The 72,089-nt window shown below is 41.9% G+C and overlaps 1 protein-coding gene and 1 long non-coding RNA gene across 2 annotated transcripts; one reads left to right on the plus strand and one right to left on the minus strand.

The window, feature by feature from the left end:
* Nucleotides 1-16,406: 16,406 nt before the first annotated feature.
* LOC311090016 lies at nt 16,407-18,062 on the plus strand. The gene is made up of 3 exons (XR_014607813.1): nt 16,407-16,657; nt 17,141-17,215; nt 17,496-18,062. It is a non-coding gene; the product is annotated as an uncharacterized lncRNA (long non-coding RNA).
* A 2,137-nt stretch (nt 18,063-20,199) lies between these two features.
* On the minus strand, nt 20,200-30,740 carry LOC311089490 (baculoviral IAP repeat-containing protein 2-like; the record flags this gene model as incomplete). Its single annotated transcript, XM_084124213.1, has 3 exons — nt 20,200-20,528; nt 29,857-30,170; nt 30,202-30,740. The coding sequence occupies 3 exons, from the start codon at nt 30,738-30,740 to the stop codon at nt 20,200-20,202; spliced, it is 1,182 nt and encodes a 393-aa protein (XP_083980339.1).
* Between the last annotated feature and the right edge of the window lie 41,349 nt (nt 30,741-72,089).

Below are 72,089 nucleotides of genomic sequence, written 5' to 3' on the forward strand. Positions count from 1 at the left end.
TGTGTCTGACAGCCACATCAGCTCCGGGAACCAAGACTGGTTTTCCCAGTGCGGGGCTATAAGGAGCACTGCACAGCGCGTCTCCCTGATCTTCGCTATCACCTGTGGTAACATCGAGACCGGGGGAAAAGCGTACAACGGGACGCTGGGCCAGACTTGGGCCAGCGCGTCCTCGCTCTTCGAGAAGAACCTCTGGCACTGAGCGTTGTCGCTCGTGGCGAAAAGGCCGACTTCTGCTTTGCCAAAACGGTGCCACAGTAGCTGGGCTGTTTGGCGGTGTAGAGCCCATTCCCCGGGGGGAACGTTGTCCCTGGACAGTCTGTCCGGGCCGTCGTTCAGGCAACCGGGCACATGCGCGGCTCTCAGCGAGCGCAGTGAGCCCTGAGCCCAGACCAGGAGGCGCTCTGCCAGAGCGCATAGGGTTCTGGATCTGATTCCGCCCTGACGGTTCACATAAGCCACCACTGACATGTTGTCCGTGTGGACTAGCACGTGGTGTCCATGCAGGTATGGGAGAAAATGCTTCAATGCATTTTCGACCGCAAGCATCTCCAGACAGTTTATATGAAGGCTTTTCTCCTGATCTGACCACAGGCCATAGACTGGTCTGCCCTCGTAAAGCGCCCCCCAACCCAGGTTGGAGGCGTCCGTCGAGATCGCTTTTCGGTGTGAGATCACTCCCATCGTGACTCCCCGTTGGTACCATTCGGCTGCCAGCCAGGGCTGCAGGGCTGAGACGCAGACCTGAGTCACGCTGACTCGCGAGCAGCCGGCAATCCACGCTCTGCGGGGCACTCTCGTTCTCAGCCAGCGCTGGAGCGGGCGCATTCGCAGTAAGCCCAGCTGCAGAACTGCTGCAGCTGATGCCATGTGGCCCAACAACTTCTGAAATGTTTTCAGGGGGAAACACCTGCCTTTCTGAAAAGACGCAGCGAGGTGTCGAACACGGCGCGCGCGCTGTGTTGACAGTCTGGCCGTCATAGCCACCGAGTCCAGTTCTATTCCCAGAAAAGAGATCGACTGGCTGGGGATTAATGAGCTCTTGGCCCAGTTCACCGAAAGACCCAGGCTTTCTAGATGACTGAGAAGCACTAGTTTGTGGGAAATGAGTTCTTCCTCCGATTGCGCCAGAATGAGGCAATCGTCCAAATAATTCAGAATTCGCATCCCCTGTGTTCTCAGGGGAGCGAGGGCCGAATCCATGCACTTTGTAAACGTGCGGGGTGCTAGAGACAGGCCAAACGGAAGGACGGTGTATTGATATACCTGGCCGTCGAAGGCGAATCTCAAGAATGGCCTGTGACGGGGTATAATCTGAATCTGAAAGTATGCGTCTTTCAGATCGAGAGAAATAAACCAGTCCCTCGGGCGAATTTGCGCGAGGATTTGTCTGGTCGTGAGCATTTTGAACGGCCGTCTCATGAGAGCTTTGTTCAAATATCTCAGATCTAATATAGGTCTGAGCGCTCCGTCCTTCTTGGGAACGAGGAAATAACGGCTGTAAAAGCCTGCCTTGGTTAAGGAAGGGTGAACTCGTTCTATCGCCCCTTTGCGTAATAGTTTCGCTATTTCTGTACGAAGCAGATGGGCTCCTTCTGTGTTCACTTTCGTCTCGGTCCGAGCCAGAAAGCGCGGAGGACGGCGAGCGAACTGCAGCGAATAGCCCCGTATTACAGTGTCCAGCACCCATTTCGACACGCCCGGGATAGCCTCCCATGCTTTTGCACTCATGGCTAGGGGTCGAATAGCCTCTAGGTCCCGCCCGCTGAACTGCGCGGGACAGGGGACTCGAAGCGGCGAAAGCGCGGTGCGCGCGCTGTCGATGCTGGGGGACGGGGGCTCGCTGATAGCGACAACCGGCTGAACAGCGCTCAGAAACACGGTCCTTAGGGACTGAGAGCGTGCTGTCATGGGCAGCCCGTGGCGCGAAGGCGGCGTGGGCATGAAAGTGTTTACAAGCGAGTGTGAGCGCTCGTAAGCGGGCACGGGACTCTTTTTCACAACACGGCCGGTGGCAGGGGGTTTTATGAGATCTGATCCCCGAATATGTGAGACAGAGCGGGCAGTGTGTAGGCGTGGGCACTGGGAAGTGGGCACATTTCCTACATTTAACACTCGAGCGGCGTAAGCACGCTTTATGTGAGTGTGCTCTGTGGGATACACAGGGGAGATCGTGCTTGTGTGTAGAAATGAACACTGGGATGTGGGCATGTTTACTACACTCATAACACTGTCGGCGCGAGCAGGATAACCAGACTTTAACCGGGATAACCGTTTTTACCGGATAACCGCAAAAACGGTGTTTGAGTGCAGGCGAGCGAGTTGAGGAACTGGCTCGTTGGCTGCGGTGAACACTACTGCAGTAGCCTTTTCTAAGGGGACTGGCAGAGGTAAACAGATGAGCTTTGACGGTGGTCCGGCCGCGGTGGGACTCAGCCGTCTTTTCCTCCCTGCGTGTGCTAGGAGGACTTCGCAGGCTCAGGTTTCAGCGAAACCTTAGGCCGGGGGCCCCGCGGGGGAAGCGGCCTGTGCTGGCTGGTTGAACGCAACCTGGGGCGGCCACGCTGACGCTGCTGCGAAGGCGGAGGACGAGACGAGCGCTGTGTAGAGCTGCGCGCAGGAGGCTGTGTGTGAGAGCGGCCTGCAGCGGAACTTGAGCGACGAGGCAGGAAGAGATTCATGGCCTGCGATGCCTTCTGTACCTCCGAGAAACGATCCACGAGGCCACTCACTGCTGGGCCGAAGAGGCCAGTGGGGGAGAGCGGGGCGTTGAGAAAAACGGACCGCTCGGATTCACCCATGTCGGCGAGCGTTAGCCACAGGTGGCGCTCTGTAACCGTGAGCGAGGCCATGGAACGTCCGATAGCTTGTGCTGCTATGTTGGTGGCGCGAAGGGAGAGATCCGTCGCGCTGCGCAGGTCAGTCAAGGCGGTTTGACTCGGGCCCTTCTCGTCCAGCTGGCGGAGAAGATCAGCTTGGAGAATCTGGAGAACCGCCATTGTGTGCAGGGCGGAAGCAGCTTGTCCAGCGGCGGAGAAGGCGCGGCTGACAAACGCTGAAGTAGTCCTGCAGGCTTTAGACGGGAGGGCAGACTTTGAGCGCCATCTCGCGGATGGGGGGCAAAGGTGCGCTGCATCCGCCTGTTCAACTGGAGGGATCTGGTTATATCCCTTCTCTGCGGCTCCGTCCACGTGTGAAAGAGTCGACGAAACCGGGGAGCGGACTCTAGCGGAGACAGGAGCGTTCCACGACTTGGAAAGTTCAGCGTGGAGCTCGGGCAGAAAGGGTGCTGGCCTGGACACTGGCGCTTGGCGGCGGCTGGGCAGAAAGAACCCGTCGAGCCTATTCGGTGTGGGCACCTTAGGCGGGGACCATTCGAGGCCCAGGTGTTCGACAGCCATGGTGAGGAGGCGGAGAAGCTCGGCATCCACACTGGCGTGGGTCCTGCCAGACTCCCGCGTCGAGGAAGAGGCGGAACGGAGAGAACCGGACCACTCTTCGCTGTCTGACGCCAGTAGAGAACAGCTGTCCAGGATGGCGTCCTCATCCGCTTCATCCCCTGAGGCGACGACATCGCGGGCGGAAGCCGGCGGCTGCGCGTCGGGAAGCGGGGGCGGAGAGGGAGAGAGCGAGGTTCACGGGAGAGGCTCCGGCGAAAACCTGGCTTGAGTCTAGGGCTCCGGTGGTCTCTGAGAGCGGCGCTTCTTCTTACGCGGCCCAGAGACAGGAGGAGCGGTGTCTGCGTTGAACAAGGCGAGTCGAGCCCGCAGGGTCGACATCGGCAGTTCTTCGCAGAATTCGCAGCCACCCGAAGACATGGCGGTGGCTGCATGGTCACGTCCCAGGCAGAGAGCGCAGATCACGTGACGGTCCCTGTCGCTGAGGCACGAGCCGCAGGAAACATGAGGCATTTTGCAACAAATGCCTCTGCTCTTTTAGTAAGTGTCGCGAAGCGAACACACACACAAACACACAAGAAGCAATGTAAGGATATTGTCGCCGGATAGCGAAGCAGGCACGGCAGGCTGAAGGCGGCGAAGATTCGTCCGGCTTCCTCAGGCACTGTCCTAAGCTTGCTGGGCGCTTGATTCGACGGCGGCGGCTTCTCTCAGAGTGCAGCGATGCGAAGAGCTTCGCTGAAGAGACAGAAATCAGAGATTTAGCCTCCGAGCCCTCATTTTATACGCTCTGCCACCGCCCTTTCTGGCGGGCTGTGGCGCATGAGGGCACACTGTGACGCGTAATTAAGGATAATTTTTTGGCTTCATATCTCAAGAAAAGATGACTTTACCCGTAGCGTAAGCTAGCTTATGCAATACGAGAGAACCTCTCGTAAGAGAACATAATTCTAGAGTTTTGATCCCCTGGCCTGAGCCGAGACAATTCATGCCTTATTTTCAATTTCAACCCAACAATACTTTCCACTATTATGACTTTTATGAAAAAAACACCTTTTTAAAGTTTTTCTTGGGTATTCTTCAGATCTGCCCTAATTAAGGATACAATTATATTCAAACTATGATCATCATAAGAAAAAGAAGAAGAAGCTTTCTGCAATACCAAATGCTTCATCATCAAATTCAAATGGATGCTGTATCTTCTCAACACTTTGAGCTAGTTTAACAAATCTTGAAATGTCATCACCTGAGTAGTTTGGACACTACAGTATGTATGATGGTGGAAAGATAATAATTTTTGAATACTTTTGCCTAAATTTGTGAGCTTGAGCTTTTTTGATTCCTTGAGCCACACAGAGTACAATGATGCTTAAACCTTAATACGTTCTGTAATGTCGGCCATCTGATATTAAGACTTTTGCTGTAACAATGCCGTACTTACCAACACTTTGACATTAACATTGTGGATTTTTTTCAAAAGGCATGCGTGTCATCTTTATCAACTTTATTCCTCTCTATATTTCCCCCTAGGAATTGTACATCTTTTACTTGACATTCCAAAACTCTTTTGATCAATGACACTGAAAACGACATGAAGTCCTCAATCTATGGCCACAGTCAATAGAGATCTCTCCTCTTCGATTATACTGATAACATGCACGCAGTGATTTAATTGCCGTTTAATCAGACAGCTACTCTAAAGGGCTTCCTGTACCTGAATAGATTACATGACATTAAAAGGTATTTCAAGACTAAGGGCCCTATTTTAACGATCTGAAACGCAAGTGTCAAAGCGCAAAGCGCAAGTAACTTTGTGGGCGGGTCTTGGCGCTGTTGCTATTTTCCCAGCGGGATAAATGACTCTTGCGCCAGGCGCAAATCTAAAATGGGTTGGTCTGAAGTAGCTTCATTATTCATAGGTGTGGTTTGGGCGTAACGTGAAATAAACCAATCAGAGCGTAATCTCACATTCCCTTTAAGAGCAGACGCGCTTTGTTCTAAAGCGGATTCCTATTATAACGGCGGATTTGCCAGACGCGCGCCAGGAGCGGTTCACAGCCAAGGAGAGCAACGCTCTCGTCAGGGACGTTGGGGATGGAGAAACACACCCAAATTAACTTCGGTTAAAAAGGCGTATGATAATTTGGGTAAATGTGTAAGCTAGATGTATGCTTTTATAATAAATTGTCTATCTATCTATCTATCTATCTATCTATCTATCATAATAATGTATGATTTGCAAAAATGAAAACTGCTGCTTCTGTGTAGATGAGAGAATCAAAGTGTATGCGCGTTGTGCACACGCTACATTGATTATGGCCAAGCATGCACCCTTACAATAGCATATGAATAACATGCGCAACGCGCCACTGACTTTAAACTATTTTTTCCTGGTTAGTGGCGCAATTGTTTTCTAAACCTGCAAAATAGCATGAAGGAACGTTTGCGCCGGAACACGCCTCCTTTTTTGCGCTGAACCGCCCAGGGAGCGCAAGTTCATTCCCTAGTTTAGCGACGTGCTTCTGTGGAGGGAAAAGCGCGCTTTGCGCGGGTGCAAAATAGGAATGATACATGCGTCAGTGTACAAAGTCAATTGCGCTGGGTGCAAGATAGGGCCCTAAATGCATTTACGTTTTAAGGCACTTTATGCACCGAAACACAAATTCCAAATGCATTTCGATGGATATTGTTAGCGCTTCATTTATGTATCATTGTCTATTCAGATTCCAATGGTTTGAATGTCCAAAAACAAAAAGGTATTTCCAGGGAACTATGGCAAAGTAGTTATGATAGCCATATATCTGTCACGTTCACCGTCTGTCTTTCTGCACTACATTCCCCAGGATCCTATTTGGCGCACCTGCACTCACTCTCTCCGGAATACTAATTACACACACCTGTTCACCATCAGCAGCCTCATCAACTAGCACTATAAAACACTCACCATAGCCTCAGTTCATAGTCAAGCGCAGAGGGAGAGGGAATGGCGGGAAAGGGCGCACGAGTCTCCAGCCAGAGAAACGGGCCGGAAATGGCGGCGGAAGGAAGGAAAACGTGGGAAGAAATATCAGATAATGATAATGAACAAGAAATGGATTTTCAAGAAGTAAGATTTAAAAGGAAGAAAAAGAATAGCATGGGTGATGGATCTGATTGTGAACAAACGAGTAATAAAACAAAGCAAACAAGAGGTGTATATGATAAAGAGGAAGAAAGACAAATCAAGGTACTAATTACTTTTGCTAAGCAGTCAGAACAACAAATTCATCCTGTTAAGCTATCGAAGGCAATTGAGAAAGAGATCGGAGTAGTAAAAGCTGTAGAGTATCTAAACAATGGAAGAATAATGATTAAATGTAAGGATGAAAAACAAAAACAAAAAATTTTGAAAATTAAATCACTGGCAGGAGGAAAATTATCATGCACAGAAATAGGGAATGGAATCAGAGGGGTTATCTCAGGAGTGCCTCTAAATGTAAGTGATGGTGATATCAAAGAAAATCTAAGTGGAGGAACAGTTGTCTCTACTAGAAGATTGCAGATGTGGAAAGACAACCAAAGATGTGAGAGTATGAGTGTAATGATTCAGTTTGAAGGGAATAATCTACCTACAAGAGTGAAGCTGGGATTTGTTAGCTTCTTGGTACGAGAGTTCATACCTCCACCTTTGAGATGCTTCAAGTGCCAACGGATGGGACATACTGCAAATTTTTGTAAAGGGAAAATGAGGTGTGCAAAATGTGGAGGGGAACACGAATATGGCAAGTGTGAGGATGGTGTAGGGATTAAATGCTGTAATTGTGGCGGTGGACATAGCGCAGCATACGCAGGATGTCCTGCACAACAAGAAGCCCGTGAAGCTCAAAAAATTAAAACTGTGCAAAATTTGACATATGCAGAAGCTGTGCGGAAGATAAAAGACAAAGGTAAAACTGAACCGGAGGTAAATGTGCGAGGAAATAGGATAGAATCCTGTTCCCAGAGAGAAGTAAATAAAGAGAGGAGTAAATCAGAACTGCATATCTCAGTAAACAAAATTGACTTTGTGGCATTTATTTGTGCAGTGGTGAATGGCACCTCACAAGTGGAAAAGAAATCTGACAAGTTAAGGATTATTGTAGAATGTGCTAATAAATTTCTCAAGTTAACAGGAGTCTCAGCAGAGGAGGTGCATGGCATTCTGAAAGCGGAGGAAGGAAATGCTGCCATGGATATGACTCAGAGTAATAGTACTTAGCTGTACGATGTCTTTCCTACTACTACATTGGAATGCTAGGAGTTTAATAGCAAATGGTCAAGAATTTAAAAAACATATCTCAGAAATGGAAAAGACACCAGACATCATGTGCATTCAAGAGACGTGGCTAAATAATTTCTTGGACTTTAAGATCAATGGGTATGTAGTAGAAAGGAAAGACAGAGTAAATAGAGGGGGTGGGTGTGCAACATTTATTAAAGAAGGTATAGGGTATAAGAGAATAAATATAAATAATACATTAGAATGTGTATGTATAGAAGTAATGGGAAGGTATGAAGAAATTAGAATTTCAAACTTTTATAATCCATGCAAAGAAATAAATAATAGTATTCTAGAGGATGTGTTAGGTGACTCACAGGGTAAAGTTATTATATGTGGGGATTTTAATGCACATAATGGTCTATGGGGTAGTAAGAATACAGACAATAATGGGTTAATTGTAGAAGAATTTATGGAAGAACACTCATTAGTATGTTTGAATGATGGAACACCAACAAGAATGGATATAGGTAAAGGCAGCTTCTCGTGTTTGGATCTCACAATAACATCAGCTGCATTAGCAGGTAAGTGCAATTGGTGCGTTCAAGAGGAAAATTGGGGCAGCGATCACTGGCCTGTAGTATGTGAGATTCAGAGTGCGATACAAAAACAAAGCTACAGTCAGTGTGCAAGGTGGGGATTTAAACAGGCAAGATGGGAAGAGTTTTGTATGTTGTGTGAAGAAAATTTCAAAAACATAAAGTTAGAAGGGAATATTGATGAGAGATATAAAAGAGTAGTACATGAAATCATTCTAGCAGCGAATCTATCTATACCATTAATAAGAGGTAATGGAAAAAGAAAGAAAAATGTTCCATGGTGGTCTGAAGAATGCACAATAGCGATTAAAGGAATAAGGCATTCCGGGTTTTAAAAAGGATAATAACTCAAGATACAGTAATAGATTATCAGATAAAAAGGGCAGCTGCAAGAAGAGTAATTAAAAGTGCAAAGAGGAAAGCGTGGCAGGAGTTTTGCAACACAATTGGGAGAGAGACTGGAATGCATGTAGTGTGGAGAATGATAAGGAAAATGAATGGTATTAATATACAAAAACAAGTCCCTGTAATTGAGGAAGATGGAAAGGTGGCCAGAACAGATAAAGAAAAAGCAGAAATATTGGCCAAAACATTTGCTAAAGTCCACAGTATAAACAATTTGAGTGATGAGTTTTTAAAGAGAAGGCAAGAGTTAAATAAAATGTATGAGAATGTGTGTATGAAAAAACAAGATGACTATAGTAATATGAATGATGATTTTAATATTTTTGAGCTTAAAATTGCGATTAGCACATCAAAGGATACAACACCAGGGAGAGATAGTATAAGTTATAGTATGTTAAAGAATTTACCGGATGTAGCTCTTAAAGTAATAATGGATGTATATAATCAGATATGGAGTGAAGGAACATTACCAAAAGAGTGGAAAAATGCAATAGTGATACCAGTAACAAAACCAGGTAAAGATGCAACAAAATCAAGTAGCTATAGGCCAATTGCTCTTACATCTACATTATGTAAAGTGATGGAAAAAATGATAGTTAGAAGATTAAATTATTTTCTTGAGAAAAATGAGATTTTAACATCAGCTCAAAGTGGATTCAGGAGGAAAAGATCTACAATGGATGCCTTGATATTATTTGAAAATGAGGTTAAAAAAGCTTTATTAATGAAAGAATATCTTGTTACTGTTTTCTTTGATATTGAAAAGGCATACGACACTTTATGGAGGGAGGGACTATTAATTAAGTTAGATACAATCGGAGTGGGGGGGGGAATGTATAACTGGATATTGGATTTCTTGTTTAAACGGACATTTCAGGTAAGAATAGGGGAAGAAATGTCAACATTGCAAGATATTCTGAATGGGACTCCACAAGGGAGTGTAATCAGTCCCATATTGTTTAATATAATGATTAACGATATTTTTGAAAGAGTGAAACCAAGTATAGGGAAAGCACTATATGCAGATGATGGTGCAGTTTGGAAAAGAGGTAGGAACTTAAGGTATGTAGTAAAAGGAATACAAGAATCAATAAACGAAGTTGAAAGGTGGTCAGTGGAGTGGGGACTAAAGTTTTCAGTATTAAAGACCCAATATTTGATTTTTACAAGGAAAAGGAAAGTGGAACAAGTGAAGTTCTGACAATTATATGATCAGATATTAGAGAGAGTGACAGAATTTAAATACCTTGGGTTAATATTTGATGACAAATTAACATGGAATAAACATATTAGGAAAGTTGAGAACAAATGTAAAGGAATCATAAATTGCATGCGAGCTATAGCCAAATATGAATGGGGAGCAAGGAAAAGTGCACTATTAAATGTGTATCAAGCCTTAATACGGTCTAGTTTAGATTATGGGTGTGCAGTATATGGTGATGCAGCAAAGTCAGAGCTACAGAGGTTGGACAGTGTACAAGCTAGGGCACTTAGAATTTGCTGTGGAGCAATAAGATCAACACCTTTAGATGCCATCAGGGTTGAAATGGGGGAGATGCCACTAGACTTAAGAAGGAAAAAGCTTATAATGATGTACTGGGTTAATTTACAGGGTTGTACAAAGAGTCATCGTACACGAGAAATTTTAAATGATTGTTGGGAATATAAAAAGGATAACGTAAATAGTTTTGGGTGGAAGCATAAACAATGGGTTAAGGAATGCGGTATGGAAAATATAGATATTTGTCCTAATATGCCATTAAAAGGGGTAGCGGTTTGGAATATTCCCGAACCTAATGTTGAGATGAGACTGCTGGAGGATCGAGAGAAGGCAGAAGGAAAATATTCTAATAGATATGAAATTAATGTTTTTATTAGAGAACGTTTTTTCTCTTGTATACAGATCTATACAGATGGTTCTAAAGATCCAGGAGAACAAAAAGTAGGAGTAGGAGTGTATATTCCAAAATTTGAGACAAAAATAAGTTTAAGATTGAGTGACAAATTATCCGTATATTCAGCAGAACTAACTGCTATAATAATAGGATTGCAGTGGCTAGAGCAAACTAAGCCAAACCTGGTGCCTACTGTAATTTTCTCAGATTCTGCATCAGCACTTAAAAGTATAATATCAACAAAAACCGATAGAGATGACCTGCTACTAGAAATTTATACATTATTATATAGGCTGAATACTGAGGGTATAATTGTATACTTTTGTTGGGTGCCGGCACATATTGGGATTGCAGGAAACGAAATAGCGGATAAATTAGCAAAAGAAGCGTTAAAAAAAGACTTGATAGAAGTAAAGATACTTTTAGGAAGAAATGAAGTTAGATCAATAATTAATAGAGAAATAATAGGAAAGTGGCAACAAAGATGGGAAAGTAGCAGTACAGGTAGGTGGTACTATAGTATTGTAAAATCTGTAGCAGGAAAAGAATTGTATTATGGAATGCATTGAAAGGACGAGGTAATGATTTCTAGACTAAGGATGGGTCATACAGGGTTAAATTCAACTCTGGCATTAATGGGAAAGCATGGGAATGGTATGTGTGATGAATGTGGTGTTGTTGAAACAGTAGAACATGTGTTTTTAAAATGTAGTAAATATGAAGAACAGCGTAGAGACCTTTTTATTAATATAAAGAACAGACCAGTGGGCATTATGGATATATTGGGAAAGGTTTTGAGTAATAGTCAGAGGATTAAGGAAGTAATAACTTTTTTAGAGGTTACAGGACTAGATCACTGGATTTAGACTATAAGAGGAGAAAGTATAGATCTGATCATCTTGGAGGTGAAGAGCTTAATGTGTAAGCTGGAGGAGCTGAACACGCAGCGCCAGCTGAAAGTGGGCTCTTATCCTAAGGGATGTTTTTTTTTTTTTTTTTTTTCGCAAATCAGATCCATCAACCATATGTACTAAGTAAACAGTAGGTGGCGGTAATACTCCTAAGGAGTCAACGGCCATGGAACAAAAAGAAGAAGAAGAAGAAGTTCATAGTCAAGCCTCCAACAGGAACAGACCATAATCCGTTGTCTCCTGAGCCTCTGATGAATCAAGATTCCGAGACGTAATGTATACTTACCTGTGAAACACTAACCTCGGTGTCGTTGTACTGCTGTCTTCAGATATCCTGTTCGATTCCATGTTACCTGTGTTCTCCCGAGTTTCCAGTGTTTCCTCCGAGCTTGCTTGCTATCGACTGCATCTGAAAGAGAAAGGACAAGTATTAATGAACTGTGACTGCTTGGTATCAACATACCTGAAGTTAACATGCTTACCTGCTGTCTGCCCCGCACCGAGTGATCTTCACTGAATCTGCACCTGAACTCACCGAATACTCACTTTGCACTCTTGTCAACTTGAATAAAGCTGTGTTTGGATTCACTTACCTCTGTCTCCTTGCCTGTATCCTGACAATATCATGGTATTTTTTGCTAACCAATAAATAAAGTAGTATGATTGTGTTCACAGATGTGTAACAGTAAGGATAATATTTCTACATTTATACTTAACAAGTCAACATTTAAAGTGAACAACATTACAAAAACCTCCTGAACACCTATAGCAACCCGATTTTACCAATACAGCCGCCAATATAAAAACTAAAATGATCTGTTCTCAAATAAAATAGAGCTTTCTATATTGAAAGCTTTCTCTTTTTTAAAGCACTTTGGCAATCAGTCAATGCTTTTTATGGGATTAACATTTTGCTCAGTCCTCATACACCACAACATGCAACTAGTGCCATGTGAGTGTCTGTGAGGGTAAAATGAAAGAGGTCAAAATGAAATTAATTCACTGTTGAGTTCTAGCAAACACACTCATACTATGATGACTTATGTAGCATTAATGGTTTCATGGGGTATAGATTAATAAACTATTAATTGTGAAATAATGTTCTAAAATGACTACTTACAATACAACTGATGGCGGGGGGTTTAGATATATCTAGGGACTAAAATATCATAGACACTTGGAAGTTGTCTCTTTTCAGAATACAACCAACTCAGAAAACCCTATTAACCACCTTATTCTTCTGTCTTTAATCCTCTTGGCCCCCTTGGGAGCATAGGGCGTCCACCATGGATCTCCACCTCACTCTCCTCTGTGCTAAGGACTTTACTTCTTGCCAGGAGGTCCCCGTCTTGGTCAGTTCATCAAGCGTGAACCGCCTCCAGTTGGATTTAGGTCTCCCTAACTTCCTCTTGCCTTGGGGGTTATAGTCCAGAGCTTGTCTTGCTATGTTCCTATTAACCACCAACAGTATAGAAATCACCAGGAATGACCTAGCAACCCCAGGCCATAACGATTTATGCAAGGCATGTTTTACTCATCAAGTAACAAAAAATTTCACCACAAAGACAACCAATGTGTGATTCCAATAAAGTTTGGCTTTTTAATATATGCATTCCTGTTTAGGGAGGCTTCAGCAATGTTCAGCCATGTTCAATTCATCTAATTTCTGAACACTTTCTGCTCCAGTGAAATTATATAAGGTAAAACACAACTCAAGAGCCGCCATAAGATTGAAATCCTAGAATCGCATCTGCTCTAAAAGTAAAGTACACTAAAAGTAATGCTAAAAGTAACAAGTGTTACCCAGGAAGGCAACAAGTATTGCATGTGCAGCTTTTGATAAAAGAAAATGCCTGTTCCAAATGATACCCTCAAATTGTGTGCCCTTCTGGATTATAGAATGAAAAAATGGGAAAAAAGGGTTTTGGATGTGGAACTATTTTTATTATAATTTTAATATTTTACATTACAAGTATTAAATTACAATTACAAGTATTAATTAGGACATTTTTTCTGTGATTAAAAAAGTGATAGATGGTATTCACTCAAAGTGTAAAAATAAGTAATGTGCAATTTGTTCTAAAGGTAACATATCTGGGAAATGGTTAGCAGAATTTGTGAAAACAGACTTTGCCAATTTGTTTGTCTATTTGCACTCAGCGTACATAGACACATCCTTAAGAAGGTCAGTTTTGATTGCATGTTGACCTATAAGAAACATAGAGATGCTTGAATTCTGTGCCAAGAACAGATATCTATATATTTTCTAAACATAACTTTGAGCTTCCACGTGTAGTTGGTTTCGATCTGCTGGTTATTGAGCCCTGCTGTTGACAGTGATGAGCTGTGATGTGGGTACATTCATTATCTTGCCTTGCCTCACAGCTATCATCTTTATTGTGTGTGTGTGTGTGTGTGTCTGCGTATGTGTGTGAGGCATTGCATGCTCAGCCTCTCTGTTGCCAGGAAACTGAAGCCTGAGCCTGCAAGACACAGGGGGGAAGGGTAGAGAACACTGGTGGAACTGGTTGATTTTTTGCACCTACTGTACATACTGAAGAGGATAATATGGTGAATCTCATGACACATGTTAAAAACATGTCCAAGTCATATGGTATTGTTCCCCCAAATTAGAAAAGAAATTATAGGAATTCTAAAAAATTTAAATTATAAATTATAATAGTCTGTTATAGGACTATAAAGATTTTTGCAACTACACAAGACATGTACCCACACACCTTCCTACCCCAACCTCCCTGGTGACGAGATGACGAGAATTTGTCATTACGAACCATTACTGTAATGTGAAAAAAAATAGTGAAAATAATATAAGTATGCCTCATTGTAAAATCAGTGCCTTTATGCACATATTAGGTAACAATTGTAAAATAAAACAAGTGAGGATACTATGAAAATAATTGAGAACTATGAGAAAAGCTGCCTAAATCTGCAAGTGAGAGTATTCTGTTGGTCTGTTGAACGTCAATAATCATCCAGCACGACCCTATACTTTAAATAGGATAAGTAGTATGGAAGGTGGATTGTTTGGATTATTTTCATTGTATAATACATGTAAAATTACTTTTAGTAAGTTGGATTTCTGCTAGGTTTTCAGACAGAACACTTTCTACTAGTGAGACACATTCCCATATATTTACTTTAATTTACAGTCAATTTAAAACCTCAAAAAATTATTTGTTTAAACTGTAATGATAGTGGTTGGTTTTATTGAGTAGTGGCAACCATGTCTATTATATGTTGGTGCATATGCAGAGAGTGAATAGAGTTGACCTAATGGAGATGGCCTAGTGTGCACTATGGCAGCACGCCATTGTGTAAGCTGCTAAACATCAACGTTCCTCTTCAGTTTATGTGGAGTTTTATATGTTTATTAAAAAAGAAATACCCAGACCAAAACAATGTGTCAGAAGTGGTTTTGAAATGAACTTGTCGACAATATGGATTATAAAAGTGAGAAGAAAAGTTTGCGGATTACGTGCAAACCTGTGACAAGAAAACACAGAGGAGATGGAAGGATTGGTCTGTCCGGTAATGTTGCTGAAAATTGGAAAAGATTTAAGCAAATAAATTCTTCTGTATTTATCTGCAATTGATGGAGATCATGAGTATCATTATCATCATTCTTCATGTGGCTGGCAATGAAGCTTTGAAGATATTTAATATTTTTTACTTTTGAGAAAGGAGAGTTTGCGATTGTAACTGATAATGGACAAGTTTGAAGCATTTTGCATACCAAAGAGAAATGTTATACTAACCATCTCTGTCTTGCTGTTCCTCAATCCCATCTGAAGTGCAAGGGTTACTGTGCTTTTTCTGCTGCAGCTCCAAGAATGTGGAATGACTTGCCATTGAAGTTTAAATTAAGATGGTAACACTTTATAATAACGTTCAGTTGTAAGTAATTTATAAGTGGTTAGTTAATGATGATAAAAGATTAGCAAGTGATATACTAACATTTTATGTATGTTTTGTAAATTACGTTACAAGTCATTTACAAGTGATTAGTAAATGATTAACTAATAATTTACGAAACATGACTATGCATTCATAAATGATTAATAAGTGATATGGTCATTATTTTATGTATGTTTTGTAGATTCAGTTATAAGTCATTTACAATTGATTAGTTAATGATTAACTAATCATTTACAAAACATGACTATGCGTTTCATTTTTTATTTTTTTTTATTTTTTGTATGTATGTAGCAATTAGAGTATATCTCTCCCCTGTGAAGGCTAACTTTAGCTGGACAATAACTTTATTCTAGAGCTGCTATAAAGCCAAAGCAATCTCTGTTACTTTAATTTCCTTTTATCATTGTAAAAGTGAACAATCTACATTGTTAAAAGCGCTATATAAATGAAGATGACTTGACTTGACTTGAATAGGCAGGGGGTGGAGAAGGACAGAACTGAACTAATTAACAGATAAACTAAACACAGACCAGAACAGAAATCAAAACAAACTGACATTGTGATAGAACACCCCCCTCCTGGAAGGCGTGTCCTCATGCCGCAGATAATTCACAGGAGTGGGAGGGTGGGCGCCCTGGAGGCTGACAGGGGCGAGGCCTAGCAGGACAGGGAGCCTCCAGGGTGGCGCTGTTTCTGGAGGCCAGCAAGGTGAAGGCAGTTTAGGGGGCCACCAGGCAGCACTAGTTCTGGAGGCCAAGCTGGAAGCTGCGGGGGCCATCTTGACCGAGGGCTCAGGCGTGGTGGCGGCCATCTTGACCGAGGGCTCAGGCGTGGCGGCGGCCATTTTGCCTGAGGGCTCAGGCTTCTCTGGACTCTGGACAGGGACTGGAACCTTTGCTGCGTTCGAAACCGCATACTTCCCTACTATTTAGTATGGGAAAAAGAGTAGGCGAGCGAAAAAGTATGTACGAATCCAAAAGAGTAGGCGAGAATTACCTGGGTGACGTACTAATTATCGCAAGATTCGGACTTAAGTGCGTTCGAATATGCCTACTTTCCTACTATATAGTAGGCGAAAACAGTACGTGAAGGAAGCAGTACGTTCGAAACATCAGTATTCATAAAAGAGTAGGCGAGAAGTTCCCGGATGGCTTACTGCTTCAGGCCAGATTTTTGAGTGCTCAACCGATGGATACTCTTCTATCCCAGGAGGCCACGCGAGAGGATACGTCATTATCAAACATCGCAGAGATCAGCGACGCGGGTGCTTTCAAATGTGAGTAAACACAGTTCCTTTTGTTAAAAATTGCATGTGTTGAACTACTGTAGAGTAAACTGTTGAATTGTTGAAGGTGTAAAGACGTTACACAGTAAAGTATAGTTGTGATTTTGCTGTAAAAACACGTTTTATTATGTATAACGTTAGCTAACAGGGGAGCTCGTAAGTTACATCTCTAAAGTGGATTTACATAAACCATACACCTTAAAGACGCTTATTTTAAATGTCTATTTACATCTGACAGGAAAATCTTGAAATGTCACAACATGAAATAGACATCTGAGTCATGAATGTGCGCTATTATGTAGAACAAATCTATAAAGTAATTAAACATAAGGTATCTTTTTTATTTGTCCATTAGTAGTTGATAAATTGAGGAACATTTATGTTGGATAAAAAGATAAAACAACCTCAACATGTAAATGTAGTTTTGAGCTCATAAATCACAGAGGTTATGTGAATCTTGTCTGGATGTTACAGGGACAGATGAACAGATGTGTGTTTATCCAGTGGAGAGTGGCTCATGAAGCTGAATGCTGCCATCAAAGGCTTTGAGTGAGTATACTACAGAAATGAATAACAACAACTATTTAAATATTAAGTTGTAGTTTATTTTAATTATTGTAATTTCAAACAGAGCTATTACAGCACCTTTCTGATTTTTGATTTCTGTGCATTTGTTGCAGATTTTTTGAGATGGAGCAGGGCCTACAAGGAAAGATGATGGCGGCATTTGTGAAAAAAAGCGCTTTTTTTCTTCTAAATAATACTGAAATCAAATGACATTGTGCGGTTGAAATTACTGCTTTTGTGTTATGTTTGTGCATTTTTGTAGGATCTGAAATGTCAGCAGGCTGGTGTGAGCACTGAGGATGAGGAGCCCAGAGCTGAATCCTGGAGATGGTGCCATGGATGAGTCCCTCCATCACTCCACCTGCCCTTATGAGACCCTCCATCACTCCACCTGCCCTTACGAGACCCTCCATCACTCCACCTGCCCTTACAAGTCCCTCCATCACTCCACCTGCCCTTACGAGTCCCTCCATTACTCCACCTGCCTTTATTGCCTCAGATTGTGAAGCACAACACATCACGCAACAACCTCCGGCACGAAGTAACGGCTCACCTCTGGCGGTCAGCTGATTATTCAGAATAAAGCTGCAGAATGGGAACCGCTGTATTGAGATGGCAGAAGGATGTGGGGTCCAGCGCCTGTAGCCTACATACATGATTGTAGTTTGAATAAAGCTTTTTCATGTGTTGACTTGTATATGCATTTGTTTATTGTGTGATGGTGACTTTCATTCATTCTTTTACTAATTTATTAATATTTCTCATTGTTGTCAGTAAATAAAATATAATTATTTAATTAATGTTTTATTTAATTGTTTAAAAGAAAATGTAGATATGTTCACTATATACACATCTAGAGTGTATTCAATCATGCATAGCTATGTCATATGACACATTACATTTTGTTTGTTTTATTGAATTATATCATTTTCAGTAAAAAGTAATATAATTAAGTATTGGTCAGCATTTATCATTGTTATTATTGTATGTTTTGGGGTGGGATAGCAATACAATTCATTCTGAGGTAATATTAATTTTTAATGTTAATGATACTTAAATTTTGCGAGTACAAAATCAACAGTTTTCTCCAAAGGCGAATCTTCATGCAGCTGCCCTTTGTGCAGACATTACAAACGCTGAGGAAAACCATTATAGGTAGGGCTGTTGAGTTACTGATGTTGTGAGGTGTGTATATATATATTTATTATGGGTTTGCATACATAATATGAGATTTTTTTACACAGGAAAAAAGAACCTACAAGGTTGAATATCTTTATATATTTTCTTAAATAATTCATTATAACACTTTTTAAAAAAAAAGCATTTTTTTTTATTTATAGGCCTGAGGGATGAAACGAGAGTTAAATTCAACAAGAAAAAGAGTAAAAAATAAAGCAGTTAGCTACTTTTGCTTGTGGATGAAGATGTTTAGATATAAAATAAAAATTTTTTAACAACATATTCAAGAGATGACAACTTTGGGATTTCGTAATAAAAATAAATAATATCGTTAAGGATAAAACGGTGGGTCACATTAGTAGGGTTAAAGAACTTAAATCAACCCTAAATGTATTCACAAAATAAATGGGCAGCAGTTTCTTCAAAAAGACCACAAAACGAGCAAGTTTAATCAGTATCAAGATATTTATAGATAGATGAATTAAACGTGTCGTTCAAATCTTTTAAGTTGTTGCGCGTGTGATAACGCGTCGTAGGTCACATGATAACGTCAACATGGCAGATGTCCAGTTCGCATTCATACTCAACGAGATCTGGCTATAAAGTACCTACTCTTTTAGCGCTCGTTAAGTAAGTACTTATTGAAATTAAGTACCTACTCATTGAGTATGCGGTTAGGAACGCAGCCCTTCACTTCCCCCACAATGAAGATGGAGCCAGCTTTCAGAAGAGCATAATTCATGAATGTGCTTAGGGATGCTCAAGGAGCATCACAGACGAGAATGGATTGAAGGGAGTAGTTTAGTCAATGGCAGAACAGGTCAATCTGAGCATAGTCCGGGAGGTTGGTGAAATTGCCGTATCTCAGGGAACCGAGGTTACGTAAGTAACCGAGTACGTTCCCTTTCAATTCTTTACTCGTACTGCATCACTAGACACTGTTATTGGGAACCAATACAATCACGCCGTGCTATGGCTGCGGAACGACTATAAGTGGTTCCAAGTATGACATACTTGGCCTTAAGCCCTCAGCAGAGCCTAGAGGAACCAAGATATAATAGGGAATACTCATTTCGCTAGGGGCTCAGACATAAGTCGGAGCCGCCTAGGAATGTAAAGCAGGAAGAACTCATAGAGGTCGATCCTGCCCTAGACAATAGTTCCAAGAAAACCTGTATGGCTTAGGCACTAGAAGGGCTGAGGGCTGGTCAGGTAAGAGAAGGCAATAGCCTGTTACCAGTGGCCCAGGGCCTTCTAGATTGTAGAACCTGGTAAATGTGGACGGCAAGGACCAGCCGGCCGCCGCACAAATATCACCAATGGAGACACCACTGGACCAGGCCCAGGACGAGGCCATGCCGCTATTGGAATGAGATCTTACTCCAATGGGGCAATGTAGGCCCATTGAAGAGTAGGCTAGTGCAATTGCGTCCACTATCCATCTGGATACCCTCTGCTTTGTGACTGGATGCCCTTTGGTGCGCCCTCCGAAGCATACAAAAAGCTGTTCTGCGTGTCTAAAAGAGGCAGAACACTCTATGTATATTCTCAAAGCCCTGACAGGGCAGCGTAAATGCAGCTCTCGTTCATCCGCGGAGGGAGGAAGTGCTGAGAGGGAAATTACCTGTGCTTTGAACGGAGTAGAGAGCACCGTATATAACCATGCTTTGGTTTGAGAACGACTTTGCAGTTGTTTGGCCCAAATTCCAACCATGAGGCACTCACAGAGAGTGCCTGTATGTCACTTACACGCTTGACCGATGCTAGTGCTAGCCGAAGTATGGTCTTTAGCGGCCGACTTTCATCGTTCGACCAGGAGCCAAAGGCCGGTTTGCCTTCACACAGAGCTCCCCAACCTGTACTGTAAGCATCTGTCGAGATGCTTCCACCTTCCTTCTGGTAACCATCCCCAGCGCCACGCCAGACTGGAACCAACGAGGATTCCTCCAAGGGGCCAGGGCTGACACATAGGCCTGGCTCACCTTGATACGTAGGCGTCCGTGACGCCAGGCAGGGGCTGGTACTTGAGGATTCAACCAGTATTGCATGTGCAGCAGATCTAGATGAAGTACTGGAGATGCAGAGGCCCATGAGGCCCAGCATCTTCTGAAAAGACCTGATGGTGGGAGAGGCTCCAATTTTGAAAGAGGCCACGAGATGCTGAATGGTCAGAGGTCAGATGGTCAGATGGTCAGCGCGCTCTGACATGACTGTTCCGAGGAACGAAATCCATTGGCTGGGGGACAGTAAGCCCTTGGCGAAATTGACCCTGAGTCCCAGGCACTCCAAGTGGCTGAGGAGCACGGATCTATGAGAGTTTAGCTCCGCCTCCGACTGGGCCAAAACGAGCCAGTCATCGAGATAGTTCAGAATTTGGATTCCCATCTGTCTCAGAGGAGAGAGAGCCGCATCCATGCACTTCATGAAAGTGCGAGGAGCCAGGGACAGACCAAACGACAGGACCTTATACTGATATGCCACTCCCTTGAAGTCGAATCTCAAGAGTCGCCTGTGATGGGGGGCTAACTGGATGTGACATTCAGGTCCAGAGAGAAGAACCAATCCCCTTGGAATATTTGCGAGAGGATCTGTTTCAAAGTAATCACCCTGAATATTCGTTTCATAAGGGTGCGATTCAGGCATCTGAGGTCTAAGATGGGTCTGAGACTGCCATCTTTCTTGGGGACGAGGAAGTAACGGCTGTAAAAGCCTGACTCGCTCTGTGCTGGCTGGACCGTTTCTATGGCTCCTTTTTTCAGTAAATTCATCACCAAAGAATCATGCTCCTTACCGAGGTGGGAACCACGCTGCTGAAGAGCGGGGGTCTGCGAGTGAATTGTAGAGTGTAAGTTCGTTTTATCATCCCCAAAACCCATTCTGACACTCTGGGGATGGCCTCCCAGGCATTGGCCCATGTGGCAAGGGGTTCTATTAGGTCGAGCTCAGGCCGCTGTGCAGGGGCCTGGGGCTCGTGGTAAGTGGAAGAGGAAAAGAGCTCTCAAATAAGTATGTTTGTGTTCATTATAACAGCATGGGAGCATGAAACTGAACAGAGGCTGCAACAAACTGAACCGGGTGCTAGGAGGCATAAACAAGGCTATTTGGGGTCCCATTCAATCAACATTGCGATTCCATTGTTTCTTTGTCTCATGTTAGAGAGAAAGGAAACAATGTAGAATGAGGGGAGGAGCCTGTGAACGCAGCGAGGCGACACTCGCGCTCTGGTAGTGAGTGAGTCCATCTTCAATGGAGGTGGTTTGCGTGTGACACACTCGGAAGTTCTGGAATAATGCTCTTTTAGATAGGAATATTTTCCATGAGTTCCACCTGACAATTATAGGGGAGAACGTCATGTCAGAGAGCTGTCAGTGCTGTAATTCTGCTGAGCACTGTCAGTGAATGCAGCGAGGCAAGACTCGCGCCCTCGTAGTGAAAGCGCTCAATAAACTCGGCTTGCGGGGGCAGAGATGCTCGGCATTTTACAGCAAACGCCGGTGAAAAAATGCTCTTTCAGAAGGAATATACTCCATGAGTCTCACCTAAGTCATAGGGGAGAACGTCACGTCATATCCAGCTGAGCTGTAATCAGCGTTGAGCCCGCTCTCGCAGTGCGCGCATCACTGAGGATACCCTCTGCTGCAGGAAAAGTGAGACAGGCGGGATATAGACTGACGTGAGCTCACTTAGACCCGCTCACTCAGCCTTGTAACCCACTGTTTCTTTATCTCAGCTTGAGAGAAAGAGAGCAGTGACAACAAGGAAGGAGAAGCTTTCTAGAGAAAGCATTTTGTGAATGCAGCGAGGCGAGACTCGCGCTTCTCGTAGTGAAAGCGCTCAATGAACGCAGCTTGCGGGAGCGGAGTCGGCAAGTGACATGTTCAGGTGTTCGGCTATTTTACAACAAACGCCAGTGAAAAGTGCTCCTTTAGAGCATACTCCATATACTCACCTGACAGAAGTAGGGGAGGAGCATCATTCTCAGAGATCTAGGAAACTAGCTTCTCATAGAAATAGCTGGATACCAACAGGGGATACAGCCGAATCAGCTCACTGCAGAGGCTTGTAATCAGCTCCTTGCAGAACGAGATAGCAGATGCCGGCACGCCGAGTCAGCTTATCCGCTGCGAGGGTTTATTCAATGGCGAGAAGGCTTCTTCAGCTTAGTCTCGAAGTCCAGCGAATAGATAGTCATCGTCGCTGAAGGAGAATTGATCTGAGTATCTTATGCCAGATCGCCTGCTTTATAGCCAGATGCCACACCCAAATTGGCGCGCTCTGGCAGGCTTCTCTGCCATAGGCTCGTGCAACTCCACTGCCTCGCCATTGGTTCGTTTTATTACTCTGCACGAACCAATGGCCGTGCAGTTTCATTGCGTGCTTAAAAAGGCTTCAGAATTCAGAGAAAAATGAGTTTTCCCCATAACAGCGTCTAACGACGCAGTATGAGTAAAGTTTCGAAAGTTTTGATTAACAGTTAAACTAATCACAAAACAGAACAAAAAAAAAAAAAAAACTGACATTGTGACAGATGTATATGTGATCAGATATGGTACTGCATGTGTAAAATATTGCAGATATATTTACTCATGCAGCATAAACACACATATATAGAAAATATAATACATTTCTTATATTTTCTAATTATTTACATTTTAAATGTTTCAAATTTTCACGCTAGTTAACAATAGCATAAGCACATCTGCTTGTACAAAAGCATTTAGTTAAGAAGAGACTACCACAGTGACTGTAGTGAGAAGTGCACAGCCATTACTTTTAAAATATTGTAATTACAGTCTTGATGATTTCGGCCAATCATCAACCTAACTACAGGCTCTACTCTTCAGCACAATGGTAACCCAGACATACCAGAAAACCTTTTAAACCTTTTCCAAAATAATAGAACATTAAACACTAACAGATCTCGCCCCATATTAATATTGAGTAAAACACAATAAACAACACTTAATGTTAACATTTGAAACTAGAAATCTGTTGTCAAGTCACCTTCATTTATATAGCACTTTTAACAATATAGATTGTTTCAAAGCAGCTTTACAGTGATAATAGGAAATTAAAGTAACAGATTGTTTTGTCTTTACAGCAGCTCAAGAATAATGTTATTGTCCATCTAAAGTTAGTTTTGATTGATTCACTTCCGTTGCAAAGATCATTAGCTATTACGCTTAATCGACCCAGGGACTGATTTATAGCGGTGGATCTGAAAGACGCATACACTTTCACATTGAGATAGCCCCTCATCACTGGCGCTTCCTGATATTTGTGTTCGAAGGTGTCGTGCTCCTTGTACGTTCACGAAAAGTATGAATGCCACTTCCCCTTTGGGACTCAGTGGGGAGCGCATTCTGGACTACCTAGACTAATGTATTTATAGCACAACCTTCTGTGTTCTGCGTCTTTTCAGTATGCTGTGGTTTCAGCTGTCTGCCCTATTATTGTGCTTGTGCACTTAGCTTGTCCCGCGGATTTATTCTGGATGCTGTGATTAGGTATAACCTGCTTAACAGCTGGTCTGATGTTGTGTGCACCAGCACTTGTTGCTTAACACTAGAACTACCGGAATTCCCTAACTACTAGAACGACCATAGCGGTCATTCTGACCGTTCATACTTTGACGTTCATATGGCCGTACTGAACGTCATTTTCGTCATGTCATATCTATTGTACATGTTAACCTTCTCTTTTCCAATGAAGCTTTTAATTCCTGTCGTCATAGCCCTTAAAACAAGCACAAAAGAAAGATTCCCCCGACAGGTGCTGTCTCTATTTGAGGAACGTTTTGCGTCAAAATAATATTTTTTTTCACCGCACTCACCACGTGAATAGACATGCACAAAAGTTAGGAAACGTACAGCCCTGTTTGTAAATAAGTTCAATAATCAATACAAAATCTAAAAATAAATGGATCTACAATGATAGGTAATAATAAACAGGACACAAAATTTTAATTCAAATGAATGTGAAAATGTATACAAACAGGCTAAGAAAAAAAATTAACATTAGCTAAACAAGAAAACGAACTGCTTTAGAATGATTCGTTTCAGTGAACAAAAAATATTAACGAACAAAATCAGGTTAACTGCCCATTTGAACGGCGCAAACACCCCGCATCATTGACGCTTACGCACATTCCACACATGTAAACACCGCCTTTCGTGTGCAGCTCCCACACACTTTGTGACATTTGGCACATGTCTCCTTGGTTTTATTTTGTTTGCAGTTCCTCCAGTTGTATGGCTTTTGATTCCATGTGGTCGGAGCGAAGTTTGCTCGCCAGTCGTGTGATGAAATCCCTCCGCGAAACTTGCAATGTAGCGGACTTATGATATTTATAATGCGTGCGGTCAAAATGACCGTTATGGTCATTCTAGGTAGAAATAATCAGAACTGTTGTGTGTTTTGTGATTTTAATAAAAGAACAGTGTCAGAATAAAATATACACATATTTAGGAAAAGTCAGAGTCCTACAGCCACATTTATTTTATTTTAACAAAGTTATTACACTGTAAAATTTAAAAACGGTCAAAATGACCGCCTTGGGAGTTCTAGTGTTAAATATGTTTTATGCACCAATATACCCTTGTTGCTTCATTATATTATCACTCAATGTGACATAGGCTATTAGTCCAGCGTTGGCTTGACCGTGTTCAGGGCGGTGCTAAAGATGCCGGCGCAGTTTTGGCACTCTGTCAGCTAGATGCATGAGTGTTTCAACCAGGTCCGGTACCCGAAATGGGTGAGGCGGAGCTTTAGTTCTTTGTTGTAGGCTATTCACCTGCTACGGCATGTGTAATATTTTTCTGTCAACTCTGCATATCCTTCGCGATCGATATCGCACGTTTGTCGATGGAGCGGGTTCAGACCATACTAAATGTTCTGACCGTATTTGTGCAGGACAAAGCTCTGCATAAGTTGCAGGGACTGATGGCAGCTGTACAAAGCACACAGGCTAAACCGTACACAGTAACTTCATATTGATGCACGGCTAAACAAAGGCAGAGTACCGTGACTCAATTTGAGCGTTAACTGGTGTTACGGTGTTCTGCCTTGGTTTCTCATGGGCTTTTGGAAGTTACTGTTAAGACAACCCATTATTTTCTCGAAAAACAACGGAATTGACTCAATATACTTATCCACATGATAAAGGAGGTCTTGAATGTGCCAAAAATATCAATAACTCATTTTCAACCAAAAACTAAATTACAGTCTTTTGCCTTTGCATGGCAGACTAGTCATCCACTTTTTTATATCAGCTATGCATTCTGTTAATTTTGTGAATTGGTAAGTTTCATCAGGGCGTGAAGAAATATAGAGCTGAGAATCATCAGCATAACAGTGTAGGATTATCCTTGAACAGTCCATTTCATTAAATGAACCCAACACCGCATTCCACAGTTCGGAACGATTCCCCATCGAACCATTTGTAAGTCATAAAACACAGTCATGGTGCCGAGATGGCTAAAGGAGATGTCACCCCCCTTTCCCTTTTTGTGCCTGTCTAATCTAATACCAGCGATGCCAGGACAGCAGGAATAGATTTCTCTTTGTTCCCCACACTTAAGACCAAATGGCCAAGAAACCCTGTGGTGACCCCAATGCATAAATCAGAGAGAATAGAGGGCACCTTCCATCAAAAAACTGACAGGTTTATTGCTTTATGGCCCTCAAAGCCACGCCCCCTTTTGAGCGTGGGAATTTCCCACGCTAGTTCCTCCCAATTATGGGCTGCACATACACCGTGGGAAAATCGGACTTTTGACACGCCTCCTTAGGGGTTGAACATCTAAAGCGTGGGAAAATTTCCCAACGTACAGTAGTTCTAAACGGTGTATGTTTAAAAACGATATAAACTTTTTAAGAAATGTACAATAAAGACATAGTCACAAATGAGATCGGTGTTTTTATTAAAGAAGACAGATGTACATTCATCACTTTCAAAACATCAATGAAATAAGTTCAACTTACATTTTTCTCTAAAAGAGTTATTTAAAAATGAGTTAGTGTTATTTAAATATGTTAAAACATTAAAACAAGTTTTTTCATTTACAAAAACATAATTTAAAAAAATTGTAAGCATTTAACTTTCAGACAGTATTTTGTAAAACTTTTACATAAAACACAAACATTGTTAAAAAGCCTTGCGTTTTTACATACCCAATTGTTAAAAACTCAGAGTTTAAAGATATATTTAACTTTCACACAGTATTTTGTAAAACTTCTGCATAAAACACAAACATTGTTAAAAAAGCCTTGCGTTTTTACATACCCAGTTGTTAAAGGACTCAGAGTTTAAAGATATATAAGTGTTTCCTTGTGCTGGATCAGAGTGGAGCGCGTCCACTCACGCCGGAGGTCTGACAGGTATGAGCCTCTGTGAAGGTTACAGAGAGACACACACAAACCCCGCCCCTATCCCCACCCACAACAGATGTCACCGTGGGAAATTCCCACACCCCCTTCGAGCTCACAAATAGAAAAAGCGACCGGTCACTTCGTTGTCCGAACTTAAATGATCATAGAAAATCGGTGCAATGGTCCGAAGAGACCACACCTACTAACACACCCCTCTCAAAGCTGAGAGGCCAATTTCGATTTAAGGGCGTCCCTAAAATGACATCACTGACGGGGGATTCCCCCTCCCACAGCGTCACAGTCACATGAGCTGTTTAAAAAGGAGCGCAAACACGACACGAGATACTTGTGGTTTTATTCAAGTAGAACACTATGGCTACGTCAGACCCCAAAACTCCTGAAACATTGATGAAGCTATGGAGGATTCGACCTTAGCGTCGCGAAAAAAAAAGACTTATCAAAACAACGTTTTAAATTTTTACATTTTTTATTTAGGCTAATTTAGTTATTAATTCACTATTAGATATTTCTAGCCTAATATTTTCAAGCATCTGTCCACACACACACACACACACACACACACACGGATGAACGTCTTAACTTTTACGACATCATAGAGAGAGAGCATCACTTTGTACAGTACCATGCTGTGTTATGCCTAGATAACGAGAAATTATCTCTTGTGAACTCTGAATGGCATTGTGAGCTTTGGGTGATACTGTAAACTTTTGGTTTTCTTTACAAGAAATTGATGAAAGCTATTTTTAGAGTCGACATGAAATCAAAATTGATCCTATTTACTTTGTTAGCGCATATTACTAGTCTTGTGGATATTTCATTTACCCCTACAGTAGTCATATAGTTATTTCTTTATTTTTATTCTGTATTTTTACAGACCTAAAACCATGAGGCTTCAAAGTATGGATTAGAAGTAGGCTAGTCGAAGACACAAACGATTTTGAACATTTATACATTTGTGTGTTGCAAAAGCAGAAGTCTATCTTCTTTAAATAAAGAATCACCTTTATGTATGCTTTAATTTCTTTAAAACAATCTGGTGACCTGCATTATTTCTGTGATTACTTGATTAGTAATATTGCGAGAGGTTTCCTCACATGTATAAAAACTCTTTAGATGTCTTTGTGACAAACACAACGGGCCCTATTTTAACGATCTGAAACGCAAGTGTCAAAGCGCAAAGCGCAAGTAACTTTGTGGGCGGGTCTTGGCGCTGTTGCTATTTTCCCAGCGGGATAAATTACTCTTGTGCCAGGCGCAAATCTAAAATGGGTTGGTCTGAAGTAGCTTTATTATTCATAGGTGTGGTTTGGGCGTAACGTGAAATAAACCAATCAGAGCGTCATCTCACATTCCCTTTAAGAGCAGACGCGCTTTGTTCTAAAGCGGATTCCTATTATAACGGCGGATTTGCACGCAGACGCGCGCCAGACGCGCGCCAGGAGCAGTTCACAGCCAAGGAGAGCAACGCTCTCGTCAGGGACGTTGGGGATGGAGAAACCCACCCAAATTAACTTCGGTTAAAAAGGTGTATGATAATTTGGGTAAATGTGTAAGCTAGATGTATGCTTTTATAATAAATTGTCTATCTATCTATCTATCTATCTATCTATCTATCTAATCTATCATAATAATGTATGATTTGCAAAAATGAAAACTGCTGCTTCTGTGTAGATGAGAGAATCAAAGTGTATGCGCGTTGTGCACACGCTACATTGATTATGGCCAAGCATGCGACCTTAAAATAGCATATGAATAACATGCGCAACGCGCCACTGACTTTAAACAATTTTTTCCTGGTTAGTGGCGCAATTGTTTTCTAAACCTGCAAAATAGCATGAAGGAACGTTTGCGCCGGAACACGCCTCCTTTTTTGCGCTGAACCGCCCAGGGAGCGCAAGTTCATTCCCTAGTTTAGCGACGTGCTTCTGTGGAGGGAAAAGCGCGCTTTGCGCGGGTGCAAAATAGGAATGATATATGCGTCAGTGTACAAAGTCAATTGCGCTGGGTGCAAGATAGGGCCCAACATCTTCACTTAGAAGACTTTTTTTAAATGTATGGCCGATCCTTTTTCTTCTGACAAACTTACATTTCATATTAATTACCTGAGGCATTTAACAACCCCGCTAGATTTAGTCATCTTGTTCAGATAGCACAACGCTGTTTCACATGTTGTATGTTTGACTGTATGTGTTTTAGGTGAAGACGTTTCTTTGAGAGCTGAAATAAATGACAATTAAGAATTTAAGTGATAGTCTTTCTGTTTGACTAAATTGATACTTCATTTAGTGCAACTTTCCCTCTATCTACGAATTACACAAAGTGCATGCTGTTTTACACTTAAACTATTACAACAGAATCACATCTGACTATTGCACTGAGAGAGGCATATTCATCCAAGCTCGAGGCTGTTAAAGTTCCACACTTTGGTAAAACCTAAATTCTAGAGGTCAATTGGGTTAAAAGTAAATGCATCATCATGAGCCATTTAAAACAAATACAGAAAAGCCACTATAGTGACCAGTTTTAGCGTTTGAATTGACATTTTACATATTACGCTGTTTACATCTTGTTTTTGTACAGTTTTTGTTCATATAGGAATGTATGAAAAACATGAACAAATATTGCATAAAGAGAATTAAATGACGGTCCTTCAAGTATGAGAGTGACTAAACAAATCATATTTATTTTAGAACATCTTTCTGCTATGTCTACGAAACATTGACGTGAAAGATGAGTATTACACTTCAAACTCGTCTAACTATTACACTTATTTTGTTATTATTACACGGTTATTTTGTGTGTGTGTCACTAAACAACATGGTTAAGCTAATGAATTATAGTTGATGCGTGGTATTTTTACGTGAAAGGAGGGAAAGGAATATTTAACATATAAAAATAAAAATATTTTAACCTATCGTCAATTTCAATTGTTAGATAAATCATCTAACAATCGACAGTTATATGTGAAACAATTAGAGTTGGTGTAAATTTGCACATCCAAAAACTGTTGTTACTTGGATGATAAATATCTTCACTTTATTATAGGAAAGTACGGACAGCGCCTTTGACCAATCCTCTACATATGGGACACTTGCGCAGAGAAGGCGCACATTCTTTGCACACAACTAGGTGACCACAGGGGATGAAGACAATGTTCACTTCCTTATCCATGCAAACTTTGCATGTGCGCTCCTCTTGAAGTCTTCTTATCTGTTCCTCCATAGGCAAGTCTGAAAGATCTTGACTCGGTGATGCAGCTTCATTTGTCTGGGCCATCAGTTCTCTCAGCAGGCAGACATCATTCTTCTTGATCCAGTTGTGGAAGACCTCTGCTGCTGCATTTCCTTTCGACAGGACTAACTCAATGAGCTGCCCTGTCTGCTGCAAGAAGCTCTCGCTCCTCCTCTCTCTTCTCATCTTCTGCACTTAGTAAATCAGACACCAACTCTTGAACAGTTTTGTAATTTTCTCCACTTGCGAGAATTTTGCTCTGCACGGTTTGCTTCACCAGGCCACGCTCAAATCCCATCTCTAAAGCAGACTTCACCACAGGATTGTTCATCATCACTGCATCTTCTGAACAGTCTTCTCCAGGACCCAGGTGTACAACAGCTGGATCAACAAATTCTCTCGAGTCACTGTCTCCATTAGTCAATAGCTGTTCAAATAGTCTTGGAAATCTTGCTTGAATCTGATGAACAAACTCTTGGCCCTTTTCTTGCAACAGGTATTCACATCTTGGAAACCACTTGGCATGTTCTACCCATGGATCATCACCAGGCTCCCAACATCTGAGTCCACCATCACAACAAAAGCACTTCACGTCATCACGACGACCAACATAGTAAAAACCAGCCTTAGCCAATTGGTCTGGTCGAACAGTTATTCTTGAGGGCCAGTAGACAAATGTGAGCAACCTTTCTTCACACTGTTGCATTGCCGAGTTAGATACATTGGAAAGGTCGCCGCCAGATAAAGGTACATTATCTGCACGGTCACCTCAAACTTTCTTTGGCCAATTTGTTTTTCTATATTTAATTTTGTAATATAATATAAAACTTAAATAACTTAGTTGATATTAAAATGGCATTTAAGCCAATTCATAGGTCTTTAATGTGTTAAACAATGTTTAAACGGTATCTTTTGGAACAAAGGATGTTTCTATATTGAATGCTGTTGGTTGATCTTGTTTAACATAACAGATTAATCCACAAGACATGCATTGAGACAGGTGTAAAACACCTTTCCATGAGGTTGTTTTCTGCAATTTCATTGCAGTTTATTGCAAAAAAAAAATGGTATTGTATATAACACCTGATGTACTTGTTACATCATAAGAAGAATGGCATCTACGCTAATGTTAGTCTTTTTGTTTATTCCAAGGTTTACTAAAGTCAGCCGGATCCGGGCCGTATCCAGATCAGTTGGTGGACCTGCGCCTGGACTCATCCACGACACATCCCTGAAGTGCCAGCCTCATCAGCCCTGTGAAGGCCTCATCAACACGACAGCCATCAGCACTGATCCTCAACAAACTTGTCTACATACCGGCGTGACTCCGACTTCCAGTCAGATGAAACTGGATAATATTTTGAATGTTCTGATCCAATCTGACTTCTGACCTGTAATGCTGCCTGATGTCACTTCTTGTTGACGTTTGAAATATTGTCAAACAAAACGGAGGCTAGCTCGACCCACCTTCCTCCTCATCCCGTCCCCTCCCCTCCCCTCCATAATCTATTTTTAGATTATTTCAATTCTCTATTAAGAGTTATGAACACAATGCACTGTCTAGCGTCAAGCTGCGTCTTTTTTTTTTCCCTTCGTCACACTCACTGCTGCACTCTTTGGTTTCTTCGCGCTGTAAAACCGAACTCACTTCCCGGAGGCGGGACTAACCTCCGACCTCATCCAATCGAAACTTTCTTTGGCCAATTTGTTTTTCTATATTTAATTTTGTAATATAATATAAAACTTAAATTAACTTATCTGCGTTCTTTTGTTATTAATACTAAATGGATAATAATAAAAATAAAATGATTATAGTTATTATTGATCTAGTCAGTGTACTGGGTTACAAATACGTTTGACCATAAGAAAACGTACTCGGTTACTAACGTAACCTCGGTTCTCTCTAGAAGAGGGAACGAGTACTGCGTTTTTACTAAAACGCTACGGGAAAAGTCTCTTTTCACGAAACACTGAAGCAAAAAATTATCCTTTAATTTTCATATATGTAAAACGCGTTGCAGCAGCAGTCAGCTATGGCGAGACGGCTTGCTCGCTCATTGGCTGCTCTGCGGCAACTGCATAAGCCTATCGAGCGAGGCCTGGGGTGACGTCAGGCCAATGAGGGCGCTTCGCGCCCTCCTCGCCACTTCCCGCCGAGACGGGCGTGGCTTACCTCTATAAAAGGAGCTCGAGAAGGCTGATTCACTTGATTTTGATCGCCGAAGCGAACCAGAGTGAACCATACGCACAGCAGAGAACGCAGTACTCGTTCCCTCTTCTAGAGAGAACCGAGGTTACGTTAGTAACCGAGTACGTTCTCTTACGAGAGTTCTCTCGTACTGCGTTTTTACTAAAACGCTACGGGAACCCCTTGTAAAACGCTGTGCGTGCTGGGATAAAAACACCGATCACCGGAAGCTATTTCAGGCATACAGTGCATAATCACCAGATAGACTCACACAGAGTCAGGGAATAAGGGAGGGGAGCCTTAATTCCCTATACTGTAGCGTCCGCAGGCTTAACGCGACCTCACAGGGAGAGTCTAAAGACAAGAGGGGATTCCCTCCGTCCTTATATAGACATGTCCACAGACGCGAATATGACATCACATAGACAGGGTAGGGAGCCTGAACTAATGTGGGAAATGTGGGTCTTACACAGTTCTGCCCAAGATAGTCGGTAGCGCATTGCGCCTGCGATTTCAGAGGTCTAGCTAGACAGCTGAATCGACTACACCGACAAAAGCTTAGCCTGTAAGGCGGGAACCTCTAGGTTATAAAACCTGATAAATGTAGACGGAGAGGCCCAGCCTGCCGCCGTACATATATCCTGTAGGGAAATCCCGCTAGACCAAGCCCACGAGGAGGCAACGCCTCTCGTAGAGTGCGCTCTAACTCCCAACGGGCATTGAATGCCCTTGACAGTATAAGCCAGCGCTATGGCGTCAACTATCCATCTGGATAGACTTTGTTTCGAAACAGCCATTCCTTTGGAACGTCCGCTGAACGAGACAAAGAGCTGCTCTGTCTGTCTGAAGACAGCAGAGCGGGACACATAAGCTCTTAAAGCCCTAACAGGGCAAAGAAAACTCGAGTCCCCCTCCTCACTCGATGCCGGCAGGGCAGACAGGGAAATAACCTGAGCCCGAAAAGGCGTGTTGAGGGATTTCGGCACATAGCCGTGCTTAGGTTTGAGTATGACTTTAGAGTCATTAGGACCAAACTCCAAGCATGCCGGGCTCACGGAGAGCGCGTGCAGATCGCCTATGCGCTTCACTGAAGCGAGAGCCATCAAAAACACTGTTTTGAAAGACAAATGTTTGAGGCTAATAGACTGGATAGGCTCGAAAGGGGCACCTTTCATGGCCGCCAAGACCGTAGAAAGGTCCCACATAGGGACTGAAGGAGGTCTGGGTGGATTCAGTCTCCTGGCTCCCCTGAGGAAGCGGATGACTAAATCGTTCCTTCCCAGTGACTGACCCAGCGTTGAACCGGAGAACGCTGAAATAGCCGCCACATATACTTTGAGCGTGGAAGGGGATCTGCCCTTATCCAACAGCTCTTGTAGGAAGGAGAGAACCTCCGTTACCTCACATTCGAGGGGTGATAGGCTCCGAGCTGTACACCAGCCGGAGAAAACCGACCACTTCGAAGCATAAAGCCGCCGAGTCGACGGTGCTCTAGCCTGAGTGATGGTATTCATGACTCCCTCTGCGAGACCAACGGATATCCGTTGAGCGCCCACACATGAAGACAGCTCCGGGTGTGGGTGCCAAATCAACCAGGGTGTGGGAGACCACTCGCCCGGGGGAACGTTGTTCCTGGACAGTCTGTCTGGGCCCACATTCTGAAGCCCAGGTACATGCACTGCTCTCAGCGAGCGTAAGTTGTGCTGAGCCCATATTAGGAGGCGTTTCGCCAACCTGTACAGGGATGTGGATTTCAGACCGCCCTGGCGATTTATGTAGGACACCACAGCCATGATGTCCGAACGGACTATGACGTGTTGGTCCTTGATGTGGGGACAAAAACGCGTCAGCGCGTTGTGCACTGTCAGCATTTCTAAGTTTTTGTGTTGGAGCTTTTCTCGTTCCGACCACAGGCCGAAGAACGGTCTGCCCTCGAGCAGCGCTCCCCATCTCGAGGTGGATGCGTCTGTCGACACCATCCTCACTCCCGAGGAAGTCCCCAGGCTTACACCTGATCAGTACCAGTCGTCCGCCATCCAAGGCACCAGGGCTGTAACACAGTTCTGATCGACCTTGAGGCATAATCGACCGGACACCCGCGCTTTCAACCAGAACTGCAGCGGGCGCATGCGGAGCAAGCCCAGCCGGAGAACTGACGATGCTGAGGCCATAAGACCCAGCATCCTTTGAAACTTCCTGAGCGGGGTGAAAGCGCCGCGGCGGAAAGACTTCGCCGCGCGCTGAATGTGCAGCACGCGCTGTGGCAACAGCCGCGCTGTCATAGACTGCGAGTCCAGAACGATACCCAGAAACGAAATCGTTTGACTGGGGTTCAGTGAACTCTTCGCCCAATTGACCGTGATACCAAGATTCTCGAGGTGATCGAGTAAAATGGTTCTGTGCTCCACGAGCTGAGATCGTGATTGGGCTAGGATCAACCAGTCATCCAAATAGTTCAGCACTCGCATGCCTCTGAGTCTGAGAGGAGCGAGCGCTGCGTCCATGCATTTCGTAAATGTACGAGGTGCCAGGGACAAACCGAACGGCAGGACTGTATACTGGTATGTCTGACCCTCGAAGGCGAATCTCAAGTATCGCCTGTGATGTGACGCTATCTGTATTTGAAAATACGCGTCCTTCAGATCTATTGACATAAACCAGTCTCCTCGGCAAACATGCGCGAGGATTTTCCTGGTCGTGAGCATTTTGAAACTGCGTTTCACTAATGCTTTGTTCAGCCGTCTTAGATCCAGTATGGGTCTGATACCATCGTCCTTTTTGGGGACTAGAAAGTATCTGTTGTATAGCCCCCCTTCGCTTTGAGCTTGGGGCACACGCTCTATCGCCCCTTTGCTTATCAGTTTTGATATTTCGGCGCGAAGTAGGTGTGCTACTTCTGAAACCACCGTAGTTGGACGCGCGCTGTGAAGCGGGGAGGGCGTCGACAAAACTGTAGCGAGAAGCCTCTCTTTATAATGCCTAGCACCCAGTCCGAAACCCCTGGAAGCGCTGCCCATGCTTCTGCATGGTTGGCTAAGGGCTGGATGCGAAGCGCGCTCTGTTCGCCGTGCGACAGAGGCGCTTCGGGGCGCAATAACGTAGGCGTTATGCCTGTGGCATTCGAGGCGGGGGGCGCGCTTATTACAGCGGGCAGAGCGCTCGTCCTCGACCTTACTACAGCGCTTGACTGAGTGAGGGAGGGCTGAGCGGGTCCCGCGGGACTCATGTCTGCGAGTAAATGTGGGCGGGAAGCGGGCACATTCACTGCTTTGGGCGCGCTGTCTGACTGAGCAGAGCGAGCGCGCACAGGTCTCGTTTTTACAGAGAGCCTGTGGTCTGTGAGACATAGTGTTTGTGCGGGCACTTTCACTATGTTGGAAGCGCAATCGACCAGAGTCGATTTTATGTGCGCGAGCCCTAAGTGTAGGGCTGTGCTTGTGTGTAGAGATGGGCACTGAGGAGTGGGCATCGACGCTACACTTATAGCACCATCAGCCGTGGCCGGGACACCAGAAAATACCGTGAGTAAGTGTGGGCTTCGGTAGAAGTCCGGCCATGTACCACGTGCTCGTGGGCTGCAAAAAACACGTCTGCAGTTGCCTCTCGGGAAACAAACAGAGTGATTGCATTCGGCGGCATAATATTTTCTGTCGGCAGGCCTGGGATTCGAACCTCGGATCCCCCGCGCGAAAGTCTAAGAATCTACCACTGGACCACAGTGAAGATACATAGACAAAGTCAGCGCGAGTATTATCCACACTGGCGTTTGCTTGCAGGCATATACCACGTGCTCGTGGGCAGCAAAAAACACGTCTGCAGTTGCCTCTCGGGGAACAAACAGAGTGATTTGCATTCGGCGGCATAAATATTTTCTGCCGGCAGGCCTGGGGTTCGAACCTCGGATCCCCCGCGCGCAAGTCTAAGAATCTACCACTGGACCACAGTGAAGATACAAAGATATAGTCAGCGCGAGTATTATCCACACTGGCGTTTGCTTGCAGGCATATACCACGTGCTCGTGGGCAGCAAAAAACACGTCTGCAGTTGCCTCTCGGGGAACAAACAGAGTGATTTGCATTCGGCGGCATAAATATTTTCTGCCGGCAGGCCTGGGGTTCGAACCTCGGATCCCCCGCGCGCAAGTCTAAGAATCTACCACTGGACCACAGTGAAGATACAAAGATATAGTCAGCGCGAGTATTATCCACACTGGCGTTTGCTTGCAGGCATGTACCACGTGCTCGTGGGCAGCAAAAAACACGTCTGCAGTTGCCTCTCGGGGAACAGACAGAGTGATTTGCATTTTCAGACGCCTGCAAAATGCCAGAATGTGAGAAGAGTGGATATCGCCCAGTTTCAGCGGGGCTGAAAACACTCCATTCTCCTTTCGCCAGTGACGCACGGGAACCGTAGAAACGGTGTTCGGTTGCAGGCAAGCGGGTACTACGCGCTCGCTGGCTGCAAAATGCATCTCTGCAGTCGCCTTCAGGGGACTGACAGAGCAAAGCATTGGCGGCATAAATATATATGCCGCTAGACCGGGATACGAACCCCGGTCCCCCGTGTGGAAAACGTATAATTCCACCACTGAGCCACAGGGGGATACAGGCTTTTGAAAGCGGCGTCAACATGTATTCTTCGGCTTTTGCTGGCAGGCAAGTGTGTAACAGACTCACTTGCTGCAATAATATTTCCAGTTGCCGAACAGGGAACTGAGAAATGTGAGAGAAAAGAGGTCAGACCGACCAACGGTGGGACTAAGAACACTCTTTTCTCCTTCGCCGGTGAATGACGCGTGCAGAGGCAGGGTAGCTTTTCTTGTAACGTAAAGAAAAACTAATCCCGCCATCCGCTTCCAGGAAGGGCAGCCTCGGAAAGGATGCCCGGCGAGTCCTCAGAGTCACCGTAGGCAATTGGCTCGGAGTGAAGGCGTTTCGCCGTCAGCGAGCGCGAGCGCTGCATGAGAAAGCATCTTGAAAAAGACGCAGCTCTTTTAGGGGTGCGTGTTGCAAAGCGAACACACACACACACACATACACAAGAACAAGAATGTAAAGGATATGGCGTCGGAAAGCGCAGCAGGTACGGCGGTAGAAGGCGGCGTTGGCCAGCGGCTTCAAGGGCTCGTCCCGCTGAAGTGCTTGCATCAGACGACGCGTGCTTCCTCGTGATCCAGCGATGCGTGCGCTTCGCTGAAGAGATTAAAATCAAGTGAATCAGCCTTCTCGAGCTCCTTTTATAGAGGTAAGCCACGCCCGTCTCGGCGGGAAGTGGCGAGGAGGGCGCGAAGCGCCCTCATTGGCCTGACGTCACCCCAGGCCTCGCTCGATAGGCTTATGCAGTTGCCGCAGAGCAGCCAATGAGCGAGCAAGCCGTCTCGCCATAGCTGACTGCTGCTGCAACGCGTTTTACATATATGAAAATTAAAGGATAATTTTTTGCTTCAGTGTTTCGTGAAAAGAGACTTTTCCCGTAGCGTTTTAGTAAAAACGCAGTACGAGAGAACTCTCGTAAGAGAACTGCCTAACTCAGGAATGTGTGGAATATCAGTAGCAGTAGTGCACTTTTCCATGATACAGCTGCATTAGTTCTCTTCTTGTTCCGATAGCCATCACTTGTCCTGTTGGAATTCTCCAGATACCTTGATCATCTTCTTTCGGTCCCGCTTTTATCCATTGTTCTTTCTCTTCAACTGTCTCCGTTTGATATGAAAGAAGATGGAGCTCAGGATTATCTTTGCTGTTTTCCTGTACCATGGTAACATGAGTAAGAAGGGTGTAGAGCTGCTTCTCTAGCTGCTGCATCTGCTGCCGTTTCCTTCACTTTCTTTGGACTTGTCAGATTGATGTGATTTTACTTTGATCACGGCTGCTTCTCTGGGTAAGTGACATGCTGCAATCAAGCGACGAATTATGGAAGCATGTTGTATTTCACTCCCACTGCTAGTGATAAGTCCACGTCTTTTCCACAGGGCAAGGTAGTCATGGACCACGCCAAAAGCTCAGCTACTTGTGCTGAAAATTGCCCAGAAAGAGCTCCTTTCTTCACAACAGTTCCATCAACATCCACTACAGCCCATCCAGTATGTTGTTTTCCATCCACATAGTAACTGGATCCATCAACCCATTACTCCTTGTCTGGATTTTCAAGAGGGATTGGATTAACAGGACCAAGACTTTCCTCTTCTACGTTTTTCACACTTGTGTGTTGTTCCCTCATGTGGTTCTAGCATCATTGTTGCAGGGTTAAGAGAATTGTTCAACCCTTGTTCAACAAAGTTGCTTCCTTGCGTCAGTTATGGTCTTGATGTTTGTGTTGTTCAGCAACATCACTATACTGTGTGGAGTGTGCAGTATGATAGTTTGTGCTCCTATCAAATTTTCTACAGCATCCACTGCCCATGTGTCACCATCGAGAGCTTGTATACAGATGGTACTCAACCAGAATAATACTTTTACCGCCGCCATTCCCGCGGCGGTAAATTGCGGGTGTGTATTTGCAGCCTCTTACCGCTAAGAGGCGCTACAATCACAGACTTTGCAAAGTGTCAGTTTATTCTCTCTATTGCGTAATCTGCCGCCGCGCCGCGGCTCATTGAGAGCGATTGAAAGCTGGTAGAAACTCAATTCAAATGAAAAATTGAACGAATTCATAATCACAATACTGAAATTACTGAAATTAAATTGAATAATGAAAAAAAAAAATCAACATAAAACATTGCAATAGAAAAATATTAGGCCACATCAATGAGGCTTTGTAAGAGCATAAGTCATTAGTTTAACAGTGTTCAGACAATAGCTCTGTGGTCAATGTAACATAATGTTCCTCTCGGAGCTTCAAGCGATCTGAGATCGAATCTCAGTGTAGCCGACAGTGTTTATGTTTTTTCCGTTCTTGATGCTTAAATATGTATCTATTCTGTTTATTAAAGTCAAGCATCTTGTTTAATTATCAATTGTACATTACAACATAAATTTGCTTTAATCTGCTATTTATTTATTTTTTTTGTGAATCATTCACGAAATAGAGATGACTGACAGACAGTGATACCCGGCCATAGCAACAGAAGACATTTTTCAAAACAGATCGAACAAATCACACTGATAAAAATTCTCTGCTTGATTTACTTAAAAAATATGATGAATTATTTTGCATAATTTTATTACGTAGATCCAACAAGACTAGTCTTTGTACAAACTACTTAATTTTTCTGTTTGTTAAAATAAAATTTGTACATAAAGTTAACTTAATTTTAGCATTGCTCTAGTCATTTTTGTGTGTGTGATCTACATAACTTTAAGAGTTCTAAATGTTTATTTTTGATTGAATCCAACTTAATTTTTACATTTCCAGATTACAAATGTCAAGTGGGATCTACTGTTTTCAAAATTTGTTACTGTATTTTAAAGTTACAAGTACTCAAATTTTATAATTAGCAACTGAGTATTTCTACTGAAAGTATAAATGCAAATAGTACATTTTTTACTACTATAGTAAAAGTTCAACACTGGTACTTATAAAGAGAATGCCAGTGGAATGTACTCATCAAATATGAAAATCTAGTTATTACATTACATAAAGCTGACATTTGGCCATTTGATAGTAAAAACTGACAAGGTCAGTATAAAAAAAAGTATAATAAAATATATTCATCTTACAGGTTGAGACATTGTGTACAACAGAAAATTGTGCTTCATGGTGGTGCTAGAGGAAAACTCATTAAGTGAAAGTTCACAAGGCTTTATTGTCTTCAGAAAAATAAACATTTACAGAATATTTTCTATAAAATTGTGTTTTTCAGTCCTGTACAGTAACATACTCTAAGACTTTAAAACAACACGCTCACACAATCTTCTGTCTTCTCAAGACCACCATCTCTGGCTTTGCTGACCACAAAGATGTCGAGCGAAAATGAAGTGATGGCCTCTTGGATGGCTGCAGCATCGTCGTCATCACAAACCTGTGAAATATACCAGAGAGAATTTAACCTACTTTTTGTTTGCTAATGTGAAGAATACATTTAGCATGCATTTAGCTCTTTGCTCTCCCTCTGAACAGAAATCTGGGTGGGATTACGTGGTTGCTGTGGTAGTTTTGATCCATATACTTATGTAAAAATTGTGCCTGAAAGTCACTCGAAGAACGAAAGTCACTCGAAGAATGTGCTGCGTGTTGTCAGGATTTGGGTGGGATTACGTGGTTGCTGTGGTAGTTTTGAGCAGCGTTGTGATTTAAGCCAATTTTTTTTCAAAAATTTGGCTCAAATTTCAAATTTCTTTCGTTCATCTTCGGAACACAAATTAAGATATTTTTGATGAAATCTGAGAGCTCATCATGACCACTTTCAAGGCCCAGAAAGGAAGACATTGTTAAAATAGTCCAAGTGACTACAGTGGCTCAACCTTAACTTCATGAAGCGACGAAAATACTTTTTGTGCGCTAAAAACAAACAAAAATAATGACCTTCTTCAGCTATTTATTTTCTTCCGTGTGGGACTCAGACGTGAGTTCATGAGAGCATCACAACGCATGTGCAAGAACTGAGAAGATGCTGAAGATGACGACCTCATAGCCAGAAGCGCTTCACTGTCTAATTACAAGCAGAGGAAGATGCGCACTGTACATAAAACTGTCTTTGTAAATATGTCTGCAGATTTCAAACACTTAAAAACCATTTTATACACTACATCGAGACCTAAAGCATAATCAATGTCGAATTCAAATAGCTTACATACACAGTATGTCCCCTGCTTGTAAACAGACAGTGAAGTGCCTCCGGCTATGTCAGGACGTCATCTACGTTCTCGCGCATGCGTCGTGGGGCTTTCGTGAACATCAGAGTCCCACACGGAAGAAAATAAATAGTTGAATAAAGACGTTATTTTTGTGTTTTTTTCACACAAAAAGTATTATTGTCGCTTCAAAACGTTAAGGTTGAGCCATTGCCGAAGAACGAAAGTCTTACAGGTTTGGAACAACATGAGGGTGAGTAATTACTGACAGAATTTTCATTTCCAGGTGAACTAACCCTTTAAGTTAAAATTCTGTCAATTACTCATCCTCATTGTTCTAAACCCGTAAGATTACACAAATGAAGATATTTCTGATGAAATCTGAGAGCTGTCTCAGTCCTTCATAGACAGCAACGTCATAACCACTTTCAAGGCCCAGAAAGGAAGTATCGTTAAAATAGTTCATGTGACTACAGTGGCTCAACCTTAATGTGATGAAGTGACAAGTATTTTGTTTTGTGTGCAAAAAAACACAAAAAGAATGACTTTATTTAACAATTTCGTCTCTACTGTGTCAGTCTCCTACACTGTTTATGTAGTAAACAGTTGTGCTTTAACAACGGTTTACTACTGGCCGATGCTGTTCACGTAAGCACAATGATAAATGCATGTGATGCTGACGCAGGAGCTGGCCAACCAGAGGCCAATACTGAGCCGGCGTTTTGAAGTAGAACACGGAAAGGCAATGCTGTGTTTACTACGTGAACAGCGTAGGAGACTGACATAGAAGAGATTAAATAGTTGAATAATGTCATTATTTTTGTGTGCACAAAAAGTATTCTCGCCTCTTCATGGCATTAAGGTTGAGCCACTGGAGTCACATAGACTATTTTAACGATGTTTTGACCGCCTTTCTGGACTTTAAAAGTTGCAATGACGTTGCGGTCTATGGAGGGTCAGAAAGTTGTCCGATTTTTATCAAAAATAACTTAATTTGTGTTCCGAAGATGAAAGAAGGTCTTACGATTTTGGAACAAAATGAGGGTAAGAAATTAATGACAGAAATTCAATTTTTGTGTGACCCTTTAAGTACAGATATCGGAATGCTACAACATTAAAGTAACTCCTACAATTTTAAAAGTACATGCCTCATTCATGATTTCAAGGGTCTCATCAAGTTTCTTCCCTACAGCTCCTCCCGTCCCCCTGTAGAGTCTCAACAATTTAGGCGTGTATTCGTCCAACTTCCCAAAGAATGTGGACTGTAGTGGCTTCAGTGTGATCCTCCGGAATTCCTCTTCGATCTGAGAAAGAGACCAAGAGAGATGGAGAGACATCATGAGATACTGAAAGAAAAGAATTAGAGACACAGTGAAAAAGAAACAGAATACCAACTAGAAAAAGTAACCATAGAAAAACACTAAGAACAACATTTAGGTGGCCTGATGTCTGGAAAGACAAAAATAGATTACCATGCAATGCAATGCAACTAATGCAATGGCAGACTTTGAGCAGCCATCAACATATGGTGCATACACGTTAATAAGTCACTTTTTAATGAAATTTTTGACAGGACTATAAATTTGTTCTGTGAAATGCAAAAAAAAAAAAAGAACAAACAGGACAACTGGAACTTTGCCATTTGAAATGAAAAATTTTGAAATTTTGTCTGGCCCATGAGCTAACTGAGTTATAACTTCACCCCTAGTTTCCTCACTACATTTATTATAGAATTTAAATATAATATATTGAAAGTTACATACCTTTATCCAATGTAGTCTACTTGTCAGGAGAATCACCTGGTAAGGACACAGTGTTATGGTTAGTAACTGAACAATGCAAGAAACCCAAATCATAGCAAATCATTTAACTATAACTAGAATTAAAAAATAGTTTCACGTTTTTTTCTCTCCACAAACACTGCAGGTAGTTGACCTGCCGATCAGACAGTTAATTGTCTTTAGTTTCATATAAAATGTTTCTTTGTGTTTGTTTTCCCTCAGAGCTATGAGAAAAGAGTACAGGGAATGCGTCATGCAGAAGGCAGGATTATGGTCACGTAAGATGATTGACAATTGTAAGCACTGTGGGCGCTCTTTCAGCTCGCATAGTTCAGTGGTAAATGGAGTATGCATTCTGTATGACGAAATAGTTTGAAAACTAAATCGATATTTCTACAAATGCGCGCACGTTTGGACGAGTCCTAATGGACGCTGTCAATTGTATCTTTTAAACACAAATAAATGGATTATTTGCATTATTTGACAAATTAATAAATTAATGTCACTACAACCTAGTTTTATCATAAATAGTGTCCAAATATCTGGAGTCCGATCAGGTAAATGTTTTAACGTGCAGTGAATATTAAACAATAATCTTTCTACGTAAACGGGTCAAATAAAAAGGATCATAACAAACATGTCGACTTCTGTAGGGATCCTTTCCATAATGTTGTCAGACAGAATAATAATCTGTGCATGTCAGTGGCGAATAAGCAGGTTTTGTGGATGTAAATTAAAGATACGCAATTGCCCATTAATGTAGGCCAACTGTTAATTTTTTCGCCTCTGCAAACTGCCGCGGTCTTGCATGGACCGATTTAAAAGATTGTTGTTCCCATCAGTCACTTAAACACAAAAACATATTTTTTAATAAAATAAGACCCAGATTGAAAAGAAATGACGTTACCTTACATTATTCATGGATGTTTTGAAAATCCACGTGCTTACACTAACTTACATCCCTTTCATTGCTGTATTCTAATGTGAGCTTCAAATTACACTAGAACAAACTATTTTATTATGGCCACTTGCAAAGTTTCAATTAGGCCTACCGAGCTACAAGTAAAGCAACATATCAGCGTAACTTAACCACATAAGTTAGGCCTAGGCTAATGCTAATTAGAAAATCCACATACAACAATCTTAAAATTACATTTGAAACCTCGTTTTTGTACAACAATTTGAAAACTGTAAACTAAAGAATGTACCAACCCAAGTAACATTAACTGTTAATTTGCTAACTTTATTCTTACCAATAAATTATAAGAATATAATAAAATTCGTCGGCAACGAATTCGTTGCCGTCGGCAACATTTTTTTTATCAAATTCAGTGAAATTGACACTATAATCCGACAGAACAACATAAATAAGGTGGTTTTAGAAAAAAACCCGAGCTTCTAACTCCACCTGGAGCGTGTTATTTGTTTTGAAAAAATCCACCGCTCCCTCGGGTCCAATCAGCGCCGGGGGGTGTGAGATCTGACTGTCAATCACAGTTCGTGCACACGCCACAGATCCCCCCTCCCTCGCGCAGACGCGCACATTACAATATCACATGCACACGACATGCCTGAAGTTCGCCTGAAGATTGTACGAAGCGTGATGGCGGAGAGAAAATCTACTAACAAGCTTCCAATTCCTCGGTTATTGCTATCTATGGATAGATTAGCCAGGGCAGCCTACCTCCGAGTCCATGGTGTTGATCTATGCTGAAGAGACGGACGCGTTCACAGAAAATCAGGTACTCACGCACTGACGATGGGCGGGTGCTCGTTGGTAGTGGGGAGGGGCATGAGAGTTGTAAACATTCAAAATTTTGGCTAAGTCCACTCAATCTGCCAGACTTGCCGACTGCAGCTTGTTCAGTCCGCGTCTTCGTCGTCGTCTTCGTTTGGAATTGCAACTTGCAAGGGGTTTCCACATGGGTTTCCAGACCAACGAATCAGGAAGGGGAGGGGTTTTTTTGTACCGAGTAAATAAAACAAGGTATTGTTTGTTGTGCGTGTGTACCTAAAAAGTTTGGCTGGGATTACTTAGATTAATTTTGTAAAGGAAAAAATGCACATTGTCTTGTGTTTTGAACAAATGCAGATTAATTCAAAACTAGATAATGTAAATATACAAACTTAACCATTTATTGTTGATATCACACATTTTAATTACTTAACATTTACATCCACTCAGATTTATTTTTTTCAGTGCAGAAAAAATACTTTCAATACAGTATTGCTTTCAATTAAAAAAATAAACAATGAAAATTTAAAATAAAAATAAAATTAAGTTTGAAAACCCATCGCACATTTCAAGGAATAAATAAAGTGTCGGGACAGTTTATTTATTTAAAACAGGGTTGCATCGATAGAGTTTATTCCCTTTGCGATGCAAAATAAGAAACACAGAATCTTATTCTTGCAACATTTTAAATTTCTATTGTCAAAGAAATTGCAGCTAAGTTAAAAAATTAAAACGGTACAAAACGAAAATAGTTCAAAGCAACATAAATTAAGAACAGGCGTTTTTCTTTGCCTCTCTCTCGCGCTGAATCTTTTTTTAGTAAGTTTCTTTTGTCTCCCTCACTGCGCGCGCCGTGTCTTTCTCGAAATTAAACATTTCAGGGTAAAAACACATCATACAGCTGATAAAACTGTATATGTCGCTGCGTGTCATCCACACAAATCACTAAGGAAGAAACTGTAACAAATAGCCTTTGTTGCTTCAAAAATACAGCATGCCTTGCTGAATTCACCTTAAAACGAGATTGATCGCGAATTAAAGAGCTCTGTATCTGCTAAATTGAAATTGTGTGTGTGGAAAACCTTTAAATACAATAAATAAAACTACAATATTTATAATTTAATAATATATAGGGCCTACATAATATAGACTTTTGGAGATTTATCCTTAAAATAATTTTGCCTTTGCCTGCTCATCAGGCTGCTATCCGACACTCTCCATATGAAAGATGGAACATTAACACCTCTTGTCCTGCACCCCCACGATAAAGCAACTTCTGCTACTGCGTTCTCCAAACCCCCCACAGGCTATCTGAGTTTGAGACTGCAAAACAAAGAGTTTGCAATTCACACTTAAATGCTATTCTAGACATTAGCAATAGGCTATTAAAGTGTTGATAATGAAGGAATTAAATAATTTAGGCTATGTAGTAATATTTCTGTCATAAATGTTTATTACTAAATATTTAATTATTTCAATAATTGAAGAATTAAAACGCTAAAATGTTAAACTCAATATTAAATTCCACAGGGATCTTTGAATCCTTACAACCAGGGTGCGATTTGTGAATTAAAGTTTTTTCAAATAAATCTCGAACCACAGTGCTTCGATCTGCTGTTAAACTAAATAACATTTATAGAATAATTATGAACTTAAATAAAACAATATTGCAACATTGACAAATAAATTTATTTGATCTGTTTTTACAATTTAATTCAGGGCGATTAAGCCTACATTTAATTAGAGCGAGAACTGCATGGTAATTTTATTTCATAAATAGGCTATAAGTAAAAAAATATGGTGTAACAGAGTTGTAGAACTAGACAAATCTCTCTACATCAATAATAGGCTATAAAATGCATTAATAGGCTAATATAACAATTTCAGTAGTCCAAGTTGGTTCGGGATTTGAACCCGTGTTATCTAAATGATCAAGACATAAGTTCTACCACTCGGCCATGACTTCACTCGTTGCAATATGCCCAAACGTTCCAATCTGTGTTCGCTCACACGAGCGAGAAGCGCTCTTCATTCAAATGAACGCGCCGCCGCGTTTGTCGAACATGAATTCAACGTGCCAGAATAAAACCTGGCTTTAGAACAATGCATAGCGCCACTCGTCGTGGTGTGCCAAAACACTTAATTATAAACTTCAATATTTCATGCAAAACAATCTCAAAACACTTTGTGACATTTTGAAAAGCCGTGCATGCATTACTGCCACTGGAACCATGAACGTAACAGAATACTGGTTCTGATTTTATTGTTTGTCGTTTAAACGTGCCGGTTGCATATCTTTATTTTATATATTTTATATGGTCTATTGAATTATCATTGATATATATACTGCTTTTGAAATTACGATTGGAATTATTATAGGCTACAGGAGTAAAGTCATTGTATAATATTTGTTCCTTAGTGTAAAATGGAAATGCATGGTAATTTTATTTTATACATATAAGCAAAAAACGATGTTGTAACAGAGTTTTAGAACTAGACAAATATCTCTGCATCAATAATAGGCTAGAAAATGCATTAATAGGCTAATATAAAAATTACAGTAGTCCAAGTTTGTTCGGGATTTGAACCCGTGTCATCTAAATGATCGAAACGTAAGTTCTACCACTCGGCCATGACTTCTCGTTGCGCAATGCCCTAACATTCCAATGTGTGTTGGCTCACACGAGCGAGAAACGCTCTTCATTCGTCTCATTCCTCAATAGAATAGTACAAATAATCAGCTTTTCATTGCACATAATTTACTTTTGTTTGTTATTTTTGGTAGGCCTACTAATTATTATTTTTTTTATTTTTTTTATTTTTTTGTGTGTGTGTGTGTGTGTTTTTTCGCACTGCTCCCCAGGGAATAGGCTTGTCGCCCACCGACGTCTAGGCCTACAATATGAAATACAGGTTATATTGTTATCGTCTCTATTTTTAACTTGTTATTCTATTTTTCTGGCCTTATAAAATGTTCTATTATGTTTACCATAGTTGTAGTTTTCATCCTTACTGTTAATTGACATTAACCCCACTTACGGCAATTGAAAAAAATGCAGCAATTGCTGCTGTTTTGCACAATATCCCTTTGCGCCACCTGGCGGTCATTTCGCAAATGACTTTGACATGCGACTGGTTTATTTTTACCGCGGTAATAGGCATTCTGGTTGGTTACCATCTGTACATCGTAGTTGACCAATCATTGTGACAGGAATCTTTGTGGAAAAGTATCCAACTGGTCTGTATCGATCACCTGGTTTTTGACACAGTACTGCTGAGCAGGTCTCATCTCCCACCCTGGCCCACAAATGAAATGGCAATCGTCCATCAGAAAGTCCCAAGGCTGGGGCTGAAGTCAGTTTTTCTTTCATAGAAGTAAACACTTCCTCAGCTTCCGGTGTCCAGTTTATCTGTTCCACTCCAGACTTTCCTCCTTTGTACAAGTTGATGAGAGGGCTAGTGATACTGGCAAAATTAGGTATATACTGACGACAATAGCTAAGTCCCATCACCTTCCGTATTCCTGTAACTGTTAGAGGTTTTGGAAGTTGCCGTAATGCCTCTACACGCTCTGTTGTTATTCTCCTTCCCTCAACAGATATTTCTTGGCCCAAGTAGATCACCTTGGTTTTGGCCAGCTGTGCTTTGTCGGGGTTGACTTTGAATCCTCCTTTCCTAAAGGCTTGTAGGACAACATTCAGAGCAAATATGGCTGTTCATCTGGGCTTGCAATCAACAAGTCATCAACATACTGAAGGCAAACACTTCCTGAACTCTCAATTTCAGCTTTTTGCTCAGTTAAGAACTGGTCCAAAGTTCTTTGAAATACCACAGGAGAAAGATTAAGACCTTGTGGGAGTCTGTTCCAAACAGTTTTGCGCCCACTGTGAAGGCCAATTTCTCTTGAGATCTTTCATCAATAGGTATAGACCAGAAAGCCGACAGTACATCTAGTAACATGAAAATTCTTGCATTTCCTGGAATATCATTCAGAATGGTGGCAGGATTGGCCACAATAGGATGCGGTTTTGGTGTTACACTGTTAAGTCTTGTGTAATCAATGGCTAATCTCCATGAGTTATCCGATTTCTTGACAGGCCAGACAGGACTATTAGTGGTAGATGAAGTTTGTTTGATGATCCCTTCAGCTTCCAAGTCTGCCACTCTTTATTCCACAGCTTGTCTTGCTTCGGGTCGGATAGGGTATTGTTTATGAGAGGCATGTATCAGTCAATGTTGGCTTTGCCACAATCCAATTTGTGTTTAGCCCAAACATTTGAATATAAACTGCACAGAAGACCCCATACAATGTCTTTTCCCCAATCTGTGATGATTTCTTTTGCTGCACCAACAGAACTTAACCCTCTGGGGTCTGAGGTGTTTTTGGGGCCCTTGGGATGTTCTGACATGCCCTGACATTTGTGCTTTTTTCAGTTGCTTATAAACATATTAATGGCAAAGGTGTAAATTCACTCTATATAGCACAAACAGGGCTACCATAATATGTAAGCATCATGTATGTAGATGTTTGTATTTTTAAGAGAATAATGTTTATGCGTGGTTATTGAAAAAAATAAAAATTAAAGTTGCTGAAATAAGACTCATACTAAATTTGTGTCCACAAGACTTTTAACTAATGGATGTTGTCGCTTCGAGTTCTGGCTTCAAAATTATGTGAAAATGGTCTTGCTTTATCGTTCACATAAAACAATACATTGATTTAAATTGGGTAAGACAGGTTTTGCTTGGAAAGCCAATATGCGAGGGGGGCGTGAACGAGGAGTGGTTTACACCTGAGAATACAATGTCCCACCCACTCTGCATAATGAGCCATTCATTCAGGTGTGACACTGACTGAGCCAAGAATGAATGCAAGGACAAAATATATATTTAGAAGAAGACTTATATTGACCATTTGACCATCTTATAAATATGTTTTGCTATTTTATTATTTTAATTACAACAATAATTACAATTTCAACAATATTTCAAGTGTACTCTTTCTTTGTAAAAAAATTATTATAGGCCTACATTTTATCATATGTATTCATTAGTTTGAATATAGCCAACATTGGAACATCTAACATCTTAGTTGATGACTTTATTTTTGACAAAAATAGTATTTTATATATATATATATATATATATATATATATATATATACATACATTTTATCATACGTATTTCAAAGTTAAGGATTCATTAGTTTGAATATCGCCTACATTGGAACAAACATCTTAGTTGATTATTTTTGACAAAACATATATATATATATATATATTTAACACGAGCAGAAATTGGCAACATTATAAGCTTATTTGATGTGGCAGTATTTTACAGTAAAAACTTTATAATCTGTCCGATTTTTGTAGTCGATTTTTACTCATCTTAGTAGGCACGCATCTGTGCATTCATTCGTTCACACGCAGAAACGCGATTCATATTTAAACAGTCTTTTTGCGTGTACAGACACTTGCGATTAGAACAAAGCATATAACTGACCTATTCCTCAGCTGGATCTGTTGCTCCTCGAAATGAAACTTCCAGAACTTCTGAGGTAAGTTTTCCAGGATTATTATCAAATCATAGTTTTATTTCTCACAGCGTCGTAAAGTATATGAGACTGAAAGTGAACTCGCAGTGTGTGTTATCCAGCTGATGTGGGCGTTTCACAGGTTTGCGTCCTCAGATTATTTGCGTTTGAACAGCGCGCGCTCTCCGTGGGCGGAGTCACATTAAAAATAATTAGCTGAGATGAGAACGACTGACATCTCTCCCTTTACATACATATTACATAAACTGAGAATATTTGTTTTTTATAAAAATTACTTCATTTAAAAGAAGAGAATTCAAGCTTCATGCCTGTGTGCCTGTGTGACTGATTGACTGAGTATTCGCTGAGTTATGGTTCATTTTCGGACGCGTTTCAGAATGGACTACACTGACAGAGAGAAAGCAGAACTCGCTTCGTGTTTATTTTTCTTTATTTGGCAAAAAACACAACACTTTGTTTTTATTGTGAGTATACACAAAAATAATACACACTTAACAGGATCGATTGATGTACAACACAAGCATGTAATATCAAAATCAATAGAGTATTTTGAATCTCTTTCGCACTGATAAGGAAAAAAAAACGAGCAGATCACGCTGGCGTGATTGCCGACCTCAGAGGGTTAAATTACATGTGTGATCTTTGTGTGGTATTATCCCAGCTGTTGTATCGATTTGACGACTGTCAGTGAATATGATCATGTTCAACAATGGAATGTCCATGCCAATGAGGCTTCCTTGTGAATTCGACCCCACCCAGAAAAATGTCCATAAGTCTTCATCTTCATGTATTTGCAGTGGAACTTGTATACTTTTGCAAAATGTTGTGATACCTTCTACAACTCCTTCAACTTCCATAGTTTGTATTCTTCTATTCTTACAGCTTCCATCCGTTGTAGGTAGGTTCAGATCTGTTTTCGAAATCGCTGCTCCTGTGTCGACCAAAATGTCACATGGGTGGCCCCCTATTAATGCGTTGATGAAAAGGCAATTGTATTTTTTCTTACTAATAAAGGGGGCTGCTGATTACTATTGCAGACGCATAATTCCCTCTATGAGCTGACGGACTTGTGCTTCATTCCACATCTTCCCTTGAGAGGTTTCATCATGGTTTTTCACACTGACTTTTTTAAATGATGGACCTTGACCTTCTGCTCCAGCTCCTTTAGCCCAACAATCTTTTCTTGAGTGGCCATGCTTTCCACAGTTGCTGCAAATCTTCAACCTCCTCTCTGTGTCTATGTTGTATCGTCGCCACTCCTCTTCGATTTGGCTTGTTTCCTTCTTCCTTGTTTGATCTCATAGCCATCTCTAGACGGCCAGCCCATTTCATAATTTGGTCAAAAGTTTCGCCTGGATTGACTCCAAGTGATAAGGCTTGTTGGTATTTTGTGCAAAAGCCATCCACAAGTGTGTCATCTCTGTCAGGTTGTTTCTTAGCACAGAGGGCCCATCTCTCATAAGCTCTCTTGCTCTCTTACGCAGAGCATATTCATCTGGAGATTCATCATTCTTTTGCTTAATCAATGTCACTGATGTGAATGGAATTTTAATACTTCCCAAGATTTCTTGGATTTCTTTTCAGAATACATCTAATGTTTGCCAAAGACCCAGGGGTCTTCCCTGGCCATCAACCCACAAGTCTACCCATTGGGCTGTTGTTATTGACGCTGGCAAGTGTTCCCATCGGTTTCTTGGGATTTTAGCTTTCACAATAGTGTGTATGTCTCTTAATGTCATTTGATGTGCTTCAACCAGATAATCGAATTCTCGCCAAAACTCTGTGTTTGGATCTTGTCTCTTCAGAGGAGGCAAGGCTGTGAGAATGGCTTGACGTTCTCCTGGTGTGAATGGTCTCTCTTCTGTCATCATTTCAGATTGTAAGTCTTCAGAAAATTCAGGTCAAATCATCAGTCAATCAATCAAACAATCAAACTTTATTTCTAAAGCACATTTAACACTAGAACTACCAAGGCAGTCATTTTGACCGTTTTTAAATTTTACAGTGTAATAACTTTGTTAAAATAAAATCAATGTGGCTGTAGGACTCTTTTCCTAATTATGTGTATATTTTATTCTGAAACTGTTATTTTATTAAAATCACAAAACACAAAACAGTTCTGACTGTTTCTACCTAGAATGGCCATGGTGGTCATTTTGACTGCACGCATTATAGATATCATAAGTCCGCTACATTTCCCACCATTGGTAATGAGTGTCCCCGTTGCATAGCAACGATCTGTCCTTTTTTGTCTAAGTTATTCCAACACTATAAGTTATACATTTGAGCTAACAAAATGTCATCAAAAAGAACAATGAAAGCCACAGAGGTTTAAGCCATGCTTAGGAGGCTTGACGATGAGGAGTCTGATGGAGGAGCAGGTATGGATAGGGACAGCGATGTCTCTTGGTCCCTGGACAGTTCATCCAGCTCTGAGAGTGATTCAGATAATGAATTAATTCCCCGTCGAAAAAAGAGCCGGCTGGACATCTCCGATCCTGGAACTGATCTTGTTCCATCGGATAATATTCCAGGTATGTTTCTCTTCTTCTCTAGTTATCTTTCATACTTTGTGAGGTAGACTAGCCAGGCTATTATCAATAATAGTTGTAACGTTACTTCAAAGTAAAGTTATCTGTCCGTTATAACTATCTAAGGTAGGCTATACTGATCAGATCTGCTATCGAAAACGGTTGTCATATTATTTTTCCCCTCAAACACCCAACGCTGTTACCGATGCACCTTTCCTGACGACCGATCCATTCATTCACATTTTTACGTCAGGCACACACCTCCACTGGCACACACCTTTTCATTATTATTATTCTATTGCTATTATTAGTATTATACTATATTGTCAGGCTAGTAGAAATCATATGGGCTTAATTAGTCCTAACAAGATTATGATTTCATGAACTAAAAAGTTCTTTTTTTTTGGCAATAGTGCAAAATCCTAATCCATCAAATGTGCCTGCTGTGCCAAGACAACACAGTCTGCCACGAGATGAGGAAGCTGGCCCAATAAACCCACTTTCAGCCGAGAGGCGTGAAACGGCGAAAGACGGCACAGTGTGGACCTATATAGAGTTGGGTGAAGACAGAGGAAGGCGACAATGCCAAAATGTAATAACAGAAGCGGCAGGACCCACAGCGCACAGCAAACGCAATATTGAAGATGCCCTTACAGCCTTTTTGTGTTTGGTGGATGATGGCATGCTGAACCACATCAAGGACTGCACCGTGGCTGAGGCCCACCGAGTCAAGGAGGACAAAATATGGGACATGCCAGTTGAAAAGCTAAATGCCTTCATTGGTTTAATTTACATTCATGGCGCGCAAGGTGGAAAAGGGATGGATTTGGCGAGCTTTTGGTCAGCCGAGTGGGGCTGCGCTTTTTTCAAGGAGACCATGTCCCGAAATAGGTTTCAGGAAATAATGCGATTCCTGCATTTCGACAGAAGGGAAACCCGACGCACACGCCTGTGAGACAACAAGTTTGCCCTTATGAGTGATGTTTGGGACAGATTTGTCCAAAACTGCATGGCCTGCTACAAGCCTGGTGTCGACATCACTGTGGATGAGCAGTTATTCCCTACAAAGTCAAGGTGCAGCTTCATCCAATATATTGCAAACAAACCAGACAAATTTGGAATCAAATTCTGGCTTGCTGTGGATGTCGACACCAAATATATGATAAACAGTGCGCCTTATCTGGGCAAAGACGAGACGAGGAGGCCAGGTCAACGACTTGGAGACAGTGTGGTGCTGAAAATGGTCGACCCATACCTGGGGAAGGGAAGAAACGTCACCACCGACAATTTTTTTACTTCCTTTGAACTGGCCAAGGCACTTCAGGCCAAGAAAACCAGCTTGGTTGGCACGGTAAACAAGAGCAGACGAGAGCTGCCCCCGTGCGTAAAGGCGCAAATGCCGCTGTTCAGCACAGAGGTATCAGTGCAAAAAAAAAAAGTAATGTCTGCATCCTCAGCACTGTCCACACAGTGTCACGGATACATCAGCGTCAGCGCCAGCTCTCTACACTCCGCCCACCCGATCTGCATCCCCGGAATACTAATCACCTGCACCTGTCTTCACCACCTGTCATCAATCTCCTGCTACTTCCCTCACTCCTTATATTCACCACCAGTTCCCTCAGTCCTTCGTCAGGTCTCGTTGAAAGTTACTCAACATACTGACTCTCTCATGCTAAGACAAAGATCCAACTTACCTTCTTCAGATACCTACCTGCCATCAGCCCGTTCTTCGGATACCCTGTCGTCATCTGTCATCCTGCTTCCGTTCGTCAGACCTCTACCATTCATCTACAACCTGAAACAGATAAGAGACTTTGTCAGATCCATCTCATCCATAAACTCTACAAGATTAATTCATTTCTCATCTAACTTACCTGCCGTGACTGTTCCTTGTGCTAATAAACATCCTTGCAACTTACCAGTTCATTTTGTGCTGATTTGTGACAGAAGACCTGACCAAACATGCACGAACCAACAGCTCACGGCGAAGAGGAAATCCCCATCCCGAACGCCGTTGTTTCACATGCCATTCCACCACCACCCGTCATCCATTCTTCTTCATCTGCCTCTGTCAGTCCCATGACCCGGCCAGCGCCCTTCTCAGGCGAGGAGGGGGAGTGCAGCGGATTTTTACTTCAATTCGAGCTGTACATGGAAATGAATGCATCTCAATTTCCCACCGAGAGAGCGAAGGTCGCTTTTCTCATCTCTCTTCTCACTGGACGCGCTCTGCTTTGGGCACGGGCACTTTGGGATGCGAAAGGTAGTGTAACGCAAACACTCAATAATTTCATCAGCCATTTCCGGGAAGTGTTTTCACCAGTCTCCAATGCATTATCAAATTCATGATCAGTTATTTCGTTTAAGACAAGGCCAATCATCTGTTTCCTTGTATGCACTTCAATTTTGCACCCTGGCAGCTTCCAGTGGATGGAATGAGCCGGCTCTCATTACGGCTTACCGTCAAGGATTAGAGCCCGAGATTCGTTTACAGCTGACCATTCATGATGACATCATTGGGCTAGAAAATCTAATTCAACGTTCCATCCGGGTGGATCAACGACGCACCGCATGTCAGCTCGATCTTCTTGCACTGCCTCCTCCTCGACCTTCAACTACTGCCAGCCCTTCAGCACCAAAGGCCATGGATATCAGCTCTACTCATCTTTCGTCTGTTGAACGTAAGCGTCGTATGGACAATAACCTATGTCTCTACTGTGGATCCGCTGGTCATCTGCTCATCACATGTCCAGTACGTCCCCCACGACCGGCGGTGAGTACAGTTCGTCTGCATTCTCCCATTTCTCAAATGAAATATACTACAGTCCAGATATCTTAACTCAAACGATCTCTTTCAGCGCAAGCTTTAATTGACTCTGGGTCCGCTGGAAATTTTATCTCTCTCTCCACTCTTCAAAAACTTCAAACTCGCCAGCGATCCATTCCACAGACTCTTCAGGTTCAATCCATCCTCGGAAAACCGCTTGGTCGTGGGAAGATCTTTCACAGCAGTCCAACCATCACTATGAAAATTGGGTGTCTTCATCAAGAGGAGTTGTCTTTTCTGGTGCTGGAGGGCTCAACGGCAGATATCATCCTGGGACGCCCGTGGCTGGAACTGCATTCCCCGAACATCTGCTGGTCTACGGGAGATGTTTTCCAATGGGGAAGCAGCTGCTTTTCCCACTGTCTGACTCAAGTCAAGAGAATTCGTCAACCATCTTCTTCTTCAGTTCAGGAAATTCCTGTGTGTTCGACCTCCATCGAAAGTCCAGCCACTGACCAACACCATGAAATCCCTGCCATCTACCGGGCGTTCCAGGATGTCTTCAATAAACAACTTGCCACCAAGCTTCCACCACACCGGCCATGGGACTGCGCGATCGACCTGCTGCCTGGGGCGGTTCTGCCGCGTGTTAAGATCTATCCACTGTCCATCCCGGAACAGAAGGCCATGGAGGAGTATATTGAGGAGGCCCTACGTCAAGATTACATCCGGCCATCCACGTCCCCTGCCGCTTCCAGTTTCTTTTTCGTAGGCAAGAAGGACGGAGGCTTGCGCCCCTGTATTGACTACCGGACCCTCAATAACTCCACTGTAAAGTATCGGTATCCCCTTCCTCTGGTTCCAGCTGCCCTGGAACAACTCCGTGGTGCTCAGATCTTCACAAAACTGGACCTTCGTAGTGCCTACAATTTGATAAGAATCAGAAAGGGAGACGAGTGGAAGACTGGGTTCATCACCCCTGCAGGCCACTATGAATACAGGGTCATGCCCTTCGGGTTGTCCAACGCTCCCGTAGTATTCCAGGGGTTTATGAACGAGATCTTCAGAGACTTCCTGCATCAATTTGTCATCATCTATATAGACGATATTCTCATCTACTCCGCCAACCTGTCTGAGCACCACCGCCATGTCCAGTCTGTCCTTCAACGTCTGCGCAAACACCACCTGTATCTGAAATTGGAGAAGTGTGAGTTTCATCAAAGAACTATTCATTTCCTGGGGTATGTGATTACTCCTCATGGAATCACCATGGATCAGAGGAAGGTGGATGCTGTTACCAACTGGCCACAACCCTCCAACTTAAAGGAACTTCAGCGTTTGCTGGGGTTTGCGAACTTCTACCGCAGATTCATAAAAGGTTACAGTCAGATCAGCACACCCATCACCTCTCTTCTGAAAAAAGGGGCCAAGTCTCTGTCCTGGACCACCGAAGCCCAACAAGCCTTAGAGAAGTTGAAACTTGCTTTTGGTTCCGCTCCTACCCTTGTCCATCCCAATCCAGATCTGCCATTTCTCGTCGAGGTGGATGCGTCACGCACCGGGGTAGGAGCGGTTCTGTCACAGCGGCAGGGGGAGCCTCCTCGACTCCATCCATGTGCCTTCTTCTCCAAGAAGATGTCCCCGGCGGAGCAGAATTATGACATCGGCAACCGGGAACTTCTGGCGATCAAGCTAGCACTTGAAAAATGGAGACACTGGCTGGCACCGCAACCTGGGATATCTCCGTGAGGCCAAAAGACTCAACACTCGTCAAGCCCGCTGGTCATTGTTCTTCACACGCTTCAACTTCAAAGTAACATATCGTCCTGGGGACAAGAATGTCAAAGCCGACTCTCTTTCTCGTCTGCACCAACCTGATATCGTCAGCTCTACTCCGGAATCCATACTCCCTCCAGCCGTAATTGTCAGTCCCATCCAGTGGAGCTTAGACGACCACATTACTGATGCTACCCGTACAGAACCTGCTCCACCTGCGTCTGTCCCTCATGGACTCCATCCATACATCTCCGGGCTCTGGACACCCAGGCAGCCAACAGACCCTCTCGCTTGTACAACAACGGTACTGGTGGCCCAATATGACCCAGGATGTCTCCCGATTCGTGAAGAGCTGCTCAGTCTGTGCCATGGCCAAGGTTCCTCGACGTCTTCCAGAAGGAAAGCTAGTGCCCCTTCCAGTACCCACCAGGCCTTGGTCTCATCTGGGGGTAGATTTCATCACGGACCTTCCTACCTCTGACTCTCACACCTGTGTACTAGTCGTCGTCGATCGGTTTTCAAAAGCCTGCAAACTTATTCCTCTGCCCGGTCTACCTACAGCCTTTGAAACGGCTGAAGCTCTTTTCACTCAGATATTTCGACATTTCGGAATACCAGAGGACATCATATCAGACCGGGGTCCACAGTTCATCTCCAGAGTATGGAAAGCATTCTTCAACCTTCTGGGAGTCTCAGTCAGCCTAACGTCTGGATATCACCCCCAGTCCAACGGCCAGATTGAGCGGAAAATACAAGAAATCGGGAGATACCTGCGGTCATATTGCCATGATCATCAAGACTGCTGGAGCAGGTATCTACCCTGGGCCGAGTATGCACAAAATTCCCTTCAACAGTCAACCACGGGTCTCACGCCTTTCCAGTGCATACTCGGCTTCCAACCGCCTCTGTTTCCCTGGTCAGGTGAGCCTTCCGATGTTCCAGCAGTCCATCATTGGTTCCAGGAAAGCGAGAGGGTCTGGGACTCAGCACACGTCCATCTGCAAAGGGCTGTTCGGAGATACAAGAGCCAGGCCGACGCTAGAAGATCAGCTACCCCATTATACCAACCTGGGCAAAAGGTCTGGCTCTCAACCAGGGATATCCGTCTCCGGCAGTCCTGTCGCAAGCTGAGTCCCAAGTACATTGGTCCGTTCGCGATACAGAGGCAGATCAACGATGTCACCTACCGGTTATCACTACCCTCTCACTACCGCATCTCACCTTCATTCCATGTTTCCCTGTTAAAACCGTACACTGATCCTCTTCTTCCTCCTTCCACAGAGTCTGGCGCTGATGACGTACCTCCTCCTCCAGTGGATCCCGAAGTCGAGTACATCTACCGTGTCCAGGACATTCTCGACTCTCGACGACGGGGCAGCCAACTGGAATATCTCGTGGACTGGGAAGGTTTTGGTCCTGAGGAGAGATGCTGGGTTCACCGTGATGACATCCTCGATCCCACACTCTTACAGGACTTTCACTCAGCTAACCCCAATCGTCCGGCGCCGAGAGGTCGTGGTCGTCCCCGTCGTCGGTCATTTCCGCCCTCAGGAGCTGGCCGTGGAGGAGGGGGTACTGTCACGGATACATCAGCGTCAGCGCCAGCTCTCTACACTCCGCCCACCCGATCTGCATCCCCGGAATACTAATCACCTGCACCTGTCTTCACCACCTGTCATCAATCTCCTGCCACTTCCCTCACTCCTTATATTCACCACCAGTTCCCTCAGTCCTTCGTCAGGTCTCGTTGAAAGTTACTCAACATACGGACTCTCTCATGCTAAGACAAAGACCCAACTTACCTTCTTCAGATACCTACCTGCCATCAGCCCGTTCTTCGGATACCCTGTCGTCATCTGTCATCCTGCTTCCGTTCGTCAGACCTCTACCATTCATCTACAACCTGAAACAGATAAGAGACTTTGTCAGATCCATCTCATCCATAAACTCTACAAGATTAATTCATTTCTCATCTAACTTACCTGCCGTGACTGTTCCTTGTGCTAATAAACATCCTTGCAACTTACCAGTTCATTTTGTGCTGATTTGTGACACACAGCTGTTGGCATCACAAGTGGCCAGAAAAGCAAGCCAGAGACGGTCACATACTACAACAAGACCAAGGCAGGAGTAGACGTTCTAGATCAAATGGCTAGAAAATACTCAGTAAAAGCACACTCCCATAGATGGCCAGTAGCTGTTTGCTATAACATCCTTGACCTGGCGGCATATTGTACAAGAAGTGCACAAATGAGCATGTTTTGCGGAGGGACTTCATCACGCGACTGGCGAGCGAACTTCGCACTGACCACATGGAATCAAAAGCCACACAATTGGTGGTGTGAGAGCCAGGACCCGGGCAGGAGCAGCAGCAGATGGAGAGAAGAAGGCAGTGCCAAGTAAGGAGGAACTGCAAAAACAATAAAACCAAGGAGACATGTGCCAAATGTCACAAAGTAGTGTGTGGGAGCTGCACACGAAAGGCGGTGTTTACCTGTGTGGAGTGTGCGTAAGCGTCAGTGAATGATGCGGGGTGTTTGCGCCATTCAAATGAGCCCACTTGGAGGAAAACGTGTTAACCTGATTTTGTTCATTAATATTTTTTGTTCTAAAGTTCTAAAGCAGTTTGTTTTCTTGTTTAGCTAATGTTCATGTTTTTTCTTAACCTGTTTTTGTGTGTACTGTATTGTGCTGCATACGTGTCCATGAAAGTTTTTACAATGTATTCAAATGTATATAGGTAGTGTTTTTGTTATTGTATATATGTTATAAGTTATTGTATCATAAGATTTGTTTTTATTGTACAAAGAAAATAAGAAAATATTTATCAATTAGGCTGGAAAATACATTTTCACATTCATTTGAATTTAAATTTTGTGTCCTGATCTTTATTATTACCTATCGTAACATTGTAGATCCATTTATTTTTAGATTTTGTATTGATTATTGAACTTATTTACAAACAGGGCTGTACTAAATGGTATGAATCTTTGACGTTTCCTAACTTTTTTGCATGTCTATTCACGTGGTGAGTGCGGTGAAAAAAATTTTTTGACGCAAAACTTTCCTCACATAGAGAAGCAGCACCTGTCGGGGCAATCTTTCTTTTGTGCTTGTTTTAAGGGCGATGACATCATAACATGACGACAGGAATTAAAAGCTTCATTGGAAAACTTAAAGAGAAGGTTCAAATGTAGATATGACATGACGAAAATGACGTTCAGTACGGCCATATGAACGTCAAAGTATGAACGGCCAGACGTGACCCATCGACAGCAATGCCAGCATAGTTTCCGGCTCTGCTCGCATGGTCTTATTTTTTCAATAATCCTTTAACATACTTAATACTTCGACATCTATCTCATCATGAATCCTTCCCTAAGCAAAGAAGCACGGAAAAGGGAAAATGAGCAATCGCCCATAAAGAAAAAATTCAAGGATTCTGCCATCTCCAAGGAAGAACTCGACGCAGCTATTGCTAATGGCATAAAGCTAGCTTTCCAAGAATAACAGCGTGGTCTAGATGTGGCCGTAGCCTCCGCTGTCAGGGAAGCTGTGGAGTCTATTCTGGTCCCAGCACTACGTGACTTGCGAACGGAAATCCAAAAGACTAATGAAATTGTGAAGGAGATCAGCAGTGAACTTGAGAAGGTAGCCAAATCTACTAAACGGACTCAAGACCGAGTGGAATCTGTTCAGACGGCAGCACGAGAGGACAGGCGATCGGTTATCGAACTAAAGACAGAGCTAGACCAGCTCACCACAAAGTTGACAGACCTGGAGGACAGGGGAAGAAGAAATAATGTAAGGCTGGTTGGCTTACCAGAAGCAGTGGAGGGTTCGGATACTATCGGCTACCTGAAAGATAATCTTCCCAAGTGGATCCCCTCATTGGTGGGCCGAGACATTGACATTGAACGGGCACATCGTGTGTATGATGGAGGAGAGGCTAAATCCAACAAGCCGCGCACCCTCATCTTCAGATTACTCCGCTGGCAAGACAGATCGGCTATCCTGAACGGGGCACGTCAAGTTTATCCAGTGAAGTTATCCAGTGAAGTTTATCCAGTGAAGTTTATCCAGTGATGTTAAATACCATTAGATGACTAGTAACCAAAAGTCCAAATCATAGTCTCTCCTGCACCAATTTAAATGATATAAATACTAGTGTAGAACATTGCATAGAAACTGTGTCTATTCCTCATTTAGTGAGATCAAATAATAATTATACTGCAGGATCTAGGAAAAATCGAATTGTTATTAAAACAGAAAATGTTGCTATTAGTAAACAAAAACAATTTTTAAAGCTAGGTCTTCTAAACATTAGATCACTCACACCTAAGGCAGTTATTGTAAATGAAATAGTCACAGATAATAGCTTCGATGTACTTTGCCTTACTGAAACCTGGCTTAAACCAAATGATTATTTCGGTCTAAATGAGTCTACTCCATCTGGATACTCCTATAAGCATGAGCCCCGTCTGATTGGTCGTGGCGGTGGTGTTGCAACAATCTATAGAGATATTCTCAATGTTACTCAGAAAACGGGTTATAAGTTTATTTCGTTTGAAGTACTTGTACTAAATGTTACGCTCTTAGATGTTAGAAAAAAATCCATATTATCTCTAGCCTTGGCTACCGTATATAGACCGCCTGGGCCTCACGCTGATTTACTAAAAGAGTTTGCAGATTTTCTCTCAGATCTATTGGTCAATGTCGATAAAGTATTAATTGTTGGAGATTTTAACATACACGTAGATAATTCAAATGATGCGTTAGGGGCTGCGTTTATAGATTTATTAAATTCCTTTGGGGTCAAGCAAAACGTCACCGGACCAACTCATCGTCTTAATCATACACTCGATTTAATTATATCATATGGAACCGATCCAACCGATATAGATATCATTCCACAAAGTGATGATGTCACTGACCATTACTTGGTAACTTGCATATTACGTACTGCTGTAATATGTCATGCTGCGCCGCGTTATCGACCAGGCAGATCAATCCTTCCATCCACCATAGATAATTTCTCAAATTGCTTATCTAATCTGTCTCAGCTGCTGCCTGAACCCAAACAAACAGATGAACTAGAAGAACTAACTAGCACTATGAGCACCATTCTCTCTAGAACATTGGATGTTGTTGCACCCATTAAATTAAAAAAGGTCAGAGAGAAAATTAAAGCACCATGGTACAATAATACTACGCATGTTCTAAAGAGAGAAACCCGTAATTTAGAGCGTAAATGGAAACAAACTAATTTAGAGGTCTTTAGAATCGCGTGGAAAGACAGTATGTCACGTTATAAAAAGGCCCTAAAAGCGGCCAGGGCTGAGCACCTCCGCAAACTAATAGAAAATAACCAAAACAATCCAAGGTTTTTATTTAACACCGTAGCTAGACTAACAAATAAACAGACGTCACCCGAACAAAATATCCTGTTACAGTTTAGTAGTAATTATTTCATGAACTTCTTCACTGAAAAAATAGAAAACATCACAACCACAATTATAAACGTTCAATCCTCAATCGCGCCTTATAATTCAGCCTCAATTATCCCCCCGCAAGAACAATTACAGTGCTTTACAACTATAGAACAAAAAGAGTTAAATAAACTTATCACTTCATCTAAAACAACAACATGTTTATTAGATCCTATACCAACTAAACTACTGAAAGAAGTGTTACCTGTAGTGGAAGAGCCTCTCCTCAATATTATTAACTCATCTTTATCTTTAGGTCATGTTCCAAGAACATTTAAACTGGCAGTTATAAAACCTCACATTAAGAAACCACAATTAGATCATAATAATCTAGCAAATTATAGACCCATTTCAAATCTTCCATTTATGTCTAAAATACTAGAAAAAGTTGTGTCTGCTCAACTGGGCTCTTTCTTGCAAGAAAATGATATCTATGAAAAGTTTCAGTCAGGATTCAGGCCGCATCATAGCACTGAAACTGCGCTCGTTAAAATCATAAATGATTTACTTTTAGCTTCTGACCAAGGCTGTATCTCAATACTAGTTTTACTTGATCTAAGTGCTGCGTTCGATACTATAGATCACACAATACTCTTAGATCGACTACAAAATTATACTGGTGTTCAAGGACAAGCATTAAGCTGGTTTAGATCATACTTATCTGACCGCTACCATTTTGTCTATTTGAATGGAGAAAAATCGATCATAAGTTCAGTAAACTATGGAGTGCCGCAGGGATCTTTGTTGGGCCCTCTATTATTCTCAATATATATGATGCCACTTGGAAATATTATAAGGAAACATGGAATTAGTTTCCATTGTTATGCTGATGTGACACTCAAATATATATTTCATCACGGCCGGATGAAAACGCTAAATTATCCAAATTGACAGAGTGTGTTAAAGATATAAAAGATTGGATGACGCGTAATTTTCTTTTATTAAATCCTTAATACTTATAAGGTAATACTTATCGGTTCAAAAAACCGCCCACATAACCTCTCACAATACAACTTTGACATCGTAGGATGTCCTGTTACTTTATCCTCTACAGTAAAAGACCTGGGTGTTATACTCGATTGTAACCTGTCTTTTGAAAATCACATTTCATATGTTACAAAAACAGCCTTTTTCCACCTTAGAAACATTGCTAAGCTACGTAATATGCTATCAGTTTCTGATGCAGAAAAGTTAGTTCATGCATTCATGACCTCGAGACTTGATTACTGTAATGCTTTATTAGCTGGTTGTCCTGCATCCTCAATAAACAAGCTACAGTTAGTCCAAAATGCAGCCGCTAGAGTTCTTACTAGATCAAGAAAATATGATCATATAACACCGATTTTATCATCACTGCATTGGTTACCTATAAAGTTCCGTATTAATTACAAGGTATTGCTACTGACTTATAAAGCCCTAAACGGCTTAGCTCCAGTCTATTTAACGGATCTTCTATCGCCCTATAATCCATCGCGCTCTTTAAGATCAATAAATTCGAGGCTTTTGGTCATACCTAGGATATCCAGATCAACCAAAGGAGGGAGAGCATTTTCACATTTGACTCCGAAACTCTGGAATAGTCTTCCTGATACTGTTCGTTGCTCGGACTCACTCTCCCAGTTTAAAACTAGATTAAAGACGCATCTTTTCGGCCAGGCATTCATATAATATTTTTAATCTTACAGCTCAAACTACAGTCCGGCCTCTAGTTCATAAATGCCAGAGGAGAACTGGCCCTGACTGAGCCTGGGTTCTCCCAAGGTTTTTTTTTTCTCCATTAGGTCACCTGATGGAGTTTTAGGACACCATTAGGTCACTTGATGGAGTTTTTTCGGTTCCTTGCCACTGTTGCCTTCGGCTTGCTCAGTTGGGGATATTTTGGGGATATTTAATTTTATTTTATCAATCAATAAATTCCACTAGAAACAAACCTTGTTGTATTATTTTATTTTAATTTAATACTGTGAAGCTGCTTTGATACAATCTGTATTGTGAAAAGCGCTATACAAATATACTTGATTTGATTTGAAGTTCGCTGCCAATGGCGCGCGCGCATCCACTCGCCTGCTCACGCCTCCCGCTCATGCTTCGGCGCCAACAGCCGGCACTATCCTGTCCTTCCCCGACTACAGTCCAGCGACAACAGCAAAGAGAAAGAGCTTTAGTTCTACCACGAACAAGGCTAAGGGCATGGGCCTTGAGCCATTCCTCATCTATCCTGCGCGGATAAAACTGCAGTATAAAGGAAAGGAAGGAAGATATTCGACTCCCCCCAGGCCGCCGAAGATTTTATCAACTCTCTTCCGCGGAGGTCCACCTTTACACCGTTACGGCGAGATGGTGGTGCTTCCAACAATATATAATATAATGAACACCAGGTTTGTTGTGCCTTGTAGGCATAAGCTATGTGCAGTGCTGGATAAAATAATAATAACAATAACCTATAGCAGTATAAATCTTCCAAAAGATTTCAGTAACAACTAAGCTAGAGAAAAATATATTGATTATCATGTTACTTCAAATGTTTCCATTCGTTATGATGATATGAAATGAGATAATAGTAAAAACATGAAGTCGTTTGCTTTTCAAACGCGATCGCGCTGCAAAATATGATACATTCAAACGCGATCACGATCCAAAATATGATACATTCAAACGCGATCGCGCTCAAATATAAAACATTATGGTTACCATATACATATCTACGTTTGAGCAGATATCCACAAACACAGTAACAGTAAACACCGGTCTAAATATTATAATATTCAACATATATCTAGCAACAGTTCAACTGCAATGTGAAATTTATGCAACAATAGCAAACTAATATGTAAGAATTTCTTACCTTACATCTTTCTTGTCTTCAAATCACGTTCTTCTTCTTCTGATGTAAATCCAATGTAAGCTCAGGCGCGTCTAAAAGCAGAGACTTGTGAAGTGTTTTGGTGTTTTGTTTTTGAGGTAGGCCTAATGAGCGCGATCACGTTCCATGTGGAGATTTGCATGTGAATCTCTTTTGCGCGAGTGGGCGTGGTAAATTAAAAATAATTAGGAAGCGTTTGAGAACAATACAAACGGTTTTATACAAATTACTTAAACAGAGAATATTTGTTTTCAGTTTGAATCCGATCATTTAAAAGTACACACTTAAATGTTTATAAATGTATATGGCTCATAAATGTGTGACAAGTATTCGCTGAGTTTTGTTTCAGTTTATAGACGTGCTCAAGAAAAAAAAGTTCACCGCGACGGAGAGGCAGAACGCACACCCTGTTTATTTTCTTTATTTTACAAAAGCACAATGTTTTGATTTGATTGTAAGTGGACACATACAAAAGTAGAAATATCACAGATTCTTTTTTTATATTTCTTTTTTCTGTATGACCATAAATGACGGAGTAATTTAAGTTTATAGTGCTACAATGTGGAGAAAATCCAGCAAAACGCGCCCGCGTTTAAGACAAAGGCCCCCAGGTGGCGTTTAAACACATCTTTACTGACTAACTCTGGATTTCTTAGTTCACTCAAAGTACAACTAAAAGATTTTTTAGATATTAACGCAAAGGGTTGCTCTAATCCACAAGTTTTATGGGAGGCCACAAAGTGTTTTATTCGTGGTTTCTGTATTTCATTCTCCTCAACTTTAGCTAAAACAAAAGCTTCCCAGATCACAAATCTTGAAAACAAAATAGAATCATTAGAGAACCTACAAAAACATAGCTTTTCAGATGATCAGTCCAAACTGCTGGCATCCTTAAAAGATGAATACAATACATTGGCCGTATCAAAGGCGGAATTGATCTGGCATAGAACCAGACAAAAGTACTACTTTGAAGCAGAGAGGCCTAGTCATCTACTGGCTCTTATGCTTAAGGAATGTGAAACAAAAGCTCACATTCCAGCAAAAAATACACCTGAGGGCAAAAATACTACTAATCCGCAGGCCATTAATAATGCATTTTTAACATTTTATAAAAACTTATACAAATCAGAGATTTCTTATGATGATGCTACCAGTAAACATTTTCTTGACAAACTAGAGCTTCCCTGCCTCAAGCAAACTGACCAAGATGATCTGGAAGCTGCATTAGAGCTGGATGAATACACAGAGCTGCAAAATGTCTCAATAAAGGCAAATCGCCTGGCTTGGATGGCCTCCCTCCAGAGCTTTATCTAGAACTATGGGACATGGTGGGCACACTCATGCTGAATTCATTTAATTTTGCAGTCAAAAGTGGGACCTTCCATAGAAACCAAAAAACAGCACTCATCACCTTACTCTTGAAAAAGGGAAAATATCCTTTTGAGTGCTCTAGTTTTAGACCAATATCTTTACTTACAAGCGATCTCAAGATATATGCCAATGTACTCGCTCTGCGTCTGGAAAAGGTTATTAAATCTCTAGTCAATGAGGATCAAAAAGGATTTATCAAGGGACGCTATGCATCTGATAACATGAGAAGGCTGCTACACATTATAGAGGTTGCAGAGACACACCCAAATCCTTGTGCCGTATTTTCACTCGACGCAGAGAAAGCCTTCGATAGGTTAGAGTGGAAATATATGTGGGCAGTTTTGCAACGTTTTGGTTTCAGACATAATTTTATAGCAATGATCAAGGCGCTATACCACTCACCTTTAGCAAGTGTTCTAACAGGTGACATAATCTCTTATCCTTTTACTCTGCAGCGTGGTACAAGACAGGGGTGTCCACTCTCGCCACTTTTATTTTGTCTTTCTCTGGAACCTCTAGCACAAGCCATTAGGCAATCTACGGCTTCCCTGATGGAAATTGGTCATCATAAGCATATTATATCTGATTTGATTTGATTTGATTTATTTTTATTTTCTCTCTGTATGTGGATGATATAATTTTGTTCTTAGATAACTTTGACACCTCTATTCACCCAATTATTAAGGAATTTGATCATTTTAGCAGCCTGTCAGGCTACAAATTTAATTAGACAAAATCTGCACTTATGCCTCTAAATAATATACACACAAATGTTCATATTCCCGTCTATATTCAGTCCAAAAGCTCTTTTACATATCTGGGCATTACGATCTATAAAAACATACTTAAAATGAACAGAGTCAACTTCAACACTATGCTAAGCAAAATAAAATCAGACATTCATAGATGGAGGAATCTAAAAACGTCTCTTCAAGGTAGAATTAATACAGTCAAAATGAACATATGAAGAGTTTGGTTCCAAAACGCGATAAACGCCATTTAAAAAAAAATTGAGTTCCTGCAAAAATCAGTATTGTATAGGGTTGGTATTGAAAAGTCAATTTTAAATTTTACGTAAAATGCGATATCCGCCGTGTTATTTTGTCATGTTTTCTCCCTTTCTTTCCAAACCGCGACAAACGCCAGTCTCCTTTCTCTGCAGAATGAGATAAATCCGCTCAACCAATCACAGCGCATCGTTCCACGCACTGTAAACAGTAACGGCAGCGCTTTGAATACACCCGGCATCCTAGTTTTTCCTATCTACTTTGTACTTTTTGATCAACAATCAAACAAAATCTTTTATAATTTTGACGGCATTGATGAACCTGTGGTGGTTTCTGCGGTAGGGAAGAAACGTAAGCCATCGAAATCTAATCATTTACGTGAGGAGATTAAGAAGACGAGGCACGCGGGAGGAGGAAAAATGCAGGCTGTTGCTTGTTCTCACACGACAGCATCAAACTTCTGTCACGCTGACACGTTGAACCCAGGGGATCTTTTGAAAAACTTTCAGTTGTTTTACTCAAAATCAACGAAAACCGAGCAGGACTAAGCCATTTTACAGATGATCGCCGTCAAAAAAGTTCAGGAGGTATTTCCTAGCGATAGCTGATTGAATGTATTTTTAGTCCAGTGCCTGTAATAAGATATTGACCGAGTTCAGAGGCTGTCATATGTGGATCAACATATGAAGAGTTTGGTTCCAAAACGCGATAAATCCATTTTGATTAATTTGAGTAAAAATGTGTTTTCTTTACCAAGAATGTGGCAAGATGAAAACCACTATTTTCTGTTTCAAACTTTCACATAGCATCTTTAGGTTATAATAACAAAACAAATTCAAATCCAGATTTTGATTTTCAAAGATTTATTATAAAAACTGATCATTTTTTCCCCAAAATGCAATAAATTCATGACACTTTTTTTCCCCAAATGCAATTAATCCATTGAATCAATATAAAAGTTATTTTTCATATTGAAACTGTTGAAAATACACAACAAAATAAGTTGATCCACATATGACAGCCTCTGATCTCTGTCAATATCTTATTACAGGCACTGGACTAAAAATACATTCAATCAGCTATCGCTAGGAAATACCTCCTGAACTTTTTTGACGGCGATCATCTGTAAAATGGCTTAGTCCTGCTCGGTTTTCGTTGACTTTGAGTAAAACAACTGAAAGTTTTTCAAAAGATCCCCTGGGTTCAACATTTCAGTGTGACAGAAGTTTGATGCTGTCGTGTGAGAACAAGCAACAGCCGGCATTTTTCCTCCTCCCGCGCCTCGTCTTCTTAATCTCCTCACGTAACTTAAATGATTAGATTTCGATGGCTTACGTTTCTTCCCTACTGCAGAAACCACCACAGGTTCATCAATGCCGTCAAAATTAAAAAAAAGATTTTGTTTGATTGTTGATCAAAAAGTACAAAGTAGATAGGAAAAACTAGGATGCCGGGTGTATTCAAAGCGCTGCGTTACTGTTTACAGTGCGTGGAATGATGCGCTGTGATTGGTTGAGCGGATTTATCTCATTCTGCAGAGAAAGGAGACTGGCGTTTGTCGCGGTTTGGAAAGAAAGGGAGAAAACATGACAGAATAACACGGTGGATATCGCATTTTACGTAAAATTTTAAATTGACTTTTCAATACTGACCCTATACAATACTGATTTTTGCAGGAACTCAATTTTTTTTTAAATGGCGTTTATCGCGTTTTGGAACCAAACTCTTCATATTTTGTTGTGTATTTTCAACAGTTTCAATATGAAAAATAACTTTTATATTGATTCAATGGATTAATTGCATTTGGGGAAAAAAGTGTTATGAATTTATTGCATGTTGGGGAAAAAATTATCAGTTTTTATAATAAATCTTTGAAAATCAAAATCTGGATTTGAATTTGTTTTGTTATTATAACCTAAAGATGCTATGTGAAAGTTTGAAACAGAAAATAGTGGTTTTCATCTTGCCACATTCTTGGTAAAGAAAACACATTTTTACTCAAATTAATCAAAATGGATTTATCGCGTTTTGGAACCAAACTCTTCATATTGTCTCAATTTCCTCTTCTTTATGTTACCACTCTGCCCCCCTCCAAATTACTTTAAAGACATTCGCTCCATGATTTCCAGTTTTATTTGGGATGGTAGACGGCCCAGGGTTCGTCTGAATACACTACAATGACCCAAACTGCTGGGTGGTCTGGCAGTACCGAACGTTGAACTTTATTATTGGTCATTTCACATGGGTGGACCCACAGTTAAACAATTAAAAATTATTTTGGGCCCATCATTGCTAACTCTATTCAAGTGTGGAAGAAAGCAGAACGGTGGATGGGCGGCCCGCCTAAATTCTGTCAGAACACGCCACTCTGGCATAAACAGAGTTTATTATGTGGCAGCAAACCATTCAATCAACCATCTTGGTCATCCCTTGGGGTGAATACGTTAGGTGATATATACGATACTCAAGGTCTTTGCTCCATTCAAGATTTAAGAACATGCTTTTCACTTCCTGTGTCCTCTTATTTTGTTTACCTTAAGCTAAGATCTGCCTTAAAAACATATGGAGTTCCCTGGAACTCTCCTCTCCCCTCACATCCCATGTTACAATGGATTGCACCATTACTGGGCAGATCTTCTGTCTCTTTAATATATAGTGCACTGATTCAGCACAGTGCCAAGGCTTTACCAATTGAATCCATATGGAACAGGGAGTTGGGGAGTTTAAATATAACCCTAGATTGGGAGAGAATATGGTGCAATTTAAGTATGACTTCTAAGAACCTAGCTCACCAACTAATTCACTTCAAAACCATACATAGAGCCTACATCACACCCTATAAGAGATTCCAGATGAAATTACAACCTACTAACAACTGTCATATATGTAACAATGCTTCACCTGGAACGTTTTTACACATGTTTTGGGAGTGTCCAGTTATCTCTAAGTTCTGGTTGCATGTAAATTCAGTTTTAGCGGATTTACTTGACATTTTTTATTTTCCCAATCCTGGTTTCTGTCTCCTTAATGATAATTCTGATATAAATCTAAAGCAAATTCAGTTCAAAATGGTATTTGCAGAGTTTACCTCTGCAAAGAAAACAATTTTGAAAAACTGGTTCTTTCCGGATATGTGTATGAAATCATTCTGGATCCATAGCCTTGTCAATATTGTCAACCTTGAACATACAACTGCGCGACTCAATAAGGTGCGACCAGTGACTGTACAAGCTTGGAACTCTTTCTCATCTAAAATAATCTCTTGGACCAGGGACAACAGCTAGGCAATCATTGTTGTGAAACATCTGCCGTACATGCTTCTGTTGTTTTATGTATTGTCTTACCATTGTGAGGTTTTTTTTTTTTTTTCTCTATCCTTGTTTCATATAGTCACTTGATTTTGGATATGTCTGTACTCATTTTATGTGTAAAGGGAGACTATTCCAAAGACGTGGTGCTGCTACCGCAAAGGCACGATCTCCCTTAGTTTTCAACCTAGATTTTAAAATAAAGCTTTGAGCAGATCTTAGTGGTCTAGCAGCAACATGATGCTGTAACAAACTCGAGATATATACAGGGGCAAGCCCATGTACGCCTTTAAAAACCATTAAAAGGACCTTGAATTGCACCCTATACTCAACAGGGAGACAGTGCAGAGAAGCCAGCACCGGAGAGATACTTCCTGGTGCCAGTCAATAGTCTGACCGCAGCATTCTGCACCAGTTGCAGCCGTGAAAGCAACTTCTTAGACAAACCCAAATAAACAGAATTACAGTAATCCAATCTGGACGAAATAAATGCATGGATCACAGTTTCCATATCTTTAAAAGACTGGAAGCCTTTCAGTTTGGCAATGCCCCTCAACTGAAAAAAAGCTACCCTTAACTACAGCGTTTATTTGTTTATCGAATTTCAGTTCGGAATCAAAAATCACACCAAGGTTCCTCACCTGAGTACTAACATTAGAGGCTAAAGGGCCCAAGTCAAGTGCAGTCTGATTTGCTAGCTTTGGTGGGCCAAAAATCATCACTTCATATTTAGATTTGTTCAACTGAAGGAAAATTGCCATCCACAGCTTTATTTCGTCCAGACAGTCAAGCAAAACTGACCATTTCGAGATGTCATTCGGTTTCAAAGGAAGATACAATTGGGTATCATCTGCATAACAATGGTATGCCACACCATACTTTTGACAGCTTAATCCCAGAGGTAGCATGTATAAGGAAAACAAGACAGGGCCGAGACAAGAACCTTGAGG

This window comes from Abramis brama, assembly GCF_963993115.1.
Source record: "Abramis brama genome assembly, chromosome: 9".
Classification (NCBI taxonomy): domain Eukaryota; kingdom Metazoa; phylum Chordata; class Actinopteri; order Cypriniformes; family Leuciscidae; genus Abramis; species Abramis brama.